Genomic DNA, 72089 nt, shown 5'->3' on the forward strand with positions numbered 1-72089 from the left:
CAATCTTCTTTCATGTCTATCAATGATTCGTTCGGGTTACACGTCATAGGTCAGATCATCTTGTAGATCAACTTCTTCATATTCAATGACATTCTCTTAGTCTAGTTAATACTTTTTCAGTTGTGACACGTGAAAAACATTATATAACTTACTCAACTATGGAGGTATAGCTATCTGATACACCACTGGGCCTACTTTTGCAAGAATTTCAAATAGTCCTATGTAACTCGAATTTAATTTCCTCATTTTCTTTGATTTTCCTATGCCCATAGTCGGTACTATTTTCAAGGAAACATAATCTTCCATCTCAAATTCCAACGGTCTTCTTCTTTTATCAGTATAACTCTTCTGATCTTTATAGATCAACTTATGTATGTAGTTGGGGATACATTGAGGAAACATGGTCTCCCACCTTCAACGTTGACTACCTTCTTTGCTAACTATGTAATTTTTCTCAGTGCTCTTAACTCAAATGTTGTAATAGATCACATCCCCAATGCTAGATACTTGACATCAACTAAGACTTGTTAATGGCATCCATCATTCTAAGTACCTAAATATCAACCAAGGTATATCAATTGCATCAATGATTCTAAGTATTCGGCATCAATCAAAACATGTTAATGGTATCAACCATTCTGAAAATCTTACTTTGTTATTTTCTACCTTACCTTTGGCATTATCTCTTAGTACTCAATCCATTGATATAATATTTGGGGACTTTTTCTGTTCCTCTTACTTTCTTACCCCAAACTTAGCTTGCCTAAATGCATTCTACTTAGGACTTGCAGCTCAACAATTTGTTAACTCTTACTTTTCTTTGTTGACCAATTAGGATTGAGCTCGGTCTATTTAGCAACTTGGCTATCTGAAGAAAAGTCAGGGATACTCTCTCCATAAGGGTTAACCAAACTCAAGAAATTCTATATTCTAAACTCATCTAAGGTCATTGTCTTCCCAGAGAAAACTGCTTTATTTCGGGCATCAGTAACTCTCCTCTGGGTCTTCTACGACCATGAGATCTAACTGTGATCTCGAGATCTAACTGCGATCTCACTAGGCCCATTTCTTGGATCTAACTGTGATCCCTTTCTGGGAATTCCAATACCAAAAAATGAAGTTATAGAATAACTTTATCTCTATGAAATCTGGCAACCATACTGATAATTCTCCAAAACTGATCTTAGATACCCACATTGCTTTCTTAGACCTTACTCATTCCTTTTGGCAACTCCAACATTATCTCCTTACACTTCTCATTTAACTTCATTATCTTATTCTCAACTTTCTCAGGCTTTATATCAATTCATCCACCATGCCTGACTAGCTCTTTGAGCTATTTATTCATCTTTGTGGCCATTAGAGTCAACGTTATACTTATGCCACATACTATACTTGCCCTGCCTTAGTATAGGGTCTTACCACTTCTAATAACTTTAGATGGCACAGGGAGAGAACTCATGATACTGCCTTATCTCTCTTAAGGCCGCCTTAATTGTTCAAAAGCTTAGGTCACCACTTTGCCTTTATGATAAAGTTTAGACTTATATCCCTATTTGGCTTTCTCAACTCTTGCCATTACTCTCTAGTAAGGGAGTCTCTTAACTTTGACTCAACCTCAGGGAAAGTCTCTTTACTCTGCGTTAGTGGCTACCTATACTTTCTTATGAAAACATATCATTACCTCTCAACCTGACTCATCTAAGTACTGTAGAAGTGGCATCCATCTTGCAATTAAAGCAATAATACTCATTAAACTGTTTGGCAGTCAGCTATTTGGTAGCATAAGAGAATTTTTCTTGAATCTTTCTTAGTATCCTGCTAAACACAAGGAATATCTAATCCCATCATTACTCTTGGCCCCCCTTTTTTTTTTTATGCTTTCATTAACATAAGGTCAACTCCGTATTACCTTGCCTCGGTTGCTTTTCTCTTTCTCTTAGAGGACCAGTTCCCACTATCTTGGGAAACATTCAGTGGCCAAGACCTTTCTCATACTAAGTTTAATAGTCAACTATTTTTAGGTTCCTCTAAAAACTCTTACTGTGTACCATAACTCTTTTACTAAACTGCCAATTCTAGATCTCGACGGTAAAATTATATCTTTAATTTCATTAATGACCTGAGTACTTTATTCGTATACCTTACAAATATCATAGGCATTCTGTCTAGCCCCAACTTTTCTGAGTATTTAAATACCATTCAAACATATTCCTGTTGAGTAGACACTATAGTTACGTATCTGGCTATACCTTTGCCTTTACTCATCTTGTCCCTTAGTAGCATTTATAATAATAGTATTGGAATCAAAAGATATATCTTCCTGCTCCCGGACTAATTTGCACCATAATTTGATCTTCTCAATAAATGTAAATAATTTGAATTTTACTTCTTCAAAACTTCAACTCTTATATACCTTTGAAATCTGCTGCTTTATTTGATCTTGTTTCCTTAATGACTCCACTTGTATTGGCAAAGCAGATTAGATGTTGAACTAAATATGGTCGAAAACATAAGCTATTGTTGTTGATGCTGCTTTCCTTTGGTCTATATATATATATATATATTTCATTTTCTTTCTTGTCTTTCTTATTATTCTGTTAATCTCTTCTATCATTCGTCATTCATTATTAAGATAGTTTAGAACCTATTGCATAAGGTTCACAGGGAATCTTTCTTCCTTCTCATGTACCCCTATTTGTCTACTTCTAGCTGGTATGGAACATCCTTCCACTATTCAAAAGAATAGTTCCTAAGAATAGAAATTTAATGTGCTGACATTCAAAAGACAAGCAGCTAATAATTTTAATCACATTCTATTATATTCAAGCCTCTCAATTTCCAACTCCTTTGCATCATTGATCATTCAATGGCTACTAAAATTTCCTTATCTACCTTTTAGAACCTCAACAAACCTCAAACAACAAGTTTCAATCAATTTCAACTACTCTTTCACTAACTTGCTATTAACAAGCATCAATCATCAAAATAACACTGTTATATAATTTCCTTGACTATAACCATTTAAACATTTTCACTGAATAGCCCTTACAATTAGGCATCAAGCTTATCATTAGCTCTCTTATTCTAATTTATTAAAAATCCTCTAGCTTCGTACCCAATTCTCATAATCATGTATACTAGATTCACAAGTCTAGACTATCACTTGGGCTCAAATATTTATTTATGACAACATATCCAAGAGGTTCTCTATTCATAATGAGTTTCTCAAGTCTTCATCCCTTTCAATTATTGTCTCACAGTACTTTCTCTTGTCTATTCAGGAATCTAAGCTAGCTTACAGCTATTGTAGATTCTCTTGTCTCATGGTACTTCTCAAATCATAATGCCAAACATCTAGTTCATCATCAATTGAACTTAAAATGAGGAACATCAATGAACATCATCAAACTCAAGAAGATCAACATCATCTAAAGTACTAACCTCAACCATACCTCAAACTTATGTCAAATATACCTTAAACACACCTCAAATTAACATTTCATTCGGATCACATTTATATAATCCTATCGCCTTAAATCCGAACTTGGCCTGGAACTACGTTTCATAAGTTTACTCTTAACCCTTAATTTATTGAGGACTAGAACTTCAAATCTTAATATTCCTTAGTTCTTGTCTAAGAATTATAATAAGCCTAACATATACAAGTTTAACCATTTATAGTGGTAAACTTCTAACACAAACATAAGCAGACCGTTCTACCCAAAGCCAGAACCTCTGCTCTGATACCATAAATGCAACACCTCACTTTTATATACTAATAGGATCATTTTAACGTCTGTGAATCACTAACGCCAGGTTTCCGTCCTGGGAAAAGACAGGGATTTTTTTTTTTTCTTTTCCTTCAACATTAGAATCCGTTGATCAAATATTTCAAAGCTTCAGATAACTGATGAGTGATTCAATTTCAACCCTGCTTTCAACTTAATTTATTATCATCTAAAATAATTTCATACTATACAATCTTATAATATTATATAAAAAATAAAGCAACGCTCTTGGTTGACAGCATATACGTGCACCTGGCAATGCTCACTTCCTTCTTCTAGAGGATACAAAATAATATTTCCATAGAGCAAGTAAAGTTACTTGCCCATATATTTTGCTATACAATTTACAGAATTATAACATGTATCTCTGATCTTCAACCAACCCACCTTCTTCTTAAATAACCTCCTTGTCCTTCTAGCTACTAGCCTTCACTGTTCATCATAAATTGGGGGGTGAGATTCCGAAGAATCCCCGTAGTAGTAATTTCCATCAAACAAATGTGTAGATCACATAAAACATGCAAAACAAGCCAAAGTGGAACATAACCTTGCAAGCTAATGCAATTAAGCATTTATGCGCTATGACAGATAGACAAGCTGAATAAATAATGCGCAAATAATTGGCAATCATTGCCCCATGTCTATCAGCTACACGTGATCACGGCTAAATAATCCATGCAAGGAATTAAAGATTTCATGTTCTCATGCTTTAAACAGCAATATGGCACAAACAGACATGCAGCAATCATACACAAGTGTAAGGTAGGAAAGAACTACTACCTGAACCTTCTGCTTCAAAATCAAACCTTACTTGTTTCCTTTCTCTTAGCTTCTTCGGTAGGCTTTTGCAGATATCAAAACCTATTATTTTAGTAAGGGTAGGTTAATGCTTGATCCAACATAATTTATAAATTAAATAACTCTCTTTAAATCCCAACTTAAACTTCCTTAAACAAATATCTAACTTTAAGTTTATTTGGCAACCAAACAGCCATTAACTTTAATTCTCACTCAATCCTTCAATCCTTAAAACTTCCCAAACTTCAAACATCTTGTTTCAATTCCTAACTTAAATCCGGAAGCTTTGAGATTTAAGAACAATATTCAAATAACCATTTTCAAAAGCTTTAAATATACTTAATTACTTCAAGCATTTAAAGATTCTTGAACATTATGATCAATTAAATCTAGAACTGCCAGATTTGAAACATACCTTTCAAGAATCAAAACTCCACATACAAACCCATAAATCAAATACTACATGTTTGGCCCTTGTTCTTTATTTTCTTAAAAATGTACCTAAAGCCAATAGTTACTCTTTTTCCTACATTGCAAGGTTTCAGATTTCAATTATAACCCCACAGCCTAACCTCCCCCTGAACAACAATTCTAGATTCCATGTTTTCCACTCCTAACTTCCACGGTCAGCACATACAACAATCATGAATTCATAAGTATTCTCTTATACACCTCCAAAACCTCAATCCAAACAGCCATGGCATCCCCCGCGCACAGATATATATATATATATATATATTTAGCTTATTTACTCTAGCATTTAAGTGTTTCATTCCCCTCTATTATCCAAAACTAAAACAGCAACTTCACAAATACAACAGCCCCTGTCTCGGTACCTATAAACCAAAGCAAATAACACACATACACCCAGAAAATTTACACAGCTATACTCACTTCGTCCATGCTATGGAACCCGACGCCAACTCAGCAAGATAAGACGACACCATCCTATTTGTAAAAATCACATATTTGAACTTAAATCCTTCGAGCTTCATCATGCAGAAACCACAACCGCGTGCAACAGCAAATCTTACTTCTATATAAACCGCGTTCTCAAGCTTCATTATATCCACACATGATATACGGCAACTAAGGTCGAAACCTTTCCTATACATGCACGCACGAGTCTGACACTATATATATATATATATATTATTCCCAAGCCATATACCCCTGTTTCGGTAAGTCAAAAACAGAGCAGGGAACCTACATGCAAGCCGAAAGATACATTCCATTATCATCAACAAGCTCTACTCTTTCATTGTTATAAACTTTCAGCTTAAATAGAAGTTTCACTCACTACCCAGATACTCATCTCTTTCTCTCCTTAACATCACCGGAAACGTGAACCCAAACCAGAAAATCAAGACAACAATGGACCCGTGAAGCTCACCTGGATTGTTTGATCAGTTTGCATGCGCTGGATACCACCTCCGGTCACTTTTCCAGCTCCGTCGACTCTGTTTCCCCGTGCTCTCCCTCTCTCACTCTCGTCTCAGTCTCTCTTTTCTCTGAACACACCGTAGGCAATGAGCATATAACGTGGTGATCAGCTGACACATAGAGGAATGAATTTAGACGCGTGGAAACCAGCTGTGCAACGGAGAAACAATTCAGACGTCTTGAGGAGGAGGCAGCACGTATACTACATGATTGCTGAGTCATTTTGCCCTCCTAAATAATTATTCTTCCAATCCTATCCCTTCTCCTATTTTTCTGAAATATAAGATATATCCAGAAATTAAACCAAAATATCATAAATGGATTTTTCTTATCCATTAGCTTCTTTGACCCATAAATAATTTTCCTAAGAATTTCAGATCAAAAGTCCACTCCTGACTATTTTTCTGAAATTTTCCAAAATATTTCTAAACCTTGAAAAAATCAATATTCCATAATTTTCCCCAATTGTGATTGAGCTATTAAATAATTTTAATAAACTTTCCCTTTTCTACTCATCCTGAGTCAGAAAATTCGGGATGTTACATTTGTTGTATTGTTTATTTGCCTAAATATTTGGACAATAAATTTGGGCAAATTATTTAATTATTTGAATTTTGCAATGTTTATTTTAAGTTGAAATATGCTGAGATTAATGTTTAGACAATTGTTTTGATGCATAAAATAGTGGGAGAAATCAATGTATAGGGTGTTTGGATGTAACCAAACCATGGTTTGGAGAATAGCTTCTCGAGAATAGATTTTGGGGAGAATAGATTTTGTGAAAAAGTGATTCTGAGAAGTAAGAGTGTTTGGATAGTTGTTACCAGAAGCACTTTTTACATGTGCAAATTACTAAAAAGGGCATAACTTAATATGATAATTATATAAAATATAGATTTTATAATATATTTTAATTTGAAAGAATAAAATTGTTAACAAAATAAATTTTACTAACATAATTAATAATATATAAGATAATATAATTAATAATTAATTAATATGTGTATATATATTTATAAATTATGAGATTAAAAAAAATTTTGTAAAAAATGAATAATTTTAAAAATATTATTTTATTCTAAAAACAACAAGACACATATCCCATAAGTTCTTACACTCTTTCTTTTTCCTCCAAAAGCAGAAAATTTCTGCTTCTGCCAAAACCATGGTTTTTGGGCCAAAACCATGGTTTTGACCCAAAACCGTGGTTTTGGTTTTTTCATGGTGTTTGGGTAATTTTTTCCCAAACCATGGTTTGAGTAATCACCCAAACACCCCTGTAATATCTAATCACTTGTGTTCTCCATTAAGTTGCGCATATATGTTGGTTTAAATGTACTTATTTGATATTTGTGATTAGCATACTTTCTTGAGTAGCCACAACATTCTTTATCTGTTGCATGCAACATAAATCACATAACAGACTTATAAAATATCAATTGTAATTAAATATGCATTCATAATTCATTTTTGCCTACAAGTAGATAATTATAAATATATATTTATTTAGGATGGGATAGAATTACCTTATATTTTCTAAGTAGCCCACAGGTATTAGGTAATATAAATGCATTCTAGTTCCATCAATATGAGATAAGTACATGTTATGCTAATTTCTTTACCCACATGTAGGACTTAGTGATACTTATTTATAATTGTATGCTTTATTAATATTTTTAAGCATGCATGGCGCAGTTATTGTGATTGTCTCAACTAATTTGTAAGTTTGATGATTCTTGATATTCAGCTTCATTTTCTATCCCTAACCTGATTACTGATGCTAGCAACAAAATCATACTAGATGGTACTAATTACCCTGATTAGAGGGAAGATATTGCCTTGCAGCTTGGTAGCTGTAACATGGACTTTGTCTTGGAGACTGACCGGCCTTCCAAACTAGCTGATGACTCAGCTGATAAGGATTATTATGAACATTAGGAGAAAACCAACCGTCTTAATCTCTTGATCATTAAAACAAGGATTGCAAGAGGCATTCGGGGAGCAATCCCTAAATGCGAAACAGTAAGAATACTTGGAAGCTGTCGATAAACAGTTCAAACTGACAGACAATAAGTAAATGTGAGGCACCATCATGTCAGAGCTATGTGCTATGAAGCTCACAGGTATAGGCGGAATCAGGCAGCACATTATGAAAATAAGAGATCTATCCTCTTAATTGAAAACCTTCGAGATGGAACTGACTGAGCAATTCCTAATACAATTAATCCTGAGCTCCCTTCCTCCATAATTTGATGCCTTCAAGGTATTTTACAACACACATAAGGAGAAATGGTCAGTAGATGAATTACTGTCCATGTGTGTGTAAGAAGAAACAAGCTGTTGATGAGTGGAAATGCATCTAAGGAAGCTCATTTGGCAGATAGTTCCAATAAAGGTGGCGGTAAGGAGGGAAATAAAGATGATAAGAAGAAAAAGAAAAAAAGAATCCCTCTTGCTACTGCTTCAAATAAGAAGGATGCCAGATACTTCTTCTACAAGAAGAACGGGCACATGAAGAATGAGTGCTCGAAAAGAAAGGCATGACTTGAATGTAAAGGTATGTTTACTTGTCATGTTATTATTTATTATTAATTCTTCCACATGCCATTTACGGCCTATAAATACGCCAGGTAGAGGCAACCACAGAGCACAACAATTAGTCATCTTCTTATATTTTTATTCTTCTTCTATCAGATCACACGACGCTTGCAGACATGTCGACCAAAAATTTGATGCTCTTCGATCCGTCAGCTTCATCTTTGTTGGAACAGATCAGCCCTTTCACTGCAACTGATGAAGCCATCTCCAACCACATCATCGGAATCCATGACTCGCAGGCCCCCAAGTACGATGTCGCTTCTCTTTACTATGCTGTCTCCAACATTATCAAGAGCTCCACTCACATCGGCACCTCCCTCGATCTCAAGGTACACTTGATTTCTTCATTTAAACCCCATTTTTCTTGCGAATACTTTCTGTTTATCATCTGTTTGTGTTTGTTTGTATATTATTCTAACAGCGCCCCGAAGCTGTTGCACTCGTGGCGGAAGACAAGGTTCCACAGTCCAGTTTCATGCCACCTTTCAGTACCCTCAAAGAAATTGCTTGTCAGGTCATTATTCTTCATTTCTTGTTCTTATATATTCACCTTTCAGATCTTTCTGTTCGAAAAAAAATGACAAGTTAGGTGGAATGGAAGAGCCTCGATACTTATAAATTGGTGTTATAGATGACATGCAAGCCTTTCGAGAAATCTACGGCACATCAAACAGTGGTGGGAATTCTGGAGAAGCTTAAAAGCTACACATGGGACGCAAAGGCAGTGATAGCTCTGTCAGCTTTTGCTTTGGACTTTGGCGAAACTTGGCGTCTTTCTCTCATGGAACGTACCAAGGAAAATGCTCTTGAACTCCATTTCTTTAGGCTTGGGGAAGAACCCAAGCCTAGCAAGAACAACTTAGACCTCACTAACTCGTTGGTGGATAATACATTCAAACTTATTGAAGGGATTTCGACATTGGAGAAGAAGATTGCTGAGAAATCCCAAAGCCCAACTTTGTATAATGCTCCTCGAGAACTCTATACTTATTGGGCAATCTTGGCACTTCTTACTTGTTCTAATCGAACGACTGAACTGTGAGTGTTTCATTTGTTTCTTGAATATTTTTTAATGAATTTGTATCCTTTTACAGACTTTACTGTGTTTGGGAAGTTCTATTACCTAATGTGGTTATTTTCCAATGGATATAGGGATTGGAACATCAAGGCCGAAGTTGTTGGGAAGCTCAATCATGTTGTCATGAGATTGACTAATGAGTTGAATGGGATTGCGCATGATGAAGGTTACGGAAAAGAACTGCTTATGAATTTTTTTAACTTTTCGATAATCACCATTTTCAAGTTTTTCCAAGCTTATCAGACATTTACAAATGTTAGAGTTTTCATTGTAAGTCACTGAGAGTGGATTATGAGACTTAAATGTCTAGGTCTGTTTGATACGAAGAAAATGGAGGGAGGGGAGGAAAAGTTTTTACCGAGGTTGATTTGAAAATTTTGAGAAGTGAAGTTATAAGCTTTTAATTAATTTTTCCCATTCTTTTACCTTACAATTTTTTATTAAAATTTTATAACCCTACTTTTTTAATTTTTTTGAATCAAACTCATTAAAGTTTTTCTTACCATTCCCTCCTCTTCATTTTCTTCGCACCAAATAGATAGATTGCAATTGGCGCTCATATTGACCATGATCTTAATTAATATTCGCAACTTATTTTTTCAATAAAAATTTGTTGGAACAGAAATGTTATTAAATTGATATTCTAGGACGTAATTAAAACCATCATTTTCCCCGTAATATGCCCAATGCTAACAATACAATCTTAATTGATTGAAATTTTCAGTTGGTCGAGTAGACCGAAATTGGCGAGAGGATGTGTTTAAGTTTCCTTCTGGAATTGTGGATCTTTTGACGGCTCTCATTTTCCCCAAGGAAACTACTGAGCTCGAAATCTTCGATTGCACTACTCAACAAGTGGTAAGTCTGTCACACTCAATAAATTAATTTAAAATATTAGAAAATCCAAGAACAAGATTCTATTTCAACACTAGTCTCAATTTGTATCAATAGCTTTAATGAATCGTGCGATTTAGGTAAGCAATGATGTTTTGAAGACGAAGAATCTTTTGCTGTTCATTTCTGGTCTGGATAGCATTGAACACGAGATTGGGGTTTTGAAATCGATCCATGATGCATTCAAAAAAGACAAAGAGAAACAAAATTATGAAATTTTATGGGTTCCTGTGGTGGAGGAAACCGATGATCATAAGATAAGTGATGATCAGAAGGAGAATTTCAAGCATCTGAAATCAAACATGCCATGGTATGTCTTACAGAACCTGTTCGTCATTAAAGGAAAGAAGGTTTTAGAAGAGCTGTGGCATTACCAAGGAAAGCCTATCGTCGTCGTCACAAACCCTAGAGGTCAAGTCATTCACAATAATGCAATACACATGATGTTTGTTTGGAAGATTGAAGCCTTCCCATTTCGGCCTGAGGATGAAGAAAGACTCTCCCTTCATTGGAAGTGGTTTTGGAATCAATTCACCAAAGTTTCTCCAGACATTGAAAAATGGGTCAGTACTATCTTCCTTGACTGTTTCGTAATTATCTATCAATTCAGTTCCTATAGACTTTAACTTATTACAACTTAATTATATCAATTGGATTATTTCAAGTCAAGAAATTATAAACATTAGATTCTTTTGAGTCAAAATTTAGGGGTTTAGAGTGATTTCAAATATTTCATATATGTTACCAGATCATATTTGAAAATTGTCTTTTCCTTAAAACCAATGCAAATATTATGATATGTAGATTCAGAATAACGCGTACATCTTCATTTATGGAGGGACTGACGTTGCTGGGACCCAAAGGATTGGTACACGGTTAGACTCCATTAAGGAGGACCCCATCGTCAAGCAAGCAGGCGCCATAATCGAGCGTTTCAACCTTCAGGAAACCTCTGTATCCAATTTCTGGAACAACATCAGTAACTCCATGTTAAGCAGAGTTCAAACAAAGAACTCCAAACAGGACACTATTCTTAAAGACATGGAAACTCTAATGTCATACAAAAACGAGAGAACCTGGTTCCTTCTGAGCAAAGGCTCCAACGTGCTGGTTACAGGGCTTGATCCCCTGGCAAGGGTATTGGAGGATTTTGATGAATGGAGACTGAAAGTGCAAGTTCTTCAAAGTTTCGATAAGGCATTTATAGAGCACTACAATCAAAAGAAGCTTGGCACTCCTCCTTGTTCCCACTTCCAATTGAGCAATATACGATCAGGATTTCCTTTCACTATCACTTGCCCTGAGCCATCTTGCAAGAAGAAGATTATGGAAGTTGAAAGTGTTAGTTACAAGTGTTGCCATGGGATCCATTATCACCACACATCAGAGAATTTGACCGTCGAGATTGAGACCCCAGGTCAGAAAACCGAAGGGACTCCATGATCATGCATCCATGAGCTAGCTGATTTGCTTTCTGTTGTCTCTGTGATACGATAATGAATAAATATCTGTGTTTTGAGTACTATATGTACCTTTGTTGTTGTGTACTAGTACTTCAGTTTGCAGTATTGTGCCCATGACTATCATGTGTCATGACATATAGTTGTCCGGTATGGATATTATGTAATAATCTATGTCCTCTGTAATAAACAATAAAGTTATGAAGCTATTCTGTCTTTTTACTTTAGTGAAAGTTAGAAACTTTACTTTTGTTTTAATTGTGATTTGACATCTGATAATATCTACCCAATTTGGAATTTAGATATTGATCTTCTCAAATGGGAATAAGCCTCTAATATTTAAAGAGTATTGAATATATACTTCTCCACTCATCCACCCATCTGTTTTTTCAATGAAATTTAGGATTTTATATAATATTAAAATAATTGCGAAACTAAAATGAACGAACTGGGTTGTGGCAATGATGACGAGTTCCCTTGGATTTATTATAATAATAAACTGACACTAAGTATACCGTATTTGACGCATTTTGAGTAAAATTTTTACCCTTTTGAGTATGGAGTATTTCATTACCTGTATAACAATCGGGTGTCACTCACTTAAAAACATAATTGTTAGGTTATCTTAATAATAGTGTCATTCTTACTTTAATTTTGCAACTTCATGCTTACTTTTAATACTTTCAAAATGCATATGATATTTAATACACTTTGGGAAAAAGTATTCCCTTCCCCTAGTAACTAGGTGTTTCCTGACCCGAACCTATTGGTAGTGTGAACGCCACAAGGCTTTTTAGGGTTTGTTTTCCCTGCGTTTATTATAAGTCGATCACGTGATAAAATATTAATCAGTTGGTAAAAAAAAAATTTCAATATTATCCCCACTTAAAGTCAATACAAATAAAGTGTTGCTTGAAGGATGTCCTTCTCCTTTTGTATCATAAAAATTTGAAATTTTATTACATTTTCAGACAAAGTCAACAATTTAAGCACCGTTTTTTAGGGTTTGCTTGTCCCTGCGTTTGTTCGGTATTTATAAACATTTTGATGTGCGTGGGAATAAAACTCTCCTTATATATTTATATTATAAATCATACTTAAAACTTTATTTATAAGCTACCAATCGCAATTCCCAACAAATCTTTAGCAGGTTGGAACTTAGATGCCCCAAAGTTTGTGCTTTACAGGTGTCACAATTCAATGAGAGGGAAGGGAGAGCACAGTGGGGCTAAAGTGGAGGCTTCAGAGAGTTAACGCGTGGCAGAGAGAATATAGCAATTGATGTTTCAGGTCATCCTTTGGACTTGCATCAATTAAAGAGGCCAATTAATTAAAGGGAGAATTATTATCAAATTCCCTAAAAAAGAAATAATTACTACAAAGTCTAATAATAATCTGACCAGCCAGTAATGGCGAATTCTACAGTAAAAATAACAACTTTTTGGACTTGCTTTTCAATTATTTTTTTTATTTGGGACTTCATTATAATTCTCCTTTAATTAAGCACCTCCTCTTTTTCTGATCAAAACACGTTGCAGAAAAAGGATGGATCACGTGAGAACTTCATAAAGGCCAAAAAGACAAGAAAGAAAAAGCATGCTTCTCTGGATCTTTCCTGCATTAAATTACCCCTCAAATCGGGCATCTTTCTTAGTCCTCACCCATCCCGACAGATTTACATATATGCTTTGTCCATCAATTTATTTATATTCAATTTTTTAGGTAATATTATTGTTGGGATTTAATTCTGATTTTGATTTTTATAGTTTCAAACCAATAGTTTTGACGCGTATAGTTTCATAAAGGTTTAGTATGAGTTTAAATATAGGAATCAAAGCCAAAACTACTCATAAAACATAAAAATCATATACCAAGCTTAGATCAAAAGATTATAAAGCTATGGGAGTCTAAAACCAGATTTCGATATAATTATAAGAACTAGTAATGATATTAACCTTTAATTTGGAAAAAGATTTTTTTAAAAAAAAAACCATGGTGCAGGAAAGGTATTGCCACCATGATAGAACTCGAATGATGGGTGAATAAGAAACTAGGTTTTACTCAAACGAGAAAGACTTTTAATTGCTGATTAGGGACAATTTTCTGTTTAGAGATATCGGCGGACATATAATTTCATGAGCTGCATAAAATTTCCCATGTTTTACTGATATTGTGATTTAATTATCTATTCTTTTTAAGAATATTTTCAAGAATCACCTCAAATTTTTATGGGAGAATTATTATGAGGTCCCAAAAAAATAATCACTAAAAAAATCTTAATAACAAGTGAACAGTTTAAACATATATATTGTTATTTTCTGTTGTAAAACTTGTGAATATGTTACTTAATTGAAGCCTTATTGCAATTTTTTCAATTTTTATAAGGAGAGGCACCGCTAGTTATAGTGATGGATTGGTGATAAAAAGATTTGTTAGTGATGATTCTGCCACAATTTTTTTATAATATTCTGTCAAAAATTTTATCACAAAACTAAAATGAGGTATCCTAAAATTATTTATGGCTAAGTTATTTATGATGGATTAATAATGGAATAATAATGACAATTTTTTGTGGCAGAATTTACAACATGCTAGCAGCGGATTATTGGTGAAAACATAATTTATGTGGTTACAATTTCGCTATCTTTTGTAGTGACTCTTTAAGTTTACATGGGTGAAATTCCCTTAATATCATCAAATTGTTGACAATTAAAAACATTAGTTGAAAAGCCAAATGAAACAAAACTTGAGTTGAGAAAAAGAGTATATATATACTCGCTGCATGCATGTTTATAAGGAAAAAATTTAACTATAACTTAGTTTTTATTAGGGTTTGAGATATTATTGTACGTATCAAAATATATTATGAACCGAATTTGTTTGGTGCACATGTGAACGGGGAGGGAGGATTTTTTTTAAGGTATTTTGGTTAATTTACACTAAACTTGTTTATAACCAAAGGACATGAGATTTTAGAGTAATTTGATTATTGCAAGAAATTTTTTTATATTTTGAATGGTTGTGTGAGACTTGATAGTTGTTTTCCGAAGTTTTAAATCATTGGGATGAAATTGAAAATTCTGCAAAGCTTTTAACAATGTCACGCACTGTAAACAACGCAGTTTAATTTTGAAAACAAGACAATATTTATACAAAGATGTTTATATTTATTATATTAAATTTTTTAATATGTAACCATGTGTCTTATTTTTAGCGACGAAAACATTGCATCACTAATCCGAAGCAAATTTTTTAGCTACAAAAATCAGTGATAGAATTTTTTTCACAATAAGATAAAATTTAACAATGAAATTTTTCATGAATAATTTATGTTGCTAAATTGCTTGCTGGTGGGAACACGTGACAAGTAATAGCGGCAGCCATGGGTGAGGTGGCGGCGACTAGCAGGAACACATGGTTGGTGATGGGCATCATTTGCGGGAGCGTGGGTAAATAATGGACAAGAAAGGGTTTTTCTTGATCTCTTAAAACAAAAAATACCAAATGCAAAAATAAAAACAAGAAAATATTTAAAAATTGTTTTGGTTTTTTTAGTTTTTAAAAACATATTATTATTTTTGTTGCTATATATAAATATCTTTCAATTAGAAGATACAGACACCTCTTTTAACAGAGATTTAAAATTTGGCTCACCTCTTTACGAGGATCTAATTCCTTCTATTGAACCCAACTTCTTCTATTAGTTAAAAATATATTATTATGGTTTTTAAACTCCTAACTAAAATATTATCAAACAAAATTTTTTTAAAAAAAAACAAAAATTGTTTTCAAAATAAAAAAAAAACAAGTAACTCCTATTTCATTCTATTTTCTGTTGCATGAACCAAAAATTCTCAGAGCACAAAGATGCCATTTTACACGGAAAAGGGTTTTGTTTAAGATAAGGGAGAGGGAATGGCCCAGAATAGCATGGGAATGGTCGAATGGACACTGCGAGACTCCACAATCATCGTTGTTTTGTTCCCTTTAAACCTGTAACGTTCCATCAGCTATCCTTTTACTGTTCATTCATTGCGTGGCGGGATGTCACTTCATTACGTGATCCACGTTGAAGCGTTTGTACATAGAATTATAGACAGTAAACTTTTTTCTATATTACATTATCTATTATTTATGAAATGCTTGCTCAGAATTTTCTTTATAAAATATAAAGGGATTAATACTGTTCTTAGTTTTTATATAATTTGATCGGATTTTAATTTTTGATCCCTATAACTTTAAATTATTAGTTTTATGCCCTATAGTTTCATACATAACTTGTTGGCCTGAGCTTAATGAATTGTTCATGCATTTTTAATGAGTTTTGATTTTTTCCTCCATGTTTAAAACTCAAGCAAAACCTTCATGAAGCTGGGAAAGGAATCAAAATCGACAGTGTTAGAAGATGACATGCAACACTAAAGTTCAGAGGAATTTTTTATCTTATAATATGCCTGATACCAAGCGTCATCCACTTATGTGACATGACAATTTTCATCTGTAAAATAACTGTAAAGTAATGGCACGAAGTTGACAAAACGATCAGAGGTTAATTTTAACTTTAAAATGCCCGAGGACATAGGCAATTGACTAAAAATTTAGTTGAGTTTTATACATTTTATCCTCATATATGTGCGCACCCAATGGCAAAAAAAATTTGTGTGTATAATAATTTGCATTATGTAATTAAGGAAGTATTTGAAAACCCAAAAAAATACTTTTTAAAAATGCTTTAATGTAAATTAAAATAATAATTTTTCTATATACTTATTTTGTATATCATAAAATTATTTTTAAAACTATAATTTGATTTTCATCAAAACAAGCGAGCTCAATGGTTCATAAGGGTTTGTTATAATTAAGAGATTTAATATTAAAGTCCATCAAAGTCCCTTTTCTGTCATTTACGTGTTGTCAAGCAGCAAGGCGCGGGAATAAAATTATAAACTCCGATCACTACAAAGAGGGAGTTTTTTTTTTTAAAAAAAACATTTTGTTAAATTTGTAGTCTTTCGATCATTAATATAAAATCTAATTAATTAATTTAAATAGGTTTAAAATATTAATTAAATTAGTCAGTATGATATTTTTGTAAATACTATTTTTTCTCTTTTTTTTACTTGATTATTATTGAGAAAATATCAATAGAGTTAATTTGAAAAAAAATTACTAAATATGTAAAATGAGTCTTACATATAAGATTAATATCAACTCTTAAATTAAGTTCTATATTAAAGACCGAAAGAGTACTAAACTTATTTATAATTAAAAGATAAGATTTGAGAGTATTTTATTTTCTTATTTTCACTTGTTGGGTGCGACTTGAAAATGGTTATTAAGTTTTAAATCATAGGGATGAGTTAAAGCTATTATAAAGCTTTCAGCACGATCACAAACTCTGTATTGTTATACTCTTTTGTTTCTTAATATCAAACTTATTTAACTAATTTGATTGAATTAAGAAAGTTAGGTAAGTCAGTTAATTATAAAAAATAGGACATATTTTTTCGAAAACACTATAATCATTTTTCTTAATATCCTTCCTTCTTCTTCTACTTAATTATAGTTAAGAAAGTATTTATAGGGATAATTTAGAAAAAATTAATAAATATTAAAAATAATTCTTATATTTAGGACTAAAATCAATTCAATAATTAGGTCATATATTAAGGATTAGAGGAGTATTATTTAAGTATGTATGTACATATATAAAGAGGATTGATATAATCTAATACTTCACTTCATTTTGGTTTTCATCCGTCTTTCATGGTAAAAACACTTTCATGACAAAATTTGAGTTAATGTACAAATTTATTTTAAAATTTTTTACTCATGAGTATTGAATATTTGAAAGTTTTTTAGGTTTAATATATCCGAAAGGTTAAAATTATAGTAATTTTAGCCCCTAATTATTACGATTTTAAATTTTCAGAACAACAATAAACATTAAAAAAATTTTAGTTGCTCTTAGAAGATAAATTTATGCCTTAATTTGAAATTTTTTTTACACCAATCAAAATGGAATCAGATTTCAATAACTAAAATTATCAATTTAAAATTTTAGATATCAAAACTAAAGCAAAGTACGGATAGTTTTAACCCCACACATTGGCCTCCTAAGTCCTGTCCGCTTCCATGGCGGAAAGTCAGAAACCGCCTCGTCCGCTGCACCCTCAGCTCCACGTACAAATGGCCAAAAACTCGAGATTTTTTTTTTCATCGCAGGAGTTAACAGGTGGCTATTTACTGATTGTTGTGCCGTGGAATGTCACGTCATTACGTGATACATGTTGAAGCGATATTGAAAAAATTAGTCAAAGGTTAAATAATTAATTTAAAAATATTTAAAAAACTATATTTAATCATTTATATTGAAATTATCTATTAACAGGAACTCCTTTTTTTTTAGTGATACAAGAGAGTGGGTTCGAATTTCCACACACACACCCAAACACACACGAGCACACCACTCGGCCAAGAGGCCAGTGGTATTAATAGGAACTCTTTAAGGATCCGTTTGGATCAGCGATTGGAAAAGTAATTTATTGAAAAAGTAGTTTATAGAGAAGTGAAATTGGATAAAAGCTAAATTAAATAAGCTAAATTGTGTTTGAATTAAAATTCAGAAAAGCTAGATTGCAAAAGTGAGATTAATAAAAGGTTGTTTGGATTATGATTGAGTAAAAGTAAGTTTGGTTGTAAAATGACCAAAATAGATGTGAGTTTTAATAAATAATAAAACATGATTAAAAAAATAATTTCACATAATACAATGAAATTAAAATAATTTAATATGAAGAAGTTATAAAAAATATTTTAAACATAAAGTGAAACATGAAAAAATAAAAATATATTTCTAACTTATTCATTACTTTCAACTAATTTTAACTGATTTTTTATTATCTACAAATTAGTTATTTGAGGTTTATAATAAGAACCAAAAGAGGTAATAAATTTTTTAACTTTTTATCTCTTCATATTTCAAAAGCTATAAGCCACAAGCTATAAGTCATAAACTGTTAATTTTAGCTTATAGCTTATTGTAACTTTCCAGACAAAAGCCCGATTGCAGAAAAGCTGATCCAAACAGACCCAATTGTATCAATCGAACTTATAGAGCTTATAAGCTACTTATAAGCTCAAAATAAGTGATGCTAAACACACACTAAGATGCATAAGAATAAGCTTTGGTAAAAATAAATAGATAATATTAGTAACAATTTAATCATTAATCAATGTATATAATCCAATAGTATAAATTATAAAATTATAGGGTCATTTACACTATTCACAACCCTTTGACAGTAATGCTCATTTGTGAAACTGTCTTGCAAATGCGCCAACTCCCAACTAAACGCTATTATTACTTTGTAAATTGTGCAGAAAGGGGGCTCCGGTAAAATTCATCAAAAAATCATAATTTTTGACCTTCCATATAAATGACATTTTCAAGTTAACAATAAATTTTGGTTTTCTGAATATCAGTACTTTATTATTATTTTTTTGAAGAGAAAAAGCAAGATAAAACCAGTCTCTTCCACATTTGAACTTTACACAGACTATCCAATATAATATAAAAATATTTCTTGTTATCCTAGATAGAAGAATTTAGAACTAGAAATTTCTTCCCCGTGTGATGTACAGACTAGAATATTTGATTAGATTTTAAATTTTAATAAATTGTATTATCTAAGATAGCTCAATATTTACTTTTTATAAGAGTGTATTTTTTTTATTCATTCAAATAGGATTTGAATTAGAGATACAAAATTTAGAAAAACATATAAAAATTTAAATTTATTTATTTATTTTTCTATTTAAGCTCCCAGTTGACATACTATTTAATATATTCAAATCCCAATTAAGATATTATTCAAATTCAAAATTAATTATTAATTTCTTCGTTTGAGTCTTCAATTAAAATCTCATATAATAATGATACTTCTTAGTTAATTCAATATACCCGAATCCCAATCAAAATATTATTCAAATCTTATTAATTCAATCTATTTGGATCTCATAATGTCATAATTGACCCATTTTTAAACGAATCAGGTATTACGAGTTTTCAAGAATATAATAATTGGTGATGATTCATTTTATTTTAGTTTTAGCTATAATATTTTAATTTATTTTATATTTCAAATTTATAATTCCCCCTCAAATTATCTTTATTAACCGGCCATATTAACAATTTTAATGAGATGGAGTAGTTTCAATGTCGATGATTAGATGAGGCACTTTCGGAAAACTGGCACATTTCTTTTTACTATTATCAAACTTAATTAATATCCTTAATCTTTATAAATTAGTTATTTAATTCTCACATTTAGGATTGGAGCGAGTATTAAATATCATTAACTCATATTTAATCTTCCATCTTCGATTAGATAGACCAAATCACGATACCGATATCTTCATATACACTTTGTCTATATATGAGCAGGTTGTCTTCATTAGATTCATATCTTCCTCCCTCCATCATATCAGATCCACCTGGCTAGTTTCAATTGTTCACATTCGATTCTTATCATGTAATCATTTATTTATTATTATTTAGAATTTTTTCCCCCGTGAGATTTATGGCCTATAAATACGCCATGAGAAGCAGCAAAGCAGAGCACAGCAACGAAACTTCTTCTCATATTCTCTTCTTCTATCAGATCATGCGACACTTGCAGACATGGAGCTGTTCCAGAGTAAGAAGCTCATCGTTTCAGCTTCATCTTTGTTGGATAAGATCAACCCTTTCACTGCAACGGATGAGGCCATCTCCAACCACATCATCGGAATCCATGACTCGCAGGCCCCCAAGTACGATGTCGGTTCTCTTTACAATGTTGTCTCCAACATTGTCAAGAGCTCCATTCACATCGGCACCTCCCTCGATCTCAAGGTTCTTTTTAAACCCCATTTTTCTCACGAACTCTTTCTGTTTATTCATTAACTAACTATCGTCTGTTTGTGTTTGTTGGTATATTATTCTAACAGCGTCCCAAAGCGGTTGAACTTGTGGAAGACAAGGTTCCACAGTCCAGCTTCATGCCACCTTTCAGTACCCTCAAAGAAATCGCTTGTCAGGTCATTATTCTTCATTTTTTGTTCTTATATATTCACTTTTCAGATCTTTCTTTGTGGGAAAAAAAAAAACAAATGAGGTCGCATGGAAGAGACTCGATACTAATAAATTGGTGTTATAGATGACATGCAAGCCTTTTGAGAAATCTACGGCACACCAAACAGTGGTGGGAATTTTGGAGAAGCTCAAAAGCTACACATGGGACGCAAAGGCAGTGATAGCTCTCTCAGCTTTTGCTTTGGACTTTGGCGAAACCTGGCATCTCGCTCTCATGGAACGTACCGAGCAAAATGCTCTTGAACTCCATATCTTCAGGCTTGGAGACGAACCCAAGCCTAGCAAGAACAACTTAGACCTCATTAACACGTTGGTGGATATTTCATTCAAACTTATTGAAGGGATTTCAACATTGGAGAAGAAGATCGCTGACAAGTCTCCAAGCCAGACTTTATATCATGCTCCTCGAGAACTCTATACTTATTGGGCAATCTTGGCCCTTCTCACTTGTTCTAATCGAACGACTGAACTGTGAATATCTCATTTCTATTTCATCATCTTTATTCTTTCGTCCACACATATATAGATATCTTCTCATCGAGGCTTTGATAGGCCGTATTTATCAGGATAAGGTCATATTTCAAAGCTCAAAAGGTATTTATATATGCGCTTATAAATTACAATTTACGTAAGATATGAGTCACATCTTTATGATTAATAATATAAATAATTGTTTGTTTGTTTTCTTAATACAACTATTAGGTTTTCTTTTTATTTTTGGTCCTAATTTGTCATATCAGAAAATCAATTAATCCTATGTTCTTGTGTACACATAAGCATGCTATTATATTGGGAAAGAATCCAAATTCTTATATTGGGAATTTGATATGACTTTAGAGCAGGTGAAGAGAATGAATTCCACTTACTCATGACAAATGAATTATGTTTCTCCTTAATATTGCTTCAACAAATGGCGGTCCCACTTCTATATACCCTTCTCTTGATCTTCTCATGATTGGATGAATCCAAAGCTTTTCACCTACAATTTTAAAGAAATATTTTTTTGATATTTTTTTAATGAATCTGTATCCCTTCACAAACTTTATATGTATTTGGCAAAAAAAAAAAAATTATATGCAATCTTACAGTTACAAATCAGATGATTTTTTTTTTAATGATATAGTCATTGTGTTTGGGAAGTTCTATTACCTAATGTGCTTATTTTCAAATTGATGCAGGGATTGGAACATCAAATCCGAAGTTGTTGGGAAGCTCAATCACGTTCTCATGAGACTGAATAATGAGTTGAATGAGATTCAACGTGAAGAAGGTTATAGAAAAGAACTGCTTTTATGAACTTATTTTCAAGTTTTCAATAATTATTATTTTCGAGTTTTTTTTCAGCCTTATCAAACATTTCCAATATTAGGAGTTTTAGTTGCAAATCACGAAGAGTTACTTAAAAAACATAAATGTCCAATTGCAACAGACACTCTCATCTTAACCACGTTCTGAATTGACGCTTGCAACTTATTTTTTAACAAAAATTTGTTGAAACAGAAATGTTATTAAATTGATGTTTTGGGACTTAATTAAAACTGTCGTTTTCCCTCTCTCTCTCTCTCTCTCTATATATATATATATATATATCCAAAGCTAACAATGCTAGCTTCATTGAAATTTTCAGATGAAGAGAAAGACCAAGCATGGCGAGAGAGTGTGTTTAAGTCTCCTTCTGGAGTTGTGGATCTTTTGAGGGCTCTCATCTTCTCTAGGGAAATTACTGAGCTCGAAATCTTCGATAACACTACTTCAAAAGTGGTAAGTTCTCAAAAATTTTATACTTAATACATTAATTTAAAATATAAAAAAAATACAAGAATAAGATTTTTTTTCCCCATTATAGTAGTCCCAAAGTTTAAATGAAATGTGCTTTTTTAGGTAAGCAATGATGTTTTGAAGACGAAGAATCTTTTGCTGTTCATTTCTGGTCTGGACAACATCGAAGACGAGATTTGGGTTTTGAAATCTATCCATGAGGCATTCAAAAAAGACGAAGAGAAACAAAATTACCAAATCCTATGGGTTCCTGTGGTGGAGGAAACTGATGATCATAGGATAACTGATGATCGGAAGGAAAAGTTCAAGCAGCTGAAATCAAACATGCCATGGTACGTCTTACAGAACCTGTTCGCCATTAAAGGCAAGAAGGCATTAGAAAAGTTGTGGCATTACTAGGGAAAGCCTATCGTGGTAGTGACGAACCCTAAAGGTCAAGTCATTCACCGTAATGCAATGTACATGATCTTCGTTTGGAAGATTGAAGCCTTCCCATTTCGACATGAGGATGAAGAAAGACTCTCCCTTCAATGGAAGTGGTTTTGGAACGAAGCCACCAAAGTTTTCCCAGACATTGGAAAATGGGTCAGTATTAATCAATTATCTATTCACTCCCTAAACTTTTAACTCGTTACAACTTAGTCCTATAACTTTATGATTAACTAACTTACCATGCAAATATTATGACCTGCAGATTCAGAGTGAGACATACATCTTCATTTATGGAGGGAATGATGTTGCTAGTACCCAGAGAATTGGTACACTGTTAGACATTAAGAAGGACCCCATCATCAAGCAAGCAGACGCCATAATTGAGCATTTTAACCTCACAACAAGGCATGATCAAGCATCCAATTTCTGGGCCAGCATCACCAACTCGATGTTAAGCCGACTTCAAAAGAAGAATCACGAACAGGACACTATTCTTAAAGAAATCGAAACCTTATTGTCATACAAGAACGAGAAAGCTTGGGCCATTCTGAGCAAAGGCCCCAACGTGCTGGTTGTAGGGTTTGATTCCGTGGTAATGAACGTACTGGAGACTTTCGATGAATGGAAAGTGAACGTGCAAGTTCTTCAAGGTTTTGATAATGCATTTATAAGGTATTACAATGAAAAGAAGGCTAGTGTTCCTCCTCCTTGTCTCCACTTCCAACTGAGCAATATACAATTAGGAGTTCCTTTCATGATCACTTGCCCTGAGCCATCTTGCAAGAAGAAGATTATGGAAGTTGAAACAGTTACCTACAAATGTTGCCATGGGATCCATTCTCACAACGCACCATTGGCAAACCTGAACGGCGAGATTGGGACCCCACTTCTGAAGACCAAATGGACTCCATGATCAATGATCATCAATGTGTATCGGTGGATGAACTAGCTGCCTGCTTTGCTTTCTGTTGTCTCTATGATATAAATAATGAATAAAATGTCTGTGTCTTTTATATATGAACCTCTGTAGACTGTACTACCTTTGTTTGTTGTGTCATGTGTACTTGTCTGGTTTTGTATGGATGTTATCATGTAATCTATGTTTACTTCAATAAATAATCGAGCTATGAAATAATAATTCTGTCTTTTTACTTTCGCATGTTAGAAACTTGTTTTTCATTTGACAAAGATTTGACATCTGATATAATATATATATTCTTGAAGGGAATTATGAAAAATAATTAGAAATATGGACGTATTTGATATTTCCCAATTCTCTTATCACTTTTTTCACATAATCTTGAGCTTTTAACATCTCATTGTGATTGAAATGTGTCAATTGTATGTTTAGTAAGTTTCCAAGTGATTTTTAGAATAAAATGATTTCATTATGCAATTGTCATTGAACTCTTGTTAAATGCTCTTATTTCACAAGATTTTGTTCACTCGGACATGTGATTCTTAAGAAGCAATTGGAAATATGGAGTTGCTTTTCCATTGACTTGATTAAGAACTGGTTTTCCCATACTTCTCATCAATGCAATTTTGTTCTTTCTTCCTAGTTTGGTTAATCCTATTTATAAGTTATTTTTAACATGTTTTATACTTGTCGAAAAAAATTTAAAATGCCAACAAGAGTTCCTCTAGTTGGTAATAAGGAGTTGACTTATAACCTAAAAAGTCCTAAGTTTGAATCATGCTGTTGATGTGAGGATCTTATTATCAGGCGATTTGTAAATACCTCTATAGTATTCTCTGAGCATGGAAACATGCTCTGACTCTAGTAAGTGTAACATCCCAAACTTTTATTTGGGTTTATAAGTAGTTATTTATAGAAAGTTCGGATTAAATATTTGATAAAATATATATATACAAAATAATAAATTCAAGAAAATGAGGTATTTAAAAGAGAGTCAAATAATATAAAACAATATTATAAATAAGTGTATAGGTATTTAAAAATAAAATTAGAAAAAAAATGGCAATGGATGATGATGATGATATGAAATAGATTGAAATTCAAAGGTTGAATCTGTTATATGAATTTTTGATAAAATATATATTTATAATTATATATAAAAAAAGATTTGAATTTAACTTTTAAAAAAACTTTTGAATGATTCTGGCAGATTTCATATAAGTTGGTTATAATGAGATTTCAATAATAATCACAATAAGATAAAGTAATTAATTAATCAATTAAAGATTTATTAATTTCAAAAATATAATAACTTAACCCTACTTCCACTATAAAAAATTCGACTTTCAGTGGCGACAAGTCCAAAAGTCACCGCTGAAAAGCTTCACCAGCGACATTTTGTCGCCACTAGGTCATTGCCGTAGCGGCCGTGGCTGAAACTTATCAGCGACGACAAAAAAAGTCGCCGCTGAAACTGGACATTCAGCAGCGACAAAAAGTCGCCGCCGAAACTCCTTTCAGAAAGCTGTAAGTTTGCCACTTGGAAACGTCGCCACTGAAACATGAGAATCGGCAGCGACATTGTGGTCGCTGCTGAAGCTTGCTTCGGCGGCGACATTGTTGTCGCCACCGAATCAAGCTTCAGCGGCGACAATTATGTCGCCGCCGAATCAAGCTTCAGCGGCGACAATTATGTCGCCGCTAATTGTCATTTTAATTATTTTTATAATATATTAATTATGCAAAAAATTTTATTTATATTGCTGATAAATATTATCAAAAGGTTTAATAAAAATAAAGTAATTAACACACAAATATAGTATACTAAATAATAAGATTTATAACCATCAAAGTGTTCTTTATTTCTCTAACTAAAAAAAAAAATTGTTCAATTAAAAGATACATTACATAATACAAAAGAAAAATTACGTAGAGGGATCAATACTAGGGACGCTAGAAGTAGGGGTATCTACAGGAGCATTTAACTGCATCTTGTGCATGAAAGCAGTGAACTGAGCTTGTATTCTCTGTTCCATCAACTACTCCATCCTTTGTTCAAGTTGTGTACTCTCTGCTTCCATCTTTGCTCGCTCTGCAGCACGTTCTGCTTCCATCTTTTCTCTCTCTGCTACATCCAACCAACTTTTATATATTTCTATTTCATAAAGTTGAAAATTAATATAAGATAAAAACAATGAATATTAAAGTGCAAGAAATAAATAGAAATGAATAAGTTTGAGTTGACCAAGAAAAGAAAATTATATATGATATATATATGTATCTTACTTCTAGAAAACTGATTCTCTAAGCTGTCTTTGGGCAGATATTCGTAGACCAGAAAGCCGGTGTTATTCTTCACAGCAATATCCAATCAGTTTCATGAGGTGTGAGTGTCTTAGTTGGCCCAAAAAAACAGCTTCTATCTGCAATATGATTTTTGACAGAAAATATTCAAAACATCATTTTTAAAGAAGCAACACAATATACATAGCATGGCTTAATTCATTCTCGTGCCTTTATGCTTATCCCCCTCACTGTAATGATATCAAACCATGATTAATGAAATGGTTAAAATAATCATATCTTATTGATACTGTCAGGCTTCAGTAATTTTGAGTTCAGCAGCAAATTTGATGACTGTCACTTGAAATACAGAGGCCAATGAGACGTGTTAAGGTGGTTAAATAGATTACCTCGTATTACAACAGGAGAGAGGTGAAGTTTCATGAAAGCAAAGTTGTACTGTGTAGGACTACAAGAGAGATGGGGAGAGAGAGACGACCAGGAGGCCAAAAGAAAAAGAGAGTAATCAAAGTATTAAAAGGGAAAATTCTCTCGATGTTGAAACTATAAAGAGAGGATTTGCGTCTATGAGAACCAGACTATTTGCGTTCGTTGTTGTGGGCTCACACCACTTGGCGCTTTGAATCTCTTTTTCCTATATTAAAAAAAAATTGCCATTTTCTCTTAAATCCTATTTGCCCATTTCTACGGAGATTATGGATAACCATTCAGTTGGTTTGCAAGAAAAATGCTGCAGTTTACATTCCATATTATGTGCGCATCTTTGTTCAAACTTATCTTGGAAGAATTTATCTAAATACATTCTTCAAAATTTTATGCTCTAGATTTTGTGAATCAAATCACTTTTATGGATGCTCTATATTCATCGGTATGCTCAGTCCTTTTTCAAACTTGAATCTACTAAACATCTTAACAACACATAATTATCAACGGAATAAAATTTTATCAAGGAGACATCATAAAAGCTGAGCACTGTACAAATATCTCCATGTCTAGCATTAACAAAAACAGAGAAAAAGGCCATTTATCAGAAGAAACCAAGGTTCGGCCATGAATAAAAACTCTATCCGTCCTGACTATATATCTGATGTACTTTAAAAGGCCAAGACGTAGAAGCTTGATTTAAAATTATTCCCCACATGACAGTGTATAAACAATAAACAGACCTACTAATAGGAGTATAAACAATAAACCTCAGTTGAACCATTTATCAGGAGAAGAAACCAAGGTTTGGCCATGAATTAATATCATTGCAGCAAGCAGATTATTACAAATAATAATCAAAACAGGGGAAAGCAGTTCTAGCTTTTGATGTCATGTGAATAAAAGACAATCTAAAAGTTTGATTAAAGGAAGCAAGATCAGGGCCCATTTTGGACTTTGTTTGTAATAAAATCTATTAACTGTAGTAGTGTTCAGAAATTATTATTGGGATTTGGTCACATTAAAAGACATATACAATTACAGCCAGATTTTTTTTTTCCCAAAATCAAAGCTAGATTTGGTTACTGAATTTAAAATCAAAGCCACGACTAAAATTGGAACAAGAGAATCTTCTCACAGCACAAGCATGGGTTAGGTAACGAGTTTAATTAAAAGAGTGAGTTACTTAATCTGTATTTTGGTAGGTTTTAAATTGTTTTGGAATGCTGAAGAGATCTAACCTGATAGGACGACAGAAGGGGACGCAAGACAAACAAGAAAAGGCTGGCTTTCTGGTATGGTAAAACAGCAATGTTTTTCCCTGACCGTGTAAAACAGCAACTGATCAAGACCAATACATGTAGCAGGAAAAGCACGAGCATATTGATTGGTGTGTGTTTAAACTATGATTAAACCAGCATATTGATAGCGAAGAAGGAAAAAAAAATTACAGCACCACAAGATTTCAAAAGCGAAGAAGAAGATCGGCACACTTACAAGGATGACAGCAAGAAAGAACGCTGGAAGTGATGGACTAAACACAAAGATGGACGTTGGAAGCTAAGTCAGACGCTCAAAGCTTTTGCTGCGCGGCGCTGGGGATCGAGAGGGAAAGGTAAAATTTTCAGAAGATTGGGGCGGGTTAAATTGTTTTGGGTTTCAAAATGAGAAAGTTTATATATAAAAACAATTTGCTTGCCAAATATGCACGTGGCTTCATTGGCTGGGGGAAATATTAACTTCCACCAGGTCCCCTGTTCGAACCAACCAGATGACAAGTTATTTTTAACCTTTTTGAGCCAAAATGAAAGTGTGAAAAATCAAAAATGGGAATTTGTTAGATTCGAACACAGGACCTCCAGATTAGAATAAACAGACCTGGCCAGCCAGGACAACGAATTTGATTCAAATCATCAACCAACAAAAAGTATATATACATATAATATGCAACCGTATATGTTATACAAAATTTAATTAATCACATTTTAAATAAAAAATATAAATAGTAATAATATTTAATTAACTATATACATGATTTTATTATCTATATCTCTCACACATTTTTAATTAATTATATTATCTCCTTCAATAATTTTATTTTTCAATCCTCTCATACATATGTTCATCATCAAATATGATTATGTCAATTAAGTATGCTCACACTAATTTAATTATAATAATCTCTCTCATATATTTAATTATGTTATCTCTTTCAATTATAATATCCTTCTCTCTCTCTCTCTCACACACACACTATCTCTCTTCCAATAATATTTACATCTACCTCTCACATACACTCTATCCTTCACTACTTTCCCCATCACTCAAACTTGCTTACTTTCTCATGCATGCCTCCATCTCATTTCTCTCCCATGCACAATGTTTTTCTATTCCATCTCTCAAATATTTGGATATGGTATATGCGTTTTATACAAACTCCAAACTTTCTTCCTCTCCCTTTCTCTCTCAAACACCACATTATCTTCCTTTTAGTCTCTCTCTAACACAAAAATACATTAAAAAAAACATTAATTATCAAAGTTACTTAATTACACAAATAAAAGATTATAATATAAACTTTTTACAAAAAATTAAAAATAAAAAAAAATGTGCAAAAACTTTAGTCGCCGCTGAAAGCATGCTTCAGTGGCGACACAAAGTGTTGCCGCTGTAAGGAGATTCAGCGGCGACAAAAGTCACCGCTGAAAGCATGCTTCAGGGGCGACACAATGTGTCGCCGCTGAAAGGAGATTCAAGGGCGATAGTTAGTCGCCGCTAAAAAGACATTTAGCAGCAACTCTAATGTCGCCGTTGAAAGTGTATACTTTCAGTGGCGACCACTTTTGTCGCCACTGAAAGTTGCAGCTACAGCGGCGACAATGAAAAGTTGCTGCCGTAACTATCACTTTTAGCGGCGACATTTTTGTCGCCGCAAAAGGACCTGACTTTCAGCGGCGACACTTTTTGTCACCGCTGAAAATCGTCACTGAAAGTTCAATTTTTTGTAGTGTTCATACCCACTCATTCTTCATCCTTTAGCCGCCACTCAATTTCTTCTTTAGCTTTTCCACTCCTATAGACTAGTGATTTTTCAGAAAGCACTACTCCTTCTTCTACTCTAAACATTCAATCCTCATAAATCAAAATAGATTCAAGTCCACCGTAAGCCTTCTTGTCGTCATCATCTCCAAGCCTACATATATTTATTAAGGTGTGTACCTACTTTTCTTTTCTTGTTTTGACTCTCTCTTCTTTCTCACATTTAACAACTATTATTCATGAATATACACACATACACATTAATAGGAAAAAGGATGAGAGGGGTTTGACACCATTAACTACCGTTTTAAAACTTAATGTTTCTTTCTTCATTGATTTTTTTCCTCTCCTCCCTCATCCTCTTCCTTGTATCATGCGTTTCCTTTTCAGATTTTTCTACCTCTTCGTATGGCTGTGTGTGTATATATATATATATATTTATTTATGTATATGCTTGATGGAAATAAGAATAAATATATATACCCTTTATATCATCACCCTTTTCGATATTTCTCCCTTCTAATAATGGGTGTGTGTGTGTATAGGCATGTATGTATATATAAGACTTGTGTGTGTGTGTGTAAGACATTCAGTACTCCACCTTTTATATATAGGCATGTATATATCTATAATACATTCGGCAATATATTTAGTAATTTACGAATGGTTAGTGGGATGAAGGCTATATATATATATATATATATATATATTCTTGAACTTTACATACAGTAAGGATTTCATACAAGTTATTATGAAATGCAAAATTTTAATAACTTACGAAAAGTTAATTAGAAGAAATTAGTACTATGTGTTGTGGGCTCTAGGATGATTTTAAAGTTTTAGAGTAACTTTCATGTAACATTAAAATAAGTATAAGATATAATTTTTTTGTCTAAAATTGTAAATTAATATTTCATTATGTTGACTTTGTAGACTCTCTTTGAGAGCCTTCTTGATTGGAATTATTATTGTGATTGTTGGAGAACTAGAAGAAACCAGGTAACTTGGAGTTTTTCCATGTGTGTGCAATCTTTATCCATTATGATTAAATTTGTGTTAACTCTATTGACTTAATTGCTACAAATAAATAAATAAGACTGAAAAAGTAAAAGGATATAATAATATTATCGGATGTGTTACTTGAATTCTCTTGCAAGCATGAATGTGTTTTGGTTGTTCTGTGAAAATTTATGGTAAATTGTTTTCTTTCAAGCATGCTTGCATATACAGCATTTGCTACATATTCATGACATGCATAGGTGGTTGGACTTGGGAGTTTGTGATACTGATATATGTTATAAACTGTGACCACGTGGTTTGCCTCCACTTAGCGCAAAGTGGTTGGCCTTTTTAAGGCCCGTTCCTTAATGCTTACCTGGCCAGGTTTGTAGGGAGGGAACGTGGGATAGTGACACCTCCTGGTTCTTTTAAGGAGGGGAGCCATAGTCTAGGCTTGGGCTCTGTATCTTTGGCTAGATATATCCTAAGTATTGGAGTAGCTTTGGTTAGTCCTGTGTGTGGGCCAGACCATGTATAAGCTTATGGTTCCAGTCAGCAGAATAAGGTTGGATGGAGTAATAAGGGAAGAAGCATCCATTGCATATGAACATGATATATTATTAAATTAGTTACATATTTTGCTAACAATTATTTAAGCTATTGCAATATTTGTTTGCCTAGCTAATATGAAAGTGGTTGGGTAATGGTTGTATCTACATGGTTGAACTTTGGTTACTGAGATGTTTGTACTCACCCCTTTAATTTAACATTTTCAGGAAAAGGTTCAAAATAAGGGAAGGCACCTAAGGAGTGAGCCTGAAGGCTCTGTTGTATTCCTTATGTGTGGTACATATTTCCTCCATTTATATTTAACTTTGCTATAACTCTAGGATATTTCTTTCGTTTTCATTTTTAAAAAAAAAAGAATATACTTGATTTACATGATAACTCTGCTAATTTAATACTTAAAATTCTATTTATACTTTGATCTTAGTCTTAAAATAGTTTTATTTTTGCTAGTTAATACATATATAGTTTTTAATCATGGTAGACTTTTGTCACTCTAGTTTTATCTTTTTTATCATGGTTAACTTTTATCGATCAGGTTTCAAATTTTTCTACCATGGTAGATCTCTTCTGAATTTGTCTTCCTCATAATTACACAACCTTACGTCATTATGATCATTACGAAAAAAATAGTGTTACAATAAGCACCTAGACCCAACTCACCTAAACTTTTTATTGTAAAAAATCTTAAAATTTATTAACTCTGTCTTAAAATTTAACAATTTTCCAACTCTATCCATATTTAATGTACATTATACTCCTCTAATTCCTTTTATAAGTCACTTCCAACATGTTTCATACAAACCAAGAAAAATTTTAAACTTCATTAACTCTTATTTAAAATTCAACAACTTTTCAACTTTATCCCTATTTAATATATATTATACTTCATGTAAACAAAGTCAACACAATAATAAATAAAGGGTAAAATTATACATCTATATAAAAATTTTCTTTATGTCCTATAAATATGACTAAAAAATATTTTTTTTTTGTATTTTATAAATAGGATCAGAAGAGTATCTTATGAGAAAAAATCAACGCAAAAATAAAAAAACGAAGGATAAAGTTATTAATAGGTGGAATTTGTAATAGGAAAAAAAGTAGGTGTGGATGGAGAATTTTTCTTCTTGTTTTTTTTTCTTTTGTTCAGTTTGTTGTCGTTATGCATATGATGAAGGGCTTATGCTCAACAAAACATTGAAATAATAAAAGCCAACAAATTTTGCAATCAATACGGATGTCTGCCCAAAGCGCTTTGGTGGAAAACAGCTAATTAAGTGAGATTTTCTTTTTCCCACTGTGCATGCAACGTGGTTTTTTAAGCACCACGCTTATCTTCACGTGCTTTATATATAATCAGGTTAGCCTCATGGTTTATGCGAGGTCTCTATAAGCCCATTTCTTTTGCCCATGCCAAGTGCTAAGCCTGATGATTTAAGTTCTGGGTTAGTATTACCTTTAGCTACGTTTCTGAAAATTGACTGTTTTTTATTTTTTTTATTTTTTGGACTCAAATCTGTTTTTTATTTTAATTCCAAAAACTTGACATCAGTGATTTTGGTCCTTAACAAAAACATTTTTAGGCGAACCAAAATGAAATCAAATTTCAGTGACTAATTAAAACAAAAAATATGTCAAATTTCGACAACTATGCGCAATATTAACCCATAACTATTTCATATTGTGTTAAATTCAAGCAATTTTAAGTTTATTGGGGGTTACTTATTCCAAAAGTGTTTTCAATATTAACAAAGACTCGAGTCAAGACCCTTGCTGAAAAACTCATAGTCTCTTCCCCAAGAACGAACTAGCTGGAGTGTAAAATTTTACGGACATATAGATGTAGAATTTCTTGTTTTTCTTTTTTTTGAGTGTCCTCCCATCAGCTTAATTATTTCAAAACAACTGAGTGAATCAAATTTGTATGAGTTATATTCAAAACTAACTAAGTTCATCAAAATTTAAAACCTTTAAAATTTTGCTTTAAAGAAGATTCTCAATCACAAACTAAAATTATCTCTCTCTCTCTCTGCTGTTTTTTATGAGTCCCTTCATAAATTTTTTTCCTTATCTTAAACTAATCATTTTTAATACATGCAAATTAAAGAAGATCAAATAAATAAGATGACAAGGGAGATTAGCAGAAGAACATGGGATCCTAATGTCTTCAAGAATATGGGATTCACGGCTATACGTAATTAATTATGTGTCCTATTTTTTTCTATATGAATTTATATTTTAATGATAATATTTTAAAAATAGGACATATGACCTTATATGATTAGAAAACTTGGCAAAATGAGTATAAGAAATTTGACCTAAGTTCAATGAGTCAAGTGTGGACTCCATATGATAGTAAGGCGTTATGAGGGGGTTTTTAGGAAATGATTTTTGATTGATTTAATAAGGTCTAGAAAACATCTAGGCGTGGTCTCATGCATCAACAATATAATATTTAATTTACTTAAAGCGGGAGAAAGTTCCATGATATACCGAATATTATATTCTTTACCTTGTTCACAAGATATTCCCATTCCATTTACCTTTAGTACTTGTAATTTTCTCTTTTTCTCGAAGAGTCTGACACAGTACAAAGTTAAAGACAGATGAATCTCATCCTTCCCAAAAGCAAAGGATCCGACTTCAAAAAAGAAACCCTAATTATAATATGATAAAAATGTGTGCTTGTGCTGTGTTTGCGTCTGTCTGTTTACATATATATCACTAAAAGAACATTAATTAAGCTAACTGAGCTGAGAAGGTTTATATATGAATAGTTCATCACATCGCTTTCTGGGAAACCTGCAGATTTCTGGGAGTGAAAATAGATCATAAAGATGACATCGAAGCAATTATTAAAACCACTAACCCTAAGTGATAGCCAGATCCTGGATCTCCGTTACAATAAGTTCCATGTCGACGTTCACAAGACTAATTGTGAAGAATCCTTCAACGTCGAAGCTCTTTTCAGCGTTGTCTCAATGATTATGAATTGCTCACTTGGTCATACTGATGCAGCCCCCAAGGTACGTAATATTTAACCTTCATGATCTGATATATATATATATATATATATATGAGATAATGATTGGTTTATTATTTTTTATATGCACACACACACAGATTGTAGAAGATGAGAAGGCTATTCTAAGCAATTTCGAGCCACCAACACATATACTGAGGCCTATTTCTTGTCTGGTTAGTATCTTATTGCATGCTTTTATTTATCTTGCACTTAGACGAAGGGTTGTTGAAAATTGTTTGAGATTTGAACTTTGTTATTATTATTTCCGAATTTAACTCTCAGCCTATCATCGAGTCAAATCAATAGACTACTTTGATACACACACTCTTCTGGTTGTATTTATAAAGTAGAGAGAATAAATTCTTTTGTCCCATTTATAAGGCACTCAGAAAAATCTTTTATATGGATGTACAATTTTATCCTTCATTTATTATTGTTTTGACTTTCTTTACATGAGATATAGTGTATATTAAATAGGAATAAAATTAAAAAGTTGTTGAATTTTAAATAAGAGTTAATGAATTTTAAAGTTTTTCTTAACTTATGTGAAATATGTTGGAAGTGACTTATAAATAGGATCAGAGGAGTATATATGCAGGTCTCAATTTGTTTTTTTGAACATTGCCAAGCGACAAATCACTGAAACCTGAGTGATGTGTAGCTTTTGCTTTCTAGATATGTCTGTAATTAAAATGTCTCCTTGAAAAATACATCTTATAGTAATTTTAATTTTTTACAAGGATGTATTTCGAGAAAAAATTAACAATCTCACTTTATAACTCAGAATTGAGACCTATATGTAAAACACGGAGGAAGTTCCTTATGTGATTGGAGATGCATGAATGAAATAGCAGAGGACGAATGAACGCGTAACTCAATTAGTAACACCACTGATGGGGATATTTTGTTAGGGGAGAATTCTCTTGTAATTCGTAAAGCATAGAGAGAGAAAGAGAAAAGGATTTAATGATTTTAATGGGGCCCACCATGAACACTTCTCTTTGTTTTTCTCTTCACAAGAACTACCTAGTACCTGGAGGGAATCCAATTTGCATAATTTGATAGCGAAAATTTGTGTGTGGATGAAACCTTATTTTCACCTCCCTTCAGATTTATTTTTATTTTGAATTTTTTATGTTAAAAAAATTATCCTATATTTTTAAAATAAAAAATCAATAATTTTCTTTTGAAAATTATATATATGGGCTGGTCAATGAAAAATTTTATTTTGGTTTCTTATTAGAATAAAATACTCTAACCTCCCTTGCACTTTGTCTTAATTATACAAACCTCCCTTCTATTTTAAAAACATACACTTAAATTCAAATTGTTAAATTTGTTAAGAATATTTTTAAAAGATATTTTTTCAATAAAAATTTATGTTAAAATACTTTTATTTACTAATTTACCCTTCATAACAATAAATCCCTAAATTTTAGTTAAAACTATTTTGAAAAATTTAAGATTTTTTTACTTTAATTTTATTTTTATTTTTTAAAATAGTTATTTGTTTAATGTTTTTATCATATTTAGACAGAAAATTAAGTAATTTATTTAATGTAAACATAAAAAATTGAATGAATTTTAATAAAATTTTTAAATAAATATATAATCAATCAAATCACATGTTTGCAACAAGATTTTTGTTTAAAAATTTTAAATTATGAATTTAAATTATTTATATAATGTCCCAAACTCAAATAATTTATATTATATGATAAAAAATATGCATTTAAAATATTTTTTATCCACTTAAAAGAGACCTAAATAAATAAGTTTCAATATGTTATGAAGAATTAAAATTATATAATTCTATAATATAATCAAAATTAATCAATTTTATAACATATTAAAAATTTTGAAAATATATGTATTAATTATTTTTATTGTATCAAAAAATATTTTTTTAATAGACATAAATGTTCAAAAAAATTTGTATGTTAATAAGAGATATTTTGGTCAAAATAAAAGTTTGAAAGTCAAACTTAACAATTAACTAACGGTTGGATGGACAAAAATAAAACCTTAAACATATAAGGGTGATTTATGTAATATATATTTTGATTTTAAGGAAGATTTATATACATTTTCAAAATAAAACAGAGATTTTTATAATTTAGATAAAAGAGAAGGTAATTAATGTATTTTACTTTCCTTATTATTACTATTATTATGGCTGTGGAAATAGTGGGTCGGCTCATTGGGCAAACCCGATCAACCAGTATTGGGCTCACCAAGCCTGTCGCATATAAATGCGCTTTTGCTTTGGACTTCGGCGAAACTCGGCGTCTTGCTCTCATGGAACGTACCAAGGAAAATGCTCTTGAACTCCATATCTTCAGGCTTGGGGAAGAACCCAAGCCTAGCAAGAACAACTTAGACCTCATTACATTCAAACTTATTGAGGGGATTTCAACATTGGAGAAGAAGATCGCTGAGAAATCCCAAAGCCCAAATTTGTATAATGCTCCTCGAGAACTCTATACTTATTGGGCAATCTTGGCCCTTCTTACTCGTTCTAATCGAACGACTGAACTGTGAATGTTTCATTTGTTTCTTGAATATTTTTTAACGAATTTGTATCCTTTCACAGATTTTATTGTGTTTGGGAAGTTCTATTACCTAATGTGCTTATTTTCCAATGCATATAGGGATTGGAACATCAAGTCCGAAGTTGTTAGGAAGCTCAATCGTGTTGTCATGAGATTGACTAATGAGTTGAATGAGATTGCGCATGATGAAGGTTACGGAAAAGAACCGCTGATGAGTTTTTTCAACTTTTCAATAATCACTATTTTCAAGTTTTTCCAAGCTTACCAGACATTTACAAATGTTAAGAGTTTTAATTGTAAGTCATTGAGAATGAATTATGAGACTTAAATGTCTAGGTCTGTTTGATACGAGGAAAATGGAGGGAAGGGGTGGAAAATCTTTTACAAGTTTGATTTTAAAAATTTGAGAAGTGGAGTTATAAGCTTTTAATTAATTTTTCCTATTCTTTTGCCTTACATTTTTTATTAAAATTTTATAACCTTAACTTTTTCAATTTTTTGAATCAAAGTTATTAAAGTTTTTCTTACCATTCCCTCCTCTCCATTTTCTTCGTACCAAATAGATACATTGCAATTGACACTTATATTGACCATGATCTTAATTAATATTCGCAACTTATTTTTTAATAAAAATTTGTTGGAACAGAAATGCTATTAAATTGATATTCTAGGACGTGACTAAAACTATCATTTTCCCAGTAATATATCCAACGCTAACAATACAATCTTAATTCATTGAAATTTCCAGTTGGTCGGATAGACCGAAATTGGCGAGAGGATGTGTTTAAGTCTCCTTCTGGAATTGTGGATCTTTTGACGGCTCTCATTTTCGCCGAGGAAATTACCGAGCTCGAAATCTTCGATAACACTACTCAACAAGTGGTAAGTCTTTCACATTCAATAAATTAATTTAAAATAATAGAAAATCCAAGAATAAGATTCTATTTCAACAGTAGTCTCAATTTGTATCAACAGCTTTAATGAATCGTGCGATTTAGGTAAGCAATGACGTTTTGAAGACGAAGAATGTTCTGCTGTTCATTTCTGGTCTGGACAACATTGAAGACGAGATTTGGGTTTTGAAATCTATCCATGATGTATTCAAAAAAGACAGAGAGAAACAAAATTATGAAATTCTATGGGTTCCTGTGGTGGAGGAAACCAATGATCATAAGATAAGTGATGATCAGAAGGAGAAGTTCAAGCATCTGAAATCAAACATGCCATGGTACGTCTTACAGAACCTGTTCGTCATTAAAGGAAAGAAGGTTTTAGAAGAGCTGTGGCATTACCAAGGAAAGCCCATCGTCGTCATCATAAACCCTAGAGGTCAAGTCATTCACAATAATGCAATGCACATGATCTTCGTCTGGAAGATTGAAGCCTTCCCATTTCGACCTGAGGATGAAGAAAGACTCTCCCTTCACTAGAAGTGGTTTTGGAATCAAGCCACCAAAGTTTTTCCAGACATTGAAAAATGGGTCAGTACTATCTTCCTAAACTGTTTGTTAATTATCTATCAATTCAGTTCCTATAGGCTTTAACTGATTACAACTTAATTATATGAATTGGATTATTTCAAGTCAAGAAATTATAAACATTAGATTCTTTTGAGTCAAAATTTAGGCATTTAGAGTGATTTCGAATATTTCATACATGTTACCAGATCATATTTGAAAATTGTCTTTTCCTTAAAAACCAATGCAAATATTACGATATGCAGATTCAGAATGACGCGTACATCTTCATTTATGGAGGGCTTGACGTTGCTGGGACCCAAAGGATTGGTTCATTGTTAGTATCCATTAAGAAGGACCCCATCATCAAGCAAGCAGATACCATGATCGAGCATTTCAACCTCTCAAAGCTTGACGAAACCTTTGTATCCAATTTCTGGAACAACACCACCAACTCGATGTTAAGCAGAGCTCAAACGAAGAATCCCAAACAGGACACTTTTCTTAAAGGCATGGAAACTTTACTGTCATACAAAAACGAGAAAACTTGGGCCCTTCTAAGCAAAGGCCCCAATGTGCTGGTTATAGGGTTTGGTCCCCTGGTAACGAGCATACCGGAGAATTTCGATGAATGGAGATTGAACGTGCAAGTCCTCCAAGGTTTTGATAATGCATTTATAGAGTATTACAATCAAAAGAGGGCTAGTGTTCCTCCTCCTTGTTTCCACTTCCAATTGAGCAATATACGATCAGGAGTTCCTTTCACTATCACTTGCCCTGAGCCATCTTGTAAGAAGAAGATTATGGAAGTTGAAAATGTTAGTTACAAGTGTTGCCATGGGATCCATTATCACCATACATCAGAGAATTTGAACGTCGAGATTGGGACCCCATTTCTGAAAACCAAATGGACTCCATGATCATGCATCCATGAGCTAGCTGATTTGCTTTTCGTTGTCTCTGTGATGCGATAATGAATAAATATCTGTGTCTTTTGAGTACTATATGTACCTTTTTTGTTGTGTGCTACGTAATTCAGTTTGCTGTGTTGTGCCCATGACTATCATATGTCATGATATTTAGTTGTCCGGTATGGATATTATGTAATAATCTATGTCCTCTGTAATGAAGCTATTCTGTCCTTTTACTTTAGTAAAAGTTAGAAACTTCATTTTTGTTTTAATTGTGATTTGGCATCTGATAATATTGTTCGCCGATTAGCTAAACCGCAAGCGGATGGGTTGCAAGTAATATAAAAAGTATCGTTTTCTCAGAGACTAAGGCTAGAAGAGTTAAAAATCATTAATGTGTTCTTGATTAGGTTCAATGAGACAAATCTTGTAAAAGAGTTGTGAAATGAAATTAGAAAAACAATAATTTAAGGCAGTATAAAATCAACTTGATTTTGAAACAATTAAGAGACTAGAGTTATTCTTCACTAAAATACTTCATAAAATTGGATTAATCAATTCTCAAGTAGTACTTAACAATAAGTTCAGTTAGCCGGGGTTCGCAGAATTGATTAAGCTTTCTCAAGTCAAAACCAAATGTTTGCATCCTCAATAAAATAGAGCAATCTCTTGCATTTGTTTTAAAAGGTTGCACTCTATAAACCAAAACCCCTTTAAGTCTATGCTAGGTTAACAAATACATCTCTGTTCTATCAACAAACCGTCTATTTACTCAGTTAAATTTCCGAACTAGCACGTTTTTACCAAAGTCACAGATTAACTTAACTATCTCAAGTTTAAACTAATCAAACAATCAATCCAAATGATGGCCAGTGACAAGGAAGCATTAAGCGCAAGGTAAAAACAACTGAACATTATTATTAATACTCAAGTGATAGTAAAACCAAGTCTCAGTCCATACAATAAATCAAAATAACCCTAGAAAAACTGATTTAGCTATATATGTTTAGTAAGAAGCTACAACTATAAGAATAGCTATTAGTCATTACAGAAACAAGAAAGGAAGAAGAAGGAAACCTAGAAAAATTGAGTGAAAAGCTTCGAATCTCTTCTAGCTTCAAGCCCAAAGTTTTCAAGCCTTTAAAGCTCCAAATCCTAGTAGAGCAAGCCTCCAAAATCGCCCCAAAGTCAAAGTGTGTCCAGAAAAAATGAGTCTCCCCCTGTATATGCCCTAATTTTTAAGTTACATCATAAAACACACAGCTGCAAGGGGTCAGAGGCCGCGGCAAATTACACAGAATGGCTTTCTTAGGAGCAGCTTTGGCCCTACGACGCGTGTGATCATAGGCCGCGGCGGATTACACCAAACAGGGACTTCTTTGGGACAGCTTGGGTGCCACGGGGAATATGGTTAGGAGCCATAGCGCCTCACACAGAAGTGCACTCCTTCCTCTCTATTAAAGCCGCAGTGGTGTTTGTCTCTATGTGCCACGGCGGTTGGTCTCTTTTTAGCCTCTCCACTTCTGGTCTCTATTCCTTACTCGCTTCAGGATTTTTCCTGCAAAATTGACTTCCAAACCAAATAAAAGAGCACTAAAACAAGTTGAATAAGTAGGAATTTTGAGAGGTTATCACACACCCAAACTTAGACTTTTGCTCATCTTGAAGTAAAACAACAAACCAGCAACTGACTAACAAATTACACATCAAAGCTTGTAGGAACAGTTATATCCTCATCAAATGCTCAAGAAAATATATAGGATAGAAAATTAATGAATCACCCAACGAAACAAGTTTCATGAGCTTAGAACAAACTTTCAATGATTTTGGAGTGTGAGTGTGTGTATAGAGTCAAAGAACATCTCTCATGATAATGTCTCAACAGAATGTGAAACTTTAGCCAACATACTAACCTTCAACCGCATACTTTCATAAGCCTAACTCCTTCTCTCTCTCCGCCTACAACTCACCTCACATAAATTTGAAATCAAAGGCACTTTTCGGCTTGTAACGTGGCCAAGAGGTCATGGTTTAGGAAAGAAAGGGAAAATAGAGTATACAAATACTTTGAGATAAATAGATACTCGTAATCAAAACTCACTTCAACCACTTTCATTCCACCAAACTTGTACCAAAATTTATTCTCTTTTCACCAAGCTTTCATGGAGTTGTACTAAATATTTATATGCCATTCTCTTTTTCTTTTTCTTTTTTTTTTTAAAGCAAAACATTAAAAGTAATAACTCAGCTTAGTTTCTAACACTTTAAATTTCCAAAATATTTCCATTACCCCTGCCAACCTTTCAAAATCTCAACATCTCATCAAACTCCTTGTCCTTCTAACTTTCATTTATCTCAAAGCTAAGGACTTCATGGTTTTTCTCAATTGGTTTTGGGCCAAGAAGAGGTTAGGGTTTGAAACAAAATGTAAACATCTATATGCACATTTTTTTTACAGCTCAAAGTATGGGTTCAAAGGACAAGATCTTTAAGGTCAGCTTGAAAGGCTCAAACGCATTTAAGAATTGTCTAATCCTTTTTCAAATTTATATAGAACAAACCATAAACTTTGAGAAATCAAAAGAAGGTTCTGAAACAATTTAGTTGAAACAAAAGTATAAAGGCTAAATTATCCACTCAACCTCAACCCTTTTTGTGCATTAGTTTCTCCAAAATTAAAGAAACACAGGTTTTAACCTCACAATTCAAACATCAAAGAGCAATTCACAACTTCCTATCAGGCATAGTAACTAAGCATTTTGTTCAATCATTGGACCATTCATACATTTTCAACTAACAACTCACTACTTCAGCTCATCTTTCATAAAACCAAACGAGCAAAAATTTAAGATAACAAAATTTTCACTGTTTTAACTGTTTTCTCTTTTTACTCAAAAAAATTTACTCAACAAAGCGACCTTTCAAAACTTTTCAAATTTAATCCTGTTATCCACAAAAATCTTGTTATCCATAAAAATCAATCCCCACCCCCAAACTTAAAATTGACAGTGTCCTCACTGTCAACAAGAGTAAGTGAAGATCAGGGCATGCAGTTAGAATCCAAAAACAATATATCCGCTGCATGAAAGGTCAAAATTGGCTTTTCTTTCTATACAAGTATAGCAATATGCACAACTTTCAACAGTATCGCTATCAGATCACCTCAATGAAATCAGCAATTACTATTGGTATCCATAGATTAATCAATGAAAAGATCAGTTAACTATCAACATCTTCAATCAGTTCTCAGCAGTTAACACAATTATAATCAACAGTGACAGATACTATTCAAGAATCACAATCAATCCAACAGGCCATCAGTAGCCTTTTCAGAACTAGAAAAGCAAATAACGAAACACAAAATAGAGCAAGCCACAAGAAATTGAAAGAACACAAACAAAAACAAAAGCAACAACAGTAGCAGAAACAGCCCCAGCTAGGCATCCTCCTCCTCGGACTGCTGACCCCCCTGATCCTCATCACCCTCTGCAAACAGATCGACGGCCATATCATCTCCCGAACCAATACCAGCACCAGACGTTCTAGCTTCATGTTCCTCTCCAGGCGACCCTTCCTTAATTCTTGTATCTCCAACATCCGACCCATCAATATCCAGTTTCCTTGCCATCTGGACCAACAACTCCTTTACACGCCTCTGTCTACGTCTCCTGTGACGTATCTCTCTGTCCAATTTCTCGTAGAGGAGATCCAAGCTTTGAGTGGTAGGGTCAGCACTGGCACTAGCTTGAGCTTCCCGTTCCCTCCTATACTCCTCAAGGAACTGTTTAGCGTACATGGCTTTAGTGATCTGTTGCTCTTCTCGTTTAGGAACCAAATTGGAGTAGTTGAATGGTGAAACCGGATTGAACTTTTGATCTTTTTCTTTCCATTCTACCTCTGCTTTAGTTAACAGATCCAAGATGAGGTGAGGCATGACAAGATTGGTGTTGTGGGCTCTACTAGCATCCCATATGGCATCAAAAATCAATTTCCCTATATTCATTGTCGCTTTGATCATGAATAGATATATCAGAAGTGCCAGATTTAGTGGGGCTTCACTAAGATGAGTGGTTAGCATAATATTCCTTGTGACAATATGCAACCAGATTCTAGCCTCAGGTATCATATCCTTTCACATAATATAAGCCTGGCCCCTCTTAGGTCTCACCCACATCTCCTCATCGAAACCAGTGAGTGTCGCTGAGATTGCACCAAGAGGAATCTCCTTTTGGTTGTTGAGATACCACTGATATTGGCAATTTTCAACCTCAGGAAGCTCATAGTAATCTCTAATGTGCTCTAGAGTAATGAGGACACATTAGTACCGGATAAACATCTCATTACTCAAATTTGTAGCCACCTTAATATAAAATTTCCTAACCAGCTTCTCATTCCCCTCAGTTCTGGATCTAATCAGATTTAAGAGTTTGACCTTCCTTGCTTGTTTATAAAACCCAAACTTGTTTTTGCAAGAAAATTCCCTTTCTTGATGCAACCCTCTCCTTTCAATAAGCTCCTTGATAGGAGGATCAGGGGACGCAGCACGAGCTTTCTTCTTAGGGGCCGTTTGATTATTACTTGTACAAAAAGAGCAAAGCACACCATACACAAACCAAACAAACAACACACCACAACCACAAAACAACCGAAAAAAGAAAACAAAACTAACCTAAAAAGGCTTGCCCCCAAACTTAAATCAAAGAGTGAGATCAAAAGTCAAAGTAAACCTCAAGCAATCCCAACAGCACACTCTCACCATTACTTAAGCCCTTTTTAACCTTAAGTCATCAGGACCCTTAGACCAAACAGAAATCACAGAGGTTTTACAAAAGGTTTTCAAAAATAGGCAACCATCAGTAGATGCCTAATCAAACTGTTTCCAAAAGGTCTTGTCCAAGTACTTATATTAAAACAGCAACGGAGTCCTGTAATCGATTTGATTTCTGAAAAAGAATAGCATTTGAAGTTGGTTTTTAGTTTCAAAACAGTACTAGGACAATGACAAAGTTTTAAGCCAATTTATTGTTCAAAAACAAGTTCTCAATTTCAAAATAGCATTTCAACCAGTCACATTTGAAAGTTTTCACAAGTACTGCATTTTATTGTTCAAGCCAGTTTCAAGCCACAATCAACAAGTTTCACAAGCATGAAATTTTAACCAGTACATTTTCACAAATCCCTCATTTTTTTCTTTCAAATAGGGTAAATGGAATTTGGAAGAAATGCTCTTATGAAAACCTTTTCGACACTAACCATAATGCAACCTTAGATAACGAACCATAACCAACCTTAAAGAAACCAAACTCCTCCTAAACTTAGTTCAAAATCTACTCTAGACCACAATGCACTTTCCTAGGAACCCACTTCCCTACATACTCAAGAAAATAAAAGAGACAAGGTTAAAAAAAAAAAAGAGACAGAACTTACTTCAGAGGAAGAGCAGAGACATGAAGCAAGAGGAAAGGCGATAAGGGATGAGACGCGACAGTGGTTGACAACAATGGAGACGCTGATCAAAATGCTTGGTAGCAGCAAAGGAGGGGAGGGAGTTGATGGTGAGAGAGAGATCTAGAGATCGACAGTGAGGTAGAGAGAAAGTGATGGTAAAAGAGTGGGAGAGAATGGCAGTGAGGGAGAGGGAGCTGAGTATGTTTTGGGGAAGGGAGTCAAAAGGGGTTTAGAGATAGGAGATGGAAGGAAATGACCAAAGGGTTAGGAATGTAAAATGAAAACAACGAATCCACTCCCAAAACCGGTCCGATACACAGGGGCAAAGTGGGTATTGAGAAAAATAAGGAAGGGTAATACGAGAAATGCAAGAATGGAAACTGCAGCATACGAGAAGGCGCCATGGCGGTTAATACCTCACGCTGTAGCGCCTATGACAGAATTGCAAAATCTGGGTAAAAAGAAGGGTGTCGCCGCTTATGGTTACTCACACCGCAGCGCCTCATATAGAACTGGAACTCTGGGAACAAGGACTGGCACCATGGCTTCTAGGCACACACGCCGCAGCGGGTTTTATAGAGAGGGACTCAAGAACAAAGATAAAGGCGTTGAGGTACCTATTACAGAGAAAGTACACTGAGAAAGGACGAGGCGCTGCGGCTTTTGAACACACACGCCACGTCGGTTATTACAAAACGAGCCTACATTGAAGAATTACCAAACACTAACGGGACCTATCACTTCCCAACACACAACACACAATAAAGCAAGACTAAACACAAGCACAATCATAGGAAACAACAAAGCACAAACAACCACACAAAAACAAAACCCACAAGCCTCAAATTAACACAAGCTCCAACATAAGCAAAGTAACCAATCAAAGCCATAATATCAATGAATGTTCAATTAGATGCACTTGATATTCCAGATGTATCAGCAAGGTCAAGGTTAATGCTGGAGATTAAGGTTAGGTGCACTTCCCTGGTTGCGCTAATCAGAAATCAGCCACTCCTTCTTGCTAAGCTCCAAAGTTTGAGGAATAAATCTTTAGGCCTACAAAAACAAAAATCAAACGTAAATCTACTAAAATAAAACTGAAATGCAACAAACACACAAAAGGCAAGTTTAGAGCTTGGGTTGCCTCCCAAGTAACGCTTGGTTTATAGTCTTCAGCCTGACTCTTTAGCTCTTTTATGATGACTTAATAAAGTAGATCGTAGAGACTTGACGATCCACCTTTCCACCCCAATAATGCTTCAAACGATGGCCACTTGCATGAAATCTCTCACCCTTTTCATTTTCTAGCTCTACTACACCATAGTTAGCAGCTTGTACCACAATGAATGGCCCTGACCAGTGTAATTTGAGTTTGTCCGTAAATAGTCTCAATTTTGAATTGTGAAGTAACACTTTTTGCCCAGCTTCAAAGACCTTAGGTATAATTTTCTGATCATGATACTTCTTGGTCCTTTCCTTATAGAGCCTTGCACTTTCATAGGCATTAAGGCGAAATTCCTCCAATTCATTCAGTTGAAGGAGCCTTTTGCACCAGCAGCTTGAAAGTCAAGATTGAGTTTTTTTATGGCCCAGTAAGCTCTATGCTCTAATTCCACAGGCAAATGACATGCTTTTCTAAACACCAACAGAGAGGGAGACATCCCAATCAGAGTTTTATACACTGCCTGTAGGCCCAAAGAGTGTCATCCAGTTTTAATGACCAATCCTTTCTTGTTGCACCTACTACCTTCTCGAGAATGCTTTTGATCTCTCGGTTGGATATTTCAGCTTGACCATTTGACTAAGGGTGATATGCCATAGTTACCCTGTGCTTTACATCATATTTCTTCATCAGAGCTTGAAATTGATGATTGCAAAAATGGGAGCCACCATCACTGATGATAGTCTGGGGTGCTCCAAATCTAGTGAAGATGTTTTTCTTTAGGAATTTGATCACAGTCTTAGCATCATTGGATACACATGTCGTAGCTTCAACCCATTTCGAGACATAGTCTACAACGACTAGAATGTACTCTTGATTGAGAGACTTTGGAAAAGGGCCCATGAAATCAATCTCCCATACATCAAAGAGTTCAACTTCCAGAATATTATTCAGAGGCATTTCATTCCTTGTTGATATGTTTCCCACTCGTTGACACCGATCACATCAAATCACAAAGGCGTATGCATCTTTAAATAGTGAAAGCCAATAGAAACCACTTTAAAGGACTTTGGCAGCAGTTTTCTCTCCTCCAAAGTACCCTCCATAGGCAGAAGAATGACAACACTCTAGAATATCTTGCTGCTCAACTTCTGGAACACATCTTCTTACCATTTGATCGGCGTATCTTTTGAACAAATAAGGCTCTTCCCAGAAGTACATCTTCGTATCGTGAAGTGGCAGAGTTCCATAAACCAGATAATTAACTAGATCTGCATACCATAGAGTAGTCGAGTCATCCACAAAGAACAAGCATTCATCAGGGAAAGCTGCATTGATCTCTTGGCAATGATCATGTTGAGCTTCAGCACTTAACCGAGACAGATGGTTCGCCACTTGGTTTTCAGTGCCCTTCCTATCAACAATTTCCAAGTCAAATTCTTGAAGTAAAAGGACCCAACGAATCAGGCGTGCTTTGGAATCTTTCTTGGTAGACAGGTACTTTAGAGTAGAGTGGTCCGTATAGATAGTCACTTTAGTGCCTACAATATAAGAGCGAAATTTCTCACAAGCAAACACTACTGCTAGCAATTCTTTTTCTATAGTAGTGTAGTTAAGTTGAGCATCATCCAGGGTTTTACTTGCATAGTAAATGGGATGGAAGACCTTTTCTGCTTTTTGTCCAGCATTGCTCTAACAATGAAATTACTAGCATCTGCCATAATGATGAAGGATATCTCCCAATTAGGTGCCACTAAAATTGGTACTGATGTAAGCTTCTTCTTTAACTCCTTAAAAGAGTTCATGCAAGCGTCACCAAACTTAAACTCTCTATCTTTCTCCAAAAGATTGCACAAAGGCTTAGTGATTTTAGAAAAATCTTCAATGAAATGAAGGTAGAATCCTGCGTGACCCAAGAAACTTCTAATACCCTTTGCACTTGTTGGTAGAGGCAATTGCTCAATAACAGATACCTTTGCCTTGTCAACTTCTAGGTCCTGTTTGGACACTCGATGACCAAGGACAATGCCCTCCTGTACCATGAAGTGACATTTTTCCCAATTCAAAACCAAGTTGGTTTCTTCACACCTTTGCAAAACAGCGGCCAAATTATCTAAGCAACAATCAAAAGAATCTCCAAAAATAGAGAAGTCATCCAGCAACAAAATAATCCAGGGTTCATAAAACACTAGCAATGGCCTCTGGCCAACCAAAATAAGGAGATACATTCTCTCCAGTTTACAACAAGGCCGGGTAATCAAATATATCAAAAAGCAGTCCTAAATGTGGCAATATATACTAGTCATACATATACAAATGCTAGAGGCCTAAAGCTAACCAAGCTCAAGCCTCTGCGTCTCTTCCCGATGGCCCACGCCCAGAACCTTCACCTGAAAACATTGTAAACCACGGGGTGAGACGGAGTCCCAGTAACCAACCTTTCCAATACTAGGTACTACTAAATAGGTGCTCGTGAGGTGTCAAGTGGGGCAGTTTACAAATAATATAATGATAGCCACAATAATTCACGCAAGTGCAATGATGCAATCCCATCAACCAAATCCCTCACTTTGGGGGATTTTCAGGAGCCGAAGCCGGCCTATCCCTCACTCTGGGGGACGTAAGGAGCCATAAAAGGCCTATCCCTCACTCTGGGGGACGTAGAGAGCCAAAAGGCCTATCCCACACTATTGGGGACGTACTGAGCCAACCATCATGCATTAATGGAGGCCTTACCACGTGGTAGTAACAGACAAAACTCTCACCAATTCCCAATTAATGCATCATGCTCAAATCATAAGCAAAGAGTAACAATCATTTCACAATTAACCTCATTCAGTGGCATATCTTTCACAATTCCAAGATTCATTCATCATAAATCAAAACCCCACAAGATGGTTTTCCGTTTTATACACAACATACAGTTTGAACATAATCACTACTTAGAGCACAAAATATAAATCTACTCATAATACCACAGAAGCAAGTACTAAGGATTGGAAATTGGTTACCTCTCGCCTGAGCAAGGAACAACAAACCAACAATATGGCCCCGTGCACCACCACGACTCACAACCGGTCTACACAAGCACACAACCATCATATATTAGTTTTCAAACTAATAATGTGGCCAAAACAACACTTGGGGACACAAATTCCTATCTCCCATCAAAACTCTACCCAACTCAAAGGGTATATCTATCAAGGCAACATTCCAAAGTCATACCAATCCATTAACACCTTAATTCCTTTCCAAACATCAATTAAGATTCACAACCTCAAGGACCCACTATGGAATTCTACACACAAACATCCCATTTGAGCAATTAAGGTTCCAACAACAATTCTAAACCGATTAAACATCCAATTTAACCCTCCTTAACATAACCCAATTCACAAAATCCAAAATCAATCTCTACATTATCATCCTCAATCACAAATCATCCATCTCCATAAACCCTAGCTCCAAAAACTCAAGATTCTTTAAATCCAAGGAAACTACACCGATTAAACACTTAAACTAACCCAAAGCAATCAATTAAACTCAAAACAATCGGTCAAAAACCTCAGCTCCATCACAACTTAGAAAATCCTAGGGTTCCACCAAAAATCCTCAAAAATTCCAAGAAATTCCAAGAAAGAAAGAAGATTAGAGGTTAAAATCACTTACTTGAGGTAATGGATCCTTAGAAATGCCCCCTCCAAGCCAAAAGTTTGAAACCCTAGCAGAGCTCCTCTCTCCTCCTTCAGATTTTCTTATTTTCGCACGCTGAACCCTCCCGCGACTATATAGATTCGGGACCTTTCGCCGCGGCGAACCCCAATCTTCGCCGCGGCGAACTAATCCCGAGAGGGATTACTCGCCTGAAAACCCGACTTCGCCGCGGCGAACTCCAACCTTCGCCGCGGCGAAAGCTTCCTGAGAGGAAACTCTCGCTCGCCCAGAAAAACTTCGCCGCGGCATGCCCTTACTTCGCCGCGGTGAAACCTTCCCGAAAGGGAAGCCTCGCTCCTCAGACCAACTTCGCCGCGGCGTCCCCAAGACTTCACCGCCGCCAAACCTTCCAGAAAAGACTCCCCTCTAAACTCTCGGTGCGCCGCGACGAAGTAAACTTCGCCACGGCGAACATACCCTGAGAGGTACGTTCACCTATTCCTCCAACAAACCTCAGTCCAACCCAAAAACACCAAGATCAAGATTAAATTGCTAATCTATCCTCAAAAATAACCCAAAAGAGGCTATTAAAAACCCGATAAGGATTAGGAGTTACAGTCTTCCTCCTTATCATCAACCATTTCACCCTCTACATTTTTCCCTCAAACCACATCATTGAGATTTTCTTCTTCTTTGTTTCCTTTTCTTGATCTCTTCCTCTTCTGCTATAGCACTTCTTCTGAAAGCTCATTTGTATCAAGGTCAATTACCACACTATTAGTGATGTCTTTGTTGGTCTTACCAGGCCTCAGAATGTCAAGTAGTTACTTTCCACTTCTCAACTAATAGCTTTACACTCTTCATTACCATCCCTTTTTGGATCGGGAATGGTGTCACTTTGAAGGCTATTTCTTGTGAGTACTTCATTTGTGAAGCCTGTTGACCCATTTGAACCTCAAGATTCTTGATAGCAGTTTCATGGAGAGAGAAGGTTGCCTTATTCTCAGCCCTTATAGATTCTTGATTTGCTAATAACTGAGCAAACATCTTCTTGATTTTGGATTCCTCCTTCTGAGGATGCTACTATTACAGTTGATGCTGCTGTGGTTGGCCATGAAAACCAGGAGGTCCCATTTGTTTAGTATCAGATGATAATATTTGTGGCGAGTTCAAACTTGGCCCATTTCGCCATGGGACATTTGGGTGATTTCTCTATTTTGGATTGTAGATTTGAGAGTAAGGGCTTCCTTGTGGTCATTGTTGTGCATTATTCATATAATTGACTGTCTCAAAGGTATATGGGCACTAATCAGAATGATGTTCCTCATTACAGTGGTCACAAGTGTATCCTAGAACCTGAAGTGCATGAACTCCTGCAGCATTACCCTTCTTAATTTGCAGTTCCAGATTGTCAAATTTCTTAGAGATTGCTTCAAGTTGCAATGCAATATCTCTAGATGATAAAGAGCTCGGTTCCTTATATCTCCCAGAACTTTGCCTTCTCTTGTTATATTGTTGCATAGTGCTAGATGCCACCTCTTCATACAATTTGTATAGCTCGTTTACCTTCATCTTTCCGATTCCTCCATTTGAAGCGGTATTTAGCATTGCCACTATCTGATCATTCAACCCATTCAGAAGGCTTCCATTAGAACATATTTCTTTTGCTCATGATTCGGACAATTTCTCCACATATCCTTGAATCTTTCCCAAGCCTCGTAGAATAACTCATCCGAATACTGCTCAAAAGAAAGCAACTCATCCCTTAATGTAGCACGTTTACCTCTTTGAATAAATCTGGCCTTAAACTTAGACACAAGCTCATCCCAAGTCTTAATCGAGTGTTCTGGCAAAGAATTCAACCACGTTTTCGCCTTGTGAAATAAAGACATGGGGAACAATATCAACCTCAGAGTCTCTTTAGTAACCCCATTTTGTTTGAAGTTCTCACAAACCTCTATAAACTTGGTCAATGCTCATTCGGATCATCATTGAAATTTCCTTCAAAAGTACTAACCATCCCCAGTAGTTGAATCATAATGGGCTTGATCTCAAAATTCCTGGCTTGAATGTCTAGTAGCTGGATACTCGAATGAAAAGTTTGCCCTTCTTTATTGAAATAGTTGTCCAGAGTATATACATCGTTCTCATCTTCTTTCGCCATGTCTTCTTGCAATTTTGTTTCAAGTAGTGGTGGTGGTGGTGGAAGTAGCTGGGATTGTTACTGAATCTCCAATGTGTTTTCAATTTCTGCCAAACTGGATTCTTCTTCAGTAACCTCTTCCAAAATAACTTCTAATCTTCCTTGCATGCGTCAGGGGTTACCTATGCATTCAAATCGAAAACACAAGTATCAAACTTATCAAGAGAAATGAACTAAATAAATAATACTACTACTACCTATAACTATCACTACAAATGCTAAAAGAAACTTAAGCGTAACCAATCACACAATAAGGACAATCAACGACAAACAATCTCGTCATTAGTCCCTAAAAATGGTGCCAAAAACTTGTTTGTCGATTAGCTAAACACAAGCCGACAGGTCGCAAGTAATATAAAAGTATCGTTCCCTCAGAGACTAAGGCTAGATGAGTTAAAAATCATTAATGTGTTCTTGATTAGGTTAAGTGAGACAAATGTTGTAAAAGAGTTGTAAAATGAAATTAGAAAAACAATGATTTAAAGTAGTATAAAATCAACTTGACTTTGAAACAATTAAGAGACTAGGGTTATTCTTCATAAAATACTTCATAAAACTAGATTAATCACTTCTCAAGTAGTACTTAACAATAAGTTCAGTTAGCTGGGGTTCGCAGAATTGATTAAGCTTTCTCAACTCAACACCAAATGTTTGCATCCTCAATAAAACATAGCAATCTTGCATTTGTTTTAAAAGGCTACACTTTATAAACCAAACCCTTTAGTCTATGCTAGGTTAACAGATACATCTCTGTTCTATCAACAAACCGTCTATTTACTCAGTTAAATTTTCGGACTAGCACGTTTTTACCAAAGTCATAGATTAACTTAACTATCTCGAGTTTAAACTAATCAAACAATCAATCCAAATGATGGTCAGTCACAAGGAACCATTAAGCGCAAGGTAAAAACAACTGAACATTATTATTAATACTCAAGAGATAGTAAAACCAAGTCTCAATCCATACAATAGATCAAAATAACCCTAAAAAAACTGATTTAGCTATACTTGTTTAGTAAGAAGCTAAAACTATAAGAATAGCTATTAGTCATTATAGAAACAAGAAAGGAAGAAGAAGGAAACCTAGAAAAGTTGAGTGAAAAGCTTTGAATCTTCTAGCTTCGAGCCTAAAGTTTTCAAGCCTCCAAAGCTCCAAACCCTAGCAGAGCAAGACCAAAATCGCCCAGAGTCGTAGAAGTGTGTCCAGAAAAACTGAGTCTCCCCTGTCTATGCCCTAATTTTTAAGTTACATCATAAAACGTACAACTGCGAGGGGTCAAGTGCCACGGCCAATGTGGTCATCTGCCGTGGTGGATTACACAGAATGGCTTTCCTGGGAGCAGCTTTGGGGCTGCGGCGCGTGTTATCATAGGCCGCGGCGGATTACATCGAACAAGGACTTCTTTGGGACAGCTTGGGCGCCGCGGCGAATATGATTAGGAGCCACGATGCCTCACATAAAGTGCACTCATTCCTCTCTGTTAAAGTGGCAGTGGCATTTGTCTCCATACGCCGTGGCAGTTGGTCTCTTTTCAGCCTCTCCACTTCTGATCTCTATTCCTTACTCGCTTCAGGCTTTTTCCTGCAAAATTGACTTCCAAACCAAATAAAAGAGTGCTAAAACAAGTTGAATAAGTAGGAATTTTGAAAGGTTATCAAATATCTACCCAATTTGGGATTTAGATATTGATCTTCTCAAATGGGCGTAAGTCTCTCATATTTAAAGGGTATTGAATATATACTTCTCCACCCATCGGTTTTTTCAATGAAATTTAGGATTTTATATAATATTAAAATAGTTGCAAACCTAAAATATTAGCACAAAATCGTTTGACATGTACTTTGATTTTAATTATAATAAAATTTAAGTTTGTAAGATTTTCTCATGTTTAATTAATTTATTTATTCTTTGTTAAATTTTATGAAGGAAGAAGTAGTTTTATGCATTAATCACTGTCTATTATTAATGCTAAGGAAGTAGTTCCAAACCACTCGGTAAGAAATGTAATACACATAGAGCAGCAAACATCTAGGTCTAATTCACGGGGAGGCTGGTTCTTTAGGCATTTTAGTTTATCAAATGCTGGGGAAACATGTTAACAATGTGAAGGAATGATACGACTATGTTTCTAAGTATTCTAATGTCTATTTATTAATTATAATAATAAACTGACACTAAGTATACCGTATTTGACGCATTTTGAGTAAAATTTTTACCCTTTTGAGTTGGGAGTATTTCATTACTTGTATAACAATAGCGTGTCACTCACTTGAAAAAATAATTGTTAGGTCATTTAATAGCAGTGTCATTTTTACTTTAATTTTGCAACTTCACGCTTACTTTTAATACCTTCAAAGAGTATATGATATTTAATACACTTTGGGAAAAAGTACTCCCTTCCCCTAATAACTAGGTGTTTCCTGAAGGCAAAAAAAAAAAAAAAAAAACTAGGTGTTTCCTGACCCGAACTATTGATAATGTGAACGCCTCAAGGCTTTTTAGGGTTTGTTTGTCCCTGCGTTTATATAAGTCGATCACGTGATAAAATATTAATCAGTTGCACAAAAAAAAAAGAACAAGATAGAGAATATTTATTAATTTTTTTCGTTATTATTCCCAATTAAAGTCAACACAAATTAAAAGTGTTGCTTGAAGGATGTTCTTCCCCTTTTGTATCATAAAAAATTGAAATTTTATTACATTTTCAGACAAAGTCAACAATTTAAGCACCGTTTATTAGGGTTTGTTTGTCCCTGCGTTTGTTAAGTATTTATAACCATTTTGATATGAGTGGAAATAAAACTCTTCTTATATATTTATATCATAAATCATAATTAAAAATTTATTTATAAGCTATTTAATCGCAATTTGCAACAAATTTTTATTAGGTTATAGAACTTAGACGGTGTTTGGATGAAACCAAACTATGGTTTGGAGAATAGCTTCTAGAGAATAGATTCTAAGAAAAATAGATTTTGTAAAAAAGTAATTCTAAGAAGTGAGAGTATTTGGATAGTTGTCACAAGAAGCACTTTTTACATGTACAAATTACTAAAAAAGGCATAAGTTAATATAATAATTATATAAGGGATAGATTTTGTAATATATTTTTATTTGAAGAAATAAAATTGTTAATAAAATAATTTTTACTAACATAATTAATAATATATAAGATAATAAATAATAAATAATTAATATGTGTATATATATTTATAAATTATAAGATTAAATAGTGAAGGACCGAGCGTCGAATGAAGAGTAAGGCATCAATTATGGTACTACTTTGTCATATGCTGTTGGCCCACACCAATATCTGAAAATTTTGAGCCAGAAGCAATTTCAAAGCACTTCCACCGAAACTATAGTTTTGGGGTTCAAAATCATGGTTTTATCCCAAACTATAGTTTCACATTTTTTATTTCACCCAAACCATGGTTTGAGGAGACATCCAAATGCCTTAATCATAAAGTTTGTGCTTTACAGGTGCCACAATGCAATGAGAGGAAAGGAAGAGCACAATGGGGCTAAAATGGAGCCTTAAGAGATTTAACGGTGGCAAAGAAAATATAGAAATTGATGATTAAGGTTAGGGGTGTTCACAGGACGAGATAGGACCGGGACAGAGCCGTCCTGGTCCCGTCCTAGTGAACAGTGACGGGACGGGTTTTTTTGTCCCATGTGCCATCCCGTCCCGGAAGTGTCCCGTCCCGAAAGGGACCGGGACTGAATGGGACTGAACCAGGACGTCCCGTCCCTCTCCTTCCTTCAATCAAATTTAAATGGGTGATATAGGGATACAAGAAGGAGAGAATCACAGCCAAATTGAGTGGCAGACAAGTTTGAACATTAGAATCGGTGGCAAATAAAATAATTGTGTTTCAATTCTCTAACATCACATTTTATCCAAACTTGTACCAAAAATATGAATCAGAGTATGGAAAACCAGAGAGAGCTTTCACCTACGAGCCAGCGAACAGTGCCGAGATGATGATTTAGGTTTCAAACGATGACTCAGTGGAGGAGAAGAGCGATCGCTTTACTCGACGGCCAAGTCAGAGGTCAATGGTAGAGTCTGAGGGCTTGCTACGAGGTACTGTTTGAAGAGCTGGCTCACCCGCAACCTGTACACAGGGAGAGTTAAAGGCAAGGGAGACGGGGAATTCTGTGAGGATGACTGTGGAATCAGTAAGGGCTGCTTGCTATTCCTCAAACGAGCTTGAATGACGGAGCTAGGTCGACGAGGCCTACAGGGGAAAACTCAAAGGCGAGGGTGATGGGCAGGGTGAACTGTGGGCGATGACAAAATCAAGGAAGGGCCTGTGGCTACTGTTTGAGGGAGTGACATCTTGGATAGAGCAAAGCAAAGGCAAGAAGGTCATAGTGCGGTGACAGATCATAGCGGGAAGAGTCACGGCAATCAGTAGCTAGCGAGAAGGAGTGGCAGGAGTAGATGAAGGTGAAGAATCTAGAGAGGCCAAGATCGAGAAGGAGATGGAATGGAATTGTAATTTAGGGCATCTATAGAACTCTTTGTATTTTTTTTTTGGTGCAATTTTTTTAAATTATATACCCCGGAGACGGGACAATTCCATCCCATGTCCTGTCCCTTTCCTGTACAGTAATTTGTCTTGTCCCGAATTTGTCCCGTCTCTGAAATTTTTTTGTCCCGTCCCAAAGTGATGGAGACCGGGACGATCCATTAGACGGGACAATTTGAACACTCTAGTTACGTTCATCCTTTGGACTTGCATCAATTAAAGAGGCCATTAATTAAGCACTTCTTTTTCTGATCAAAACACCTTTCCGAAAAAACATGGATCACGTGAGAACTTCATAAAGGACAAAAAGACAAGAAAGAAAAAGCCTGCTTCTCTCGATCTTTCCTGCATTAAATTGCCTCTCAAATCGGGCATCTTTCTTGATCCTCACCGATGCCGAAAGATTTATATATATGCTTCGTCCACAACTGATACAGTATTCTATTATAGGTCAAAAATTTATTTTAAAATATAAGTCACTTGTAGTATAATTAATGATCTTTTTCTAATTTTATTCTTATTAATTTAATAAAAAATTAATTAATCTCTCTCTCAACTTTTCATTTCTTATACAATCCATCCCTTCCCCCCTCTCTCTCAACTTTTAATAAGGGTAAATATTAAAAAAAGGGTTAATTTAATGTATTTCTCGGTTTGCGGGTTTGGGATACAAATGACTTATAATAAAAAGCAGAGTGGTACAATCTTTCAATTTATTTATATTCAATTTTTAAGTTAATATTATAGTTGGGATTTAATTTTTGCAGCTTCAAACTAATAGTTTTGATAGTTTCATAAGGATTTAGTATGATTTTAAATATAGGAATCAAAACCAAAACTACTCATGAAACATAAAACTCATTTACCAAGCTTAGATCAAAAGATTATAAAACTATGGAGTCTAAAACCGAATTTCAATATAACTATAAAAAAAAAGGGATTATAACAACTAGTAATGATATTAACCTATAATTTGGAAGAGGAAGGAAAAAAAAAAAAGCATGGTGCAGGAAGTTATTGCGACCATGATATAACTCAAATGATGGGTGAATAAGAAACTGGGTTTTAATTACTCAAACGAGAAAGACTTTTTAATTGCTGATTAGGGACAATTTTCTGTTTTGAGATGTCGCCGGACATATAATTTCGTGAAGTGCATAAAATTTCCAATGTTTTAATGATATTGTGCTTTAATTATCTCTTCTTTTCATGAACATTTTCAAGAATCACCTCAAATTTTTAGGGGAGAATTTTTGTGAGGTCCCAAAAAAAATAATCACTAAAAAAATCTCAATAACAAATGAGCGATTTAAACATGTTGTTATTTTCTGTTGTAGAACTTGAGTGTGTTTGGATTGGTATTGAGCAAAACTGACTTCTAATCTAACTGATTTTTGTTATTGAAGTTAGAGTAAAAGTTAGTTAATGTAATGCTAAAATTAGGTATCCTAAAATTATTTATGGCTAAGTTATTTATGATGGATTAATAATGGAATAATAATCACAATTTTTTGTCGCAGAATTTACAACATATTAGCAGCGGATTATTGGTGAAAATCTAATTTATGTGGTCACGATTTCGCTACCTTTTGTAGTGACTCTTTATGTTTACATGGGTGAAATTCCCTAAATATCATCAAATTGTTGACAATTAAAAGCGTTAGTTGAAAAGCCAAATGAAACAAAACTTGAGTTGAGAAAATTAAAAGAGTATGTATATACTCCCTGCATGCATGTTTATAAGGAAAAAATTTAACTACAACTTATTTTTTATTAGGGTCTGAGATATTATTGTACGTATTAAAAATATTATTAATCGAATTTGTTTGGTGCACATGTGAACGGGGAGAGAGGATATTTTTTTAAGGTATTTTGGTTAATTTACACTAAACTTATTCATAACCAAAGGACATGGGATTAGAGTAATTTGATTATTACAAGAAATTTTTTTATATTTTGAATAGTTGCGTGAGACTTGAGAGTGGTTTTCCGAAGTTTTAAATCATTGGGATGAAATTGAAAATTCTGCAAAGCTTTTAATAATGTCACGGACTGCAAACAATGCAGTTCAATTTCGAAAACAAGACAATACTTATTCCAAGATTTTTATATTTATTATGTTAAATTTTTTAACATGTAACCATATGTCCTATTTCTATATGTCCTATTTCTAGCGAAAACATTGCATCACTAAGCGGAAGCAAAATTTTTAGCTATGAAAATTAGTGATAGAATTTTTTCACAATAAGATAAAATTTAACAACGAAATTTTTCATGAATAATTTATGTTGCTAAATTACTTGCTAGTGGGAACACTTGACAAGTAATAGCAACAGCCATAAGTGAGGTGGCAGCGACTAGCAGGAACACATGGTCGGTGATGGCCATCGTTTGCGGGAGCATGGGTAAATAATGGAAAAGAAAGGGTTTTTATCGATTTCTTAAAACGAAAAAAAAACCAAATCCAAAAATAAAAACAAGAATGTATTTAAAAATTGTTTTGTTTTTTTTAGTTTTTAAAAACATATTGTTATTATTTTTGTTGCTATATATAAATATTTTTCAATTAGAGGATATAGACACCTCTCTTAGCAGAGATTTGAAATTTGGCTCATCTCTTTATGAGAAATTAACTCCTTCTACTAAACCCGACCTTAATTAGTTAAAAACATATTATTGTGGTTTTTAAACTCATAACTAAAATATTATTAAACAAAATTTTTAATTTTTTAAAAAACAAAAGTTGTTTTCAAAATAAAAAAACAAATAACTCCTATTTCATTCTATTTTCCGTTCCATGAACCAAAATTCTCAGGGCACAAACAGATATCATTTTACACGGAAAAGAGTGTTGTTTAAGATAAGAGGGAATGGACCAGAATAGCATAGGAATGGTCGAATGGACACTGCGAATTCACAATAATTGTTGTTTTGTTCCCTTGAAGCCTGTAACGTTCCATCAGCTATCCTTTTGCTGTTTATCGCGTGGCGGCATGTCACCTCATTGCGTGATGCACGTTGAAGCGTTTGTACATAGAATTATAGACTGTAAACTTTTTCTATATTACATTATCTATTATTTATGAAATGTTTGCTCAGAATTTTTTTTATAAAATATAAATGGATTAATACTGTTCTTAGTTTTTATGTAATTGATCGGATTTAACTTTTATCCCTATAACTTTAAACTATTGGTTTTATGCCCTATAGTTTCATATATAACTTGTGGGGCTGAGTTTACTGAATTGTTTAGGTATTTTTATCGAGTTTTGATTTTTTGCCTCCGCATTTAAACCTCAAACAAAACCTTTATGAAGCTGGGAAAGGAATCAAAATCAGCAGTGTTAGAGGATGACATGCAACACTAAAGTTTAGAGGAATTTTGTTTTTAAATCTGCCTGATGCCAAGCGTCATCTACTTATGTGACATGACAATTTTCATCTCTAAAATAACTATAGAGTAATGGTAAGAAGTTGACAAAAAAAATTAGAGGTTAATTTTTAACTTTAAAATGCCTGAGGACATAGGCAATTGACTAAAAATTTAGTTGAGTTTTATATATTTTAGCCTTATATATGTGCGCACCCAATGGCAAAAAAAAAAGTGTGTGTATAATAATTTGCATTATATAATTAAGGAGGTATTTGAAAATCCTAAAAAAACTTTTAAAATGCTTTAATGTAAATTAAAATAAATTTTTTATAATTTATTTTGTATATCATAAATTATTTTTTAAAACTAGAGTTTGATTTTCATCAAAACAGGTGAGCTCAATGAATCATAAGTGTTTGTTATAATTAAGAGATTTAATGTTAAAGTCCATCAAAGTCCCTTTTCTGTCAGTTACCTGTTGTCAAGCAGCAAGGTGGTATAAAATTATAAACTCTGATCACTACAAAGAGGGATTTTTTTTTTCCAAAAACATTTTGTTAAATTTGTACTCTTTTGATTCTCAATATAAAATCTAATTAATTAATTTAAATATCTAGATTAAAGATATTAATTAAATTAATTAGTATGATATATTTTTTTTAAAATATCATATATATATTTTAATTTTTTTCCTCTTTTTTCTACTTGATTATTACTGAGAAAATATCAATATGGTTAATTTTAAAAAAAATTAATAAATATGTAAAATGAGTCTTACATATAAGATCAATATCAACTATTAAATTAAGTTCTATATTAAAACCGAAGGAGTACTAAACTTATTTATAATTAAAAGATAAGATTTTAGAGTATTTTATTTTCTTCTTTTCAATTGTTGGGTACGACTTGAAAATGGTTATTAAGTTTTAAATCATCGGGATGAGTTAAAGCTATTATAAAGCTTTCAGCAATATCACAAACTCTGTGCTATTTATACTCTTCTATTTTTTAATATAAACTTATTTAACTAATTTAATTGAATTAAGAAAATTAGGTAAGTTAGTTAATTATAAAAAATATGGTATGTTTTTCTAAAACACCATAATTATCTTCCTTAATATATTTCCTTCCTCTTCTACTTGATTGTGGTTGAGAGAATATCCATGGGGATAATTTAGAAAAAAATTAATAAATATGAAAAATAGGTCTTATATTTAGAACTAAAATCAACACAATAATTAGGTTATATATTAAGAACCAGAGAAATATTATTTAAGTATGTATGTACATATATAAAGAGGATTGATTTAATCTAAGACTTCACTTCATTTTGGTTTCCATCCGTCTTTCATGATAAAAACACTATTTCATGACAAAATTTGAGTTAACTTAAAAATTTATTTATGAGTACTAGTATTGAATATTTAAAAGTTTTCTAGGTTTAGTATTACCCCAAAAATTTAAAATTATAATGTTTTTATCCCCTAAATTTTTAGGTCAACAGTAAACATTAAAAAAAAAAATAGTTGCTCTTACAAGATAAATTTGTATCTTAAATTCTAAAAAAAATTTACACTGATCAAAATAAAATCAAAATAGAATCAAATTTCAATAACTAAAACTATCAATATAAAATTTCAGAAGTCAAAACTAAACCAAAGTACGGATAGTTTTAACCCCACACATTTTTTTTTTGGCCAAAAAAGCCCCACGCATTGGCCTCCTAAGTCCTATCCACTTCCATGGCAGAAAGTTCAGAAGCCGCCTCATCGGCCGCATCCTCAGCTCCACGTACACAAGGCCAAAAACGTGAGATTTTTTTTTATGGCCGGAGTTAACAGGTTGTGATTTACTGTTTGTCGTGCCGTGCAATGTCACGTCATTACGTGATGCACGTTGAAGCAATATTAAAAAAAAATTAGTTAAGGGTTAAATATAAAATAACTAATTTAAATATTTTTAAAATTATATTTAATCATTTATATTGAAATTATCCATTAACAAGACCTCTTTAAGATGAATAAGAATAAGCTTTGGTAAAAATAATAGATAATATCAGGAACAATTTAATCATTAATAAATGTATATAATCCTATAATATAAATTATAAAATTATGGGGTCATTTACACTATTCACAACCCTTTGACAATGCGGCTCATTTGTGAAACTTTCTTGCAAATGCGCCAACTCCCAACTACTTTATTATTACTTTGTAAATTGTGTAGAAGGGGACCTCTGGTAAAATTCATCAAAATACATTCTTCATTTACAAGAAATAAATATAATATTTGTGGGCAAAAATATATATTTAGATAACATTTGTTATATTTATTATATTATTACTCAACAATAATTGTTGGTTTTTATTATAATTTTTGACCTTCCATATAAATGACATTTTTAAATTAACAACAAATTTTGGTTTTCTAAATATCAGTACTTTATTATTATTTTTTGAAGAGAAAAAGCAAGATAAAACCTGTCTCTTCCACCTTTGAACTTTTTACAGACTATCCAATATAATATAAAAATACTTCTTCTTATCCTAAATACAAGAATTAGTTTAGAACTAGAAATTTTCCCCCCATGCAATGCACGGACTAGAATATTTGATTAGATTTTAAATTCTAATAAATTGCATTATTTAAGATAACTCAAAATTTACTTTATATAGGAATATAATTTTTTTTTTATTCATTCAAACATGATTTGAATTAGAGATATGGAATTTAGGGAAACATACAAAAATTTAAACTATTTATTTATTTTTCCATTTAAGCCTCCCAGTTGACATACTATTTAATATATTCAAATCTCAATTAAAATATTATTTAAATTCAAAATTAATTATTAATATTTTTGTTTGAGTCTTCAATTAAAATCCCATATAATAATGATGTTTCTTAATTAATTCAATATACCCAAATCCCAATCAAAATATTATTAAAATCTCATTAATTCAATCTATTCGGGTCCCATAATGTCACAACTAACCCGTTTTTAAACGAGTCAAGTATTACGAGTTTTTAAGAATATGATTGATTGATGATTATTGATTTTATTTTAGTATTAGCTATAATATTTTAATTTATTTTATAGTTCAAATTTATAATTCCGCCTCAAATTATCTTTATTAACCGGCCATATTAACAATTTTAATGAGATGGAGTAGTTTCAATGTCGATGATTCATTAAATGAGGTACTTTTGGAAAACTAGCACATTTTTTTAACTAATATCTATTTAATTAATATTCTTAATCTTTATAGATTGGTTATCTAATTCTCACGTTTAGGATTGGAGGGAATATTAAATATCATTAACTCTATTTAATCTTCCATCTTTGATTAGATAGAACAAATCACGATATCGAATTGGAACCAATTTCGATGCTCATCACTTTGATAAGCACCATAAGCTCATCGGATCTGAGCTGTCTATATCTGATTTGAACAGTTTGGATTTAAAATATTTAATTAATTATTTTTAAATCAAAAAAATTATTTTTGAAAAAAATGATAGTTAAGAGATTGTCCCTATTTTAGATTCTATACGTAGTAAAATAATTATTTTAAATAAATAAAAAAATCAAATATGAACTATCTAAATCAAATATGGACACTTTAGATCTGATGAGCTTATGGTGCTTATCAAAGTGATGAGCACCGAAACTAATTCCCAATATCTTCATATACACTTTGTCTACACCTAAGCAGGTTGTCTTCATTAGATTCATATCTTCCTCCCTCCTTCATCATATCAGATCCACCTGGCTAGTTTCAATTGTTCACATTCGATTCTTATCATATATTCATTTATTTATTATTATTTAGAATTTTTTCCCCATGCGATTTATGGCCTATAAATACGCCATGAGAAGCAGCAAAGCAGAGCACAGTAACCAAACGTCTTCTCATATTCTCTTCTACTATCAGATCACACGACACTTGCAGACATGGAGCTGTTCCAGAGTAAGAAGCTCATTGTTTCAGCTTCATCTTTGTTGGATAAGATCAACCCTTTCACTGCAACTGATGAAGCCATTTCCAACCACATCATCGGAATCCATGACTCGCAGGCCCCCAAGTACGATGTCGGTTCTCTTTACAATGTTGTCTCCAACATCGTCAAGAGCTCCACTCACATCGGCACCTCCCTCGATCTCAAGGTTCTTTTTAAACCCCATTTTTCTTACGAACGCTTTCTGTTTATTCATTAACTAACTATCATCTGTTTGTGTTTGTTGGTATATTATTCTAACAGCGTCCCAAAGCTGTTGAACTTGTGGAAGACAAGGTTCCACAGTCCAGTTTCATGCCACCTTTCAGTACCCTCAAAGAAATCGCTTGTCAGGTCATTATTCTTCATTTCTTGTTCTTATATATTCACTTTTCAGATCTTTCTTTTCGGAAAAAAAATAACAAATTAGGTCGCATGGAAGAGACTGGATACTAATAAACTGGTGTTATAGATGACATGCAAGCCTTTTGAGAAATCTACGGCACACCAAACAGCGGTGGGAATTTTGGAGAAGCTTAAAAGCTACACATGGGACGCAAAGGCAGTGATAGCTCTCTCGGCTTTTGCTTTGGACTTTGGCGAAACTTGGCGTCTCGCTCTCATGGAACGTACCGAGCAAAATGCTCTTGAACTCCATATCTTCAGGCTTGGAGACGAACCCAAGCCTAGCAAGAACAACTTAGACCTCATTAACACGTTGGTGGATATTTCATTCAAACTTATTGAAGGGATTTCAACATTGGAGAAGAAAATCGCTGATAAGTCTCCAAGCCAAACTTTGTATCATGCTCCTCGAGAACTCTATACTTATTGGGCAATCTTGGCCCTTCTCACTTGTTCTAATCGAACGACTGAACTGTGAGTATCTCATTTCTATTTCATCATCTTTACTCTTTCGTCCACACATATATAGATCTCTTCTTGTAGAGGCTTTGATAGGCCGTCTGAGTCTCAAAACTTTATCAGGATAAGGTCATATTTCAAAGCTCAAAAAGTAATTATATATGTGCTTATAAATTACAATTTACGTAAGATATGAGTCACATCTTTATAATTAATAATATGAATAATTGTTTGTTTGTTTTCTTAATACAACTATTAGGTTTTTCTTTTAAAGAATTTTGGTCCTAATGTGTCATGTCAGAAAATAAATTAATCCTATATTCTTGTGTACGCATAAACATGCTATTATATTGGGAAAGAATCCAAGTTCTTATACTGGGAATTTGATATGACTTTAGAGCAGGTGAAGAGAATGAATTCCGCTTCAACAAATGGTGGTCCCACTTCTATATACCCTTCTCTTGCTCTGCTCATGATTGGATGAATCCAAAGCTTTTCACGTATTTTTTTAATGAATCTGTATCCCTTCACAAACTTTATATGTATTTGGGAGAAAAAAACTTTATATGCATGCTTACAGCTGTTACAAATCAGATGATTTTTTTTAATGATATAGTCATCGTGTTTGGGAAGTTCTATTACCTAATGTGCTTATTTTTCAAATTGATGCAGGGATTGGAACATCAAATCCGAAGTTGTTGGGAAGCTCAATCACGTTCTCATGAGATTGAATAATGAGTTGAATGAGATTCAGCGTGAAGAAGGTTATAGAAAAGAACTGCTTTTATGAACTTATTTTCAAGTTTTTTCAACCTCATCAAACATTTCCAATGTTAGGAGTTTTAATTGCAAATCACCAAGAGTTACTTAAAAAACATAAATGTCCAATTGCAACAGACACTCTCATCCTAACCACGTTCTGAATTGATATTTGCAACTTATTTTTTAACAAAAGTTTGTTGAAACAGAAATGTTATTAAATTGATGTTTTGGGACTTAATTAAAACTGTCGTTTTCCCCATTATATATATATATATATATATATATATATCCACAGCTAAAAATGCTAGCTTCATTGAAATTTTCAGATGAAGAGAAAGACCAAGCATGGCGAGAGAGTGTGTTTAAGTCTCCTTCTGGAATTGTGGATCTTTTGAGGGCTCTCATCTTCTCTAGGGAAATTACTGAGCTCGAAATCTTTGATAACACTACTCAAAAAGTGGTAAGTTCTCAAAAATTTTACACTCAATACATAAATTTAGAATATAAAAAAAAAAATACAAGAATAAGATTTTCCCCCCCATTATAGTAGTCCCAAAGTTTAAATGAAATGTGCTTTTTTAGGTAAGCAATGATGTTTTGAAGACGAAGAATCTTTTGCTGTTCATTTCTGGTCTGGACAACATCGAAGACGAGATTTGGGTTTTGAAATCTGTCCACGATGCATTCAAAAAAGACGAAGAGAAACAAAGTTACCAAATCCTATGGGTTCCTGTGGTGGAGGAAACTGATGATCATAGGATAACTGATGATCGGAAGGAAAAGTTCAAGCAACTGAAATCAAACATGCCATGGTACGTCTTACAGAACCTATTCGCCATTAAAGGCAAGAAGGCATTAGAAAAGCTGTGGCATTACCAGGGAAAGCCTATCGTGGTCGTGACAAACCCTAAAGGTCAAGTCATTAACCGTAATGCAATGTACATGATCTTCGTTTGGAAGATTGAAGCCTTCCCATTTCGACATCAGGATGAAGAAAGACTCTCCCTTCAATGGAAGTGGTTTTGGAATGAAGCAACCAAAGTTTTCCCCGACATTGGAAAATGGGTCAGTATTAATCAATTATCTATTCATTCCTTAAACTTTTAACCCGTTACAACTTAGTCCTATAACTTTATGATTAACTAACTTACCATGCAAATATTATGATTTGCAGATTCAGAGTGAGACATACATCTTCATATATGGAGGGACTGACGTTGCTAGTACCCAGAGGATTGGTACACTGTTAGACTCCATTAAGAATGACCCCATCATCAAGCAAGCAGACGCCATAATCGAGCATTTTAACCTCACAACAAGGCATGATCAAGCATCCAATTTCTGGGCCAGCATCACCAACTCGATGTTAAGCCGACTTCAAAAGAAGAATCACGAACAAGACACTGTTCTTAAAGAAATCGAAACCTTATTGTCATACAAGAACGAGAAAGCTTGGGCCCTTCTAAGCAAAGGCCCCAACGTGCTGGTTATAGGGTTTGATTCCGTGGTAACGAACGTACTGGAGACTTTCGATGAATGGAAAGTGAACGTGCAAGTTCTTCAAGGTTTTGATAATGCATTTATAAAGTATTACAATGAAATGAAGGCTAGTGTTCCTCCTCCTTGTCTCCACTTCCAACTGAGCAATATACGATCAGGAGTTCCTTTCACTATCACTTGCCCTGAGCCATCTTGCAAGAAGAAGATTATGGAAGTTGAAACAGTTACCTACAACTGTTGTCATGGGATCCATTCTCACAATGCACCATTGCGAACCTGAACGGCGAGATTGGGACCCCACTTCTGAGGACCAAATGGACTCCGTAATCAATTATCATCAATGTGCATCGATGGATGAACTAGCTGCCTGCTCTGCTTTCTGTTGTCTCGATGATATAAATAATGAATAAAATGTCTGCGTCTTTTATTTATGAATTTATGAACCTCTATAGTGTGTACTACCTTTGTTTGTTATGTCGTGTACTTGTCTGGTTTTGTATGGATGTTATCATGTAATCTATGTTTACCTCAATAAATAATCGAGCTATGAAGTAATAATTCTGTCTTTTTACTTTAGCATGTTAGAAACTTGTTTTTCATTTGACAAAAATTTGACATCTGATATAATATATATATATATCCTCGAAGGAAATTATGAAAAATAATTAGAAATACGGACGTATTTGATATTTCCCAATTCTCTTATCACTTTTTGCACATAATCTTGAGCTTTTAACATCTCATTGTGACTAAATGTGTCAATTGTATGTTTAGTAAGTTTCCAAGTGATTTTTAGAATAAAATGATTTAATTGTGCAATTGTGATTGAACTCTTGTTAAATGCTTATTTCACATGATTTTGTTCACTCGGACATGTGATTCTTAAGAAGCAATTGGAAACATGGAGTTGCTTTTCCATTGACTTAATAAGAACTGGTTTTCCCACACTTGTCATCAATGGAATTTTGTTCTTTCTTCATTGTTAAGTGCCGGCCACTTGTCGCGTTCTGCTGGGCTTGTTTTTTATCCTAGTTTAATGGATCCTATTTATAAGTTATTTTTAATATGTTTTATACTTATAAAAAAAATTTAAAATTCCAACAAGAGTTCCTCAAGTTGGTAATAAGGAGTCGACTTATAGTCGAAAAAGTCCTGAGTTTGAATCATACTGTTAATATGAGGATCTTATTCTCTGAGCATGGACACATGCTCTAACTCTGGTGAGTATCTAAATTCAACTCACCTAAACTTTTTGTTATAAAAAAATCTTAAAATTTATTACTTCTATCTTAAAATTCAACAATTTTCTAATTCTATTCATATTTAAAATACATTATACTCCTCTAGTCCTATTTATAAATCACTTCTAACATGTTTCATATAGATCAAGAAAAACCTTAAACTTCATTAACTCTCATTTAAAATTTAACAAATTTTTAATTTTACCCCTTTTTAATGTACATTATACCTTACGTAAACGAAATCAACACAATAATAAATGTAGGGTAAAATTATACATCCATATAAAAAAATTTCTGTGTTTAAATATGACTAAAAAAATATTTTCTCTTTTTATCTTATAAATAGAATCAGAAGAGTATCTTAATGGAAAAAAATCAGCACAACAATAAATAAAGGATAAAGTTATTAAGAGAAGGTGGCTGCAAAGAATTTGTAATAGGGAAAAAAGTAGGTGTGGATGAAGAATTTTTTCTTCTTTTTCTTTCTTTGTTCAGTTTGTTGTCGTTATGCATATGATTAAGGGCTTAGGGTCAACAAAACATTGAAATAATAAAAGCCAACAAATATTGCAATCAATACGGATGTCTCCCCAAAACACTTTGGTGGAAAACAGCTAATTAAGTGAGAATTTCTTTTTCCCACTGCGCATGCAACGTGGTTTTTTAAGCACCACGCTTGTCTTCACGTGCTTTACATATAATCAGGTTAGGCTCATGGTTTATGGGAAGTCTATATAAGCCCACTTCATCTGCCATACCAAGGACTAAGCCTGATGATTTAAGTTTTGGGTTAGTATCACCTTTAGCTACGTTTATGAAAATTGATCTGTTTTTTATTTTAATCCCAAAAACTTGACATCAGTGATTTTGGTCCTCAACACGTTGTCTCGAAAACTAAAAACACGGGTGCAGAACAAAAATATTTTTAGGCGAACCAAAATGAAATCAAACTTTAGTAACTAATTAAAACAAAAAATAATATGTCAAATTTCAACAACTATCACAATATTAACCCATAACTATTTCGTATGGAATTAAATTCAAGCAATTTTAAGTTTATTGGGGTTTACTTTTCCAAAAGTGTTTTCAATATTAACAAAGACTCAAGAGTCAAGACCCTTGCTGAAAAACTCAGTCTCTTCCCAAAGAACGAACTAGCTGGAGTGTAAAATTTTAAGCACATATAGACGTAGAATTTTTTTTTTTTTTTGAGTGTCCTCCCATCAATTTAATTATTTCAAAACAACTGACTTAATCAAATTTGTATGAGTTATATTTAAAACTACCTTTGTTTATCAAAATTAAAAACCTGTAAAATTTTGCTTTAAAGAAGATTCTCAATCACAAACTAAGATTCTCTCTCTCTGTGGTGTTTTTTATAATTCCCTTCATACATTTTTTCCCTTATCTTAAAAAACATTTTTTATACATGCAAAGAAGATCAAATAAATAAGAAGACAAGGGAGATTAGCAGAAGAACATGGGATCCCACTGTCTTCAACAATATGGGATTCACGGCTGTACATAAATAATTATGTGTCCTATTTTTTTTATATGAATTTGTAGTTTAATGATAGTATTTTAAAAATAGGACATATGACCTTGTATGGCTAGAAAACTTGGCAAAATGAGTATAAGAAATTTGACCTAAGTTCAATGAGTTCAGTGTGGACTAAATATGATAGTAAGACATTATGAGCAGGTTGTTTAGGGAATGATTTTTGATTGATCTAATAAGATCTAGAAAACAACTAGGCGTGGTTTTATCAACAATATATGGGTCTTATATTTAGGACCAGAAAGAGTAATATTTAATTAGCTTAAAGAGGGAGAAAGTTCCATACCAAATATTATATTCTTTACCTTGTTCACAAGATATTCCCATTCCATTTACCCTAAGCACGTATAATTTTCTCTTTTTCTCAAAGAGTCTCACAGAGTATAAAGTTAAAGACATAGAAATCTCATCCTTCCCAAAAGCAAAAGATCCGACTTCAAAAAAGAAACACTAATTATAATATTATAATAATGTGTGCTTGTACTGTGTTTGCGACTGTCTGTGTACATATATATCACTAAAGGGACATTCATTAAGCTAACTGAGCTGGGAAGGTTTACATATGTATAGTTCATCAGATCGCTCTCTGGGAAATCTGCAGATTTCTGGTAGTGAAAATAGATCATAAAGATGACATCGAAGCAATTATTAAAACCACTAACCCTAAGTGATAGCCAGATCTTGGATCTGCTTTACAATAAGTTCCATGTCGACGTTCACAAAACTAATTGTGAAGAATCCTTCAATGTCGAAGCTCTTTTCAGCGTTGTCTCAATCATTATGAATTGCTCACTTGGTCATACTGATGCAGCCCCCAAGGTACGTAATATTTAACCTTCATGATCTGATATATATATATATATGAGATAATGATTGGTTTATTATTGTTTACACACACACACACACTCACAGATTGAAGAAGATGAGAAGGCTATTCTAAGCAATTTCGAGCCACCAGCACATATACTGAGGCCTATTTCTTGTCTGGTTAGTATCTTACTGCATGCTTTTATCTATCTCACACTTAGACGAAGGGTTGTTGAAAATTATTTGAGATTTGAAGTTTGTTATTATTATCGTCGAATTTAACTCAGCCTATCATCGAGTCAATAAACTACTCATTTCTCTAAATATGTCTGTAATTAATATGTCTCCTTGAAAAACAAATCCTATAATAATTTTAATTTTTTTATAAGGGCATTTCAAGAAAAATTTAATAATCCCATTTAAACCCTGAATTGATAAGGACATTTAAACCCTAAGGACTCTAGATACGGATGCAATTACCGTGCGGTGGGGGGAACAACTGTGGAATTTTATTTTATTTTTTCCTTTTTCCAATGACACTGGTTCGATGTTTTTCTTCTCTAGTGATAAGGACATTTTGTTTGGGGAGGATTCCCTCGTAAAGCATAGGAAGAGAAAGAGACAAGAATTCTAATGGGGCCCATCAAGAACATTTCTCCTTATTTTTCTTTTCACAAGAGGCTAGAGGGAATCCAAGTTGGCATCATTTGATAGCGAGAATTTGCGTGCGGAGGAAACCTTATTTTCACCTTCGTTCAGATTTGTTTTTATTTTGAAATTTTTTATTTTAAAAAAATTATTCTGAATTTTGAAGATTAATTATCCTATATTGTTTAAAGAAAAAAAGTAATTTTTTTAAAAATTATATATATGTGCTGGTGAATGAAAAATTTTATTTTGGGTTCATATTATTACTATTATTATTAGCTCTCTAAATGGTGGGTCGGCTCATTGAGCAACTCCGATCTACAAGTATTGGGCTCATTAAGCCCATGTTTCTCTTAGCCATAAATGGACTTTTTGGCCCATCTCATCTGTAGCCAATGGGCCTAGATGGATTGGACATTATATCTAAATGCGCTTCTCTGTGGCCCATCTAGTCTCTAGGGTTAGACGAATTGAACAAGGACTAGACTAATTCTGTTTTTTTATACTTTATCTATTATATTTATCTATTTTTAAAAAAAAATAGTCTTTTTAGTAATTACACATGTTAAAGGTTATATTAAATGGTAGTTTTAATTAATACACATAATTGACAAGGATATTTTAGAAAAGACAACACTTATTTATTACAAATAACTAATTTAACAAACTTCTTTAATCTACTCAAATTAGTCATCTAGTTCTGATACTAAGAACCAGAGTTGG

General features: G+C 33.6%; 3 protein-coding genes and 1 pseudogene across 3 annotated transcripts; all 4 read left to right on the plus strand.

Annotated features, from left to right (window-relative positions):
* The first annotated feature begins 8746 nt into the window (after positions 1 to 8746).
* LOC114740241 (protein SIEVE ELEMENT OCCLUSION B-like) lies at positions 8747 to 24322 on the plus strand (annotated as a pseudogene).
* Positions 24323 to 36860: 12538 nt separating this feature from the next.
* On the plus strand, positions 36861 to 38670 carry LOC114740242 (protein SIEVE ELEMENT OCCLUSION B-like). Its single transcript, XM_028928362.1, has 4 exons — positions 36861 to 37203; positions 37282 to 37431; positions 37989 to 38122; positions 38239 to 38670. The coding sequence occupies exons 1-4, from the start codon at positions 36861 to 36863 to the stop codon at positions 38668 to 38670; spliced, it is 1059 nt and encodes a 352-aa protein (XP_028784195.1).
* Positions 38671 to 63942: 25272 nt separating this feature from the next.
* On the plus strand, positions 63943 to 64766 carry LOC114740243 (protein SIEVE ELEMENT OCCLUSION B-like). Its single transcript, XM_028928363.1, has 4 exons — positions 63943 to 64155; positions 64251 to 64340; positions 64459 to 64703; positions 64736 to 64766. Exons 1-4 carry the CDS (start codon positions 63943 to 63945, stop codon positions 64764 to 64766), a joined length of 579 nt encoding a protein of 192 aa, XP_028784196.1.
* Positions 64767 to 65913: 1147 nt separating this feature from the next.
* On the plus strand, positions 65914 to 67392 carry LOC114740245 (protein SIEVE ELEMENT OCCLUSION B-like). Its single transcript, XM_028928364.1, has 3 exons — positions 65914 to 66072; positions 66195 to 66677; positions 66787 to 67392. The coding sequence occupies exons 1-3, from the start codon at positions 65914 to 65916 to the stop codon at positions 67390 to 67392; spliced, it is 1248 nt and encodes a 415-aa protein (XP_028784197.1).
* The last annotated feature ends 4697 nt before the right edge of the window (positions 67393 to 72089 follow it).

Source organism: Neltuma alba, unplaced genomic scaffold (genome assembly GCF_004799145.2).
Source record: "Neltuma alba isolate B1F8T4 unplaced genomic scaffold, ASM479914v2 tig00003082_pilon, whole genome shotgun sequence".
NCBI lineage: Eukaryota > Viridiplantae > Streptophyta > Magnoliopsida > Fabales > Fabaceae > Neltuma > Neltuma alba.

Bases quoted from the DNA above. Each gene is read 5' to 3' on its own strand.
- LOC114740245 (XM_028928364.1), top strand. From the start codon at position 65,914: ATGCTAGCTTCATTGAAATTTTCAGATGAAGAGAAAGACCAAGCATGG. The intron at 66,073-66,194 runs GTAAGTTCTCAA...GTGCTTTTTTAG, and splicing joins ATAACACTACTCAAAAAGTG to GTAAGCAATGATGTTTTGAA. The intron at 66,678-66,786 runs GTCAGTATTAAT...TATGATTTGCAG, and splicing joins TCCCCGACATTGGAAAATGG to ATTCAGAGTGAGACATACAT.
- LOC114740242 (XM_028928362.1), top strand. From the start codon at position 36,861: ATGGCTGTGGAAATAGTGGGTCGGCTCATTGGGCAAACCCGATCAACC. The intron at 37,204-37,281 runs GTTCTAATCGAA...ATCCTTTCACAG, and splicing joins AATCTTGGCCCTTCTTACTC to ATTTTATTGTGTTTGGGAAG. The intron at 38,123-38,238 runs GTAAGTCTTTCA...CGTGCGATTTAG, and splicing joins ATAACACTACTCAACAAGTG to GTAAGCAATGACGTTTTGAA.
- LOC114740243 (XM_028928363.1), top strand. From the start codon at position 63,943: ATGGAGCTGTTCCAGAGTAAGAAGCTCATTGTTTCAGCTTCATCTTTG. The intron at 64,156-64,250 runs GTTCTTTTTAAA...TTATTCTAACAG, and splicing joins GCACCTCCCTCGATCTCAAG to CGTCCCAAAGCTGTTGAACT. The intron at 64,341-64,458 runs GTCATTATTCTT...CTGGTGTTATAG, and splicing joins TCAAAGAAATCGCTTGTCAG to ATGACATGCAAGCCTTTTGA.